General features: G+C 42.6%; 4 protein-coding genes and 1 long non-coding RNA gene across 6 annotated transcripts in view; 1 reads left to right on the top strand and 4 right to left on the bottom strand.

The window, feature by feature from the left end:
* The window catches only part of LOC112431256 (uncharacterized), a 35,418-nt gene extending 33,973 nt beyond the window's left edge, over window positions 1-1,445 (top strand). The window contains exons 9-10 of the mRNA XM_076880912.1: window positions 550-876; window positions 956-1,445. Coding sequence (XP_076737027.1) covers window positions 550-876; window positions 956-1,140 — 512 coding nt within the window. The 3' untranslated portion in view covers window positions 1,141-1,445. The remainder of the gene's footprint in view (window positions 1-549; window positions 877-955) is intronic.
* Window positions 1,446-4,421: 2,976 nt separating this feature from the next.
* LOC112431257 (E3 ubiquitin-protein ligase TRIM21-like) lies at window positions 4,422-8,432 on the bottom strand. The gene is made up of 3 exons (XM_024799811.2): window positions 8,161-8,432; window positions 5,535-7,193; window positions 4,422-4,502 (listed from the first exon to the last, which is right to left on the bottom strand). Exons 2-3 carry the CDS (start codon window positions 7,182-7,184, stop codon window positions 4,422-4,424), a joined length of 1,731 nt encoding a protein of 576 aa, XP_024655579.2. The 5' UTR covers window positions 7,185-7,193; window positions 8,161-8,432.
* A 13,982-nt stretch (window positions 8,433-22,414) lies between these two features.
* Window positions 22,415-26,190, bottom strand: LOC106674597 (E3 ubiquitin-protein ligase TRIM21-like). Its single transcript, XM_076880905.1, has 2 exons — window positions 25,920-26,190; window positions 22,415-24,343 (listed from the first exon to the last, which is right to left on the bottom strand). Exon 2 carries the CDS (start codon window positions 24,332-24,334, stop codon window positions 22,664-22,666), a length of 1,671 nt encoding a protein of 556 aa, XP_076737020.1. The 5' UTR covers window positions 24,335-24,343; window positions 25,920-26,190; the 3' UTR covers window positions 22,415-22,663.
* Window positions 26,191-37,780: 11,590 nt separating this feature from the next.
* Window positions 37,781-39,439, bottom strand: LOC143415617 (uncharacterized). Its single transcript, XR_013096040.1, has 3 exons — window positions 39,251-39,439; window positions 39,095-39,160; window positions 37,781-38,000 (listed from the first exon to the last, which is right to left on the bottom strand). It is a non-coding gene; the product is annotated as an uncharacterized LOC143415617 (long non-coding RNA).
* A 5,502-nt stretch (window positions 39,440-44,941) lies between these two features.
* On the bottom strand, window positions 44,942-49,740 carry LOC112431254 (E3 ubiquitin-protein ligase TRIM21). Of its 2 annotated transcripts, XM_076880911.1 has the most exons (3): window positions 49,420-49,740; window positions 47,025-47,190; window positions 44,942-46,873 (listed from the first exon to the last, which is right to left on the bottom strand). In XM_076880911.1, exon 3 carries the CDS (start codon window positions 46,862-46,864, stop codon window positions 45,212-45,214), a length of 1,653 nt encoding a protein of 550 aa, XP_076737026.1. In that variant the 5' UTR covers window positions 46,865-46,873; window positions 47,025-47,190; window positions 49,420-49,740; the 3' UTR covers window positions 44,942-45,211. The 2 variants fall into 2 exon arrangements, with proteins under 2 accessions (XP_076737026.1, XP_024655568.2); XM_024799800.2 differs by lacking the exon at window positions 47,025-47,190 and having other exon boundaries at window positions 49,420-49,739.
* Between the last annotated feature and the right edge of the window lie 22,199 nt (window positions 49,741-71,939).

Below are 71,939 nucleotides of genomic sequence, written 5' to 3' on the forward strand. Positions count from 1 at the left end.
ACTATTTTGGGACCTCTAGCAGGCATCAAATTTGAAATCAATTTGTTTTAGGCACCAAATTGTAAAATGTCTCAGTTTAAGCATTTATTATTCATGTTCTGTGAATAAAATGTTATCCTGTGTGATTTGAAAGTGTTTTAGTTTTAGGTTTTTTTTTAGTCTTCTTCGCTTTTAAAGAACATCCCAACTTTTATGGAATTTGGCTCTAGAGCAATCCCCCACGCACCCTTGGATGTCTTCAGAGTTGTTTTCTATTTTTTCACAACCAGGATGAAAATGACATTATTTCTCCAGAATTCAAGGTTTAACAGACAGACTCTCTTCTCTGGTTTCTTGGCATAGACCTTGCAAAGAAAGTATCATCCTCCTCAAGAAGGGGGTATCTCTGATCCCTCTGCTTAAAGAGAGGAACCACAACTCTAGTCTGCCGGTACATAGGCGCGGTCGTCCAACCTTTGTCTTCTATTACATATCCTCTAATTTATGTTTCTCACTCAAATCTGCTGCTCCTGTCTGTACAGCTTATGTTGTTTGTGTTTGTCCTCTCAGTCTGTGAGGTGGAAATGGATCCAGGTGTGGAGTACATCCAGTTACCTTTCAAAACTACAGACAATCTGCCTGTAGATGCTGAAGTTGTATGGTTGGACAGTTTAAATAGGAAACGTCTACACGTGTATAATAACGGCTCTGACCAGCCTGAACAGCAGGAACAGGATTACAAAGGACGAACAGAGATGAATGAAGACCTGCTGAAAACTGGAGACCTCAGTGTGACCCTGAAGTACCCCACAGAGAGAGACAGTGGGAGATATCAATGTTCAGTCAGGTGGAATGGAGCCACCATCAGATTGAAAACCATTGTGCTCACTGTCAAAGGTAGATTGGTTGTTTGTCTGCTTGTTTATTTTATTATATATATATATTTTTATCATCTGACAGTCTTGTGTCTCCTCAGGAGAGAGACTTCAGGATCAGGATCAAATAAGCAGGTCCTTTGAATCGGCCTCTAGCTGCAGCTACACCTGTCATTCCAGTCACCATGCAAGCTCCGGTAATGTCTCCTTGCACTTCTCCTTCAATGGCTGTCCTTCTCAGATGGCTTATGGTGAAGATAACGTGTCTCTGGATGGCACTCAGTGATATCAGCTCGACTCTCCTGTCACTGAAAGACATTTCTCACTGACAAAGAAGGAGAAATTAGCATTTCATATAAATCAGAGGGAAACGGCAACAACATGGTTTCATGACCAGAGTACTATGAAGTGAGAATAATCACAGTCAATATGTCAAACTCTGTGTCAGTTTTCAGAGTCATAAATGTGTTATACTTTTTTACCTGTTCTAACACCATGGGAAATAAAGCTTTTTTTCTTTTGTAAATTTGCCAGCCTATCTTGTAATTAGAGATGGCACGATACCACTTTTTTATGTCCGATACCGATATCATAAATTTGGATACAGTGGGGCAAAAAAGTATTTAGTCAGCCACCGATTGTGCAAGTTCCCCCACCTAAAATGATGACAGAGGTCAGTAATTTGCACCAGAGGTACACTTCAACTGTGAGAGACAGAATGTGAAAAAAAAATCCATGAATCCACATGGTAGGATTTGTAAAGAATTTATTCGTAAATCAGGGTGGAAAATAAGTATTTGGTCAATAACAAAAATACAACTCAATACTTTGTAACATAACCTTTGTTGGCAATAACAGAGGTCAAACGTTTACTATAGGTCTTTACCAGGTTTGCACACACAGTAGCTGGTATTTTGGCCCATTCCTCCATGCAGATCTTCTCGAGAGCAGTGATGTTTTGGGGCTGTCGCCGAGCAACACGGACTTTCAACTCCCGCCACAGATTTTCTATGGGGTTGAGGTCTGGAGACTGGCTAGGCCACTCCAGGACTTTCAAATGCTTCTTACGGAGCCACTCCTTTGTTGCCCGGGCGGTGTGTTTTGGATCATTGTCATGTTGGAAGACCCAGCCTCGTTTCATCTTCAAAGTTCTCACTGATGGAAGGAGGTTTTGGCTCAAAATCTCACGATACATGGCCCCATTCATTCTGTCCTTAACACGGATCAGTCGTCCTGTCCCCTTGGCAGAAAAACAGCCCCATAGCATGATGTTTCCACCCCCATGCTTCACAGTAGGTATGGTGTTCTTGGGATGCAACTCAGTATTCTTCTTCCTCCAAACACGACGAGTTGAGTTTATACCAAAAAGTTCTACTTTGGTTTCATCTGACCACATGACATTCTCCCAATCCTCTGCTGTATCATCCATGTGCTCTCTGGCTAACTTCAGACGGGCCTGGACATGCACTGGCTTCAGCAGCGGAACACGTCTGGCACTGCGGGATTTGATTCCCTGCCGTTGTAGTGTGTTACTGATGGTGACCTTTGTTACTTTGGTCCCAGCTCTCTGCAGGTCATTCACCAGGTCCCCCTGTGTGGTTCTGGGATCTTTGCTCACCGTTCTCATGATCATTTTGACCCCACGGGATGAGATCTTGCGTGGAGCCCCAGATCGAGGGAGATTATCAGTGGTCTTGTATGTCTTCCATTTTCTGATGATTGCTCCCACAATTGATTTATTCACACCAAGCTGCTTGCCTATTGTAGATTCACTCTTCCCAGTCTGGTGCAGGTCTACAATACTTTTCCTGGTGTCCTTCGAAAGCTCTTTGGTCTTGGCCATGGCGGAGTTTGGAGTCTGACTGTTTGAGGCTGTGGACAGGTGTCTTTTATGCAGATGATGAGTTCAAACAAGTGCCATTCATACAGGTAACGAGTGGGGGACAGAAAAGCGTCTTACAGAAGACGTTACAGGTCTGTGAGAGCCAGAGATTTTCCTTGTTTGAGGTGACCAAATACTTATTTTCCACCCTGATTTACGAATAAATTCTTTACAAATCCTACCATGTGAATTCATGGATTTTTTTTTTTTCACATTCTGTCTCTCACAGTTGAAGTGTACCTCTGGTGCAAATTACTGACCTCTGTCATCATTTTAAGTGGGGGAACTTGCACAATCGGTGGCTGACTAAATACTTTTTTGCCCCACTGTATCTGCCGATACCGATATGAATCCGATATAGTGTGTTAGCAAGCAGTTTGCTAACTGTAGCATGGGAGATGGGTGGTCTCGTAGGGTGTCTTGCATTGAAATCTGCTGCAATGACCCGGTTACTGCGTTCACCAGATATCAACACAATTTTGATCCGCTCCTCACATGTTAACCTCTTCAACATGTCAATGGCTGTGAACAAAGAGAAACTTGTAAATAACTCATGAAAGAATAAAGTTACGTTGAAACCAGTGATAGAGTGTGTTTATGATTGTCTGTGTGGAGAGGATTGATTGGAATTGTGATGATGATGTCCGCTATCACTGTCAATTGTCAGTAAACACTTAATCTGGCTCATGAATTTTCACGTGACATATTACAAGTTTTTATTTATATACACACTAGGCTATATTTTGATATGAAAACTGAAAATGCACCATCATAATACAGCAGATATTTTCAATTTTTACTACATATTCTAGGAATGTTTTTTTTAATAATAAAATATGATATATGCTTGCACTAAAGACAATGTGGCTTATCACCTAAAATCGTTTTACTTTCTATTTTTGTGTTAGATGTTTTTTGGTTTGCCACTTTTTCTTGAATTAACTTTCTTCTTTGTAACCATGAAATTAACAATGTTGCAAAATAAATGTTTGAAAATATTTTAAAAGGGTATTCTTAGGTTAACCATTTGTTTAATTGAGATTTGACTACACTCATTTGTATATATCCATATAAAATTACACAGGATCACTTTACAATTTTACAGGTTTACTGTAACAATACTGAACACAAACAACAGATTTCAAGAACATGAACAACAAATACAGGTAGAGAGGATGTGTTACAACCCAGATATATTTTATAAAAATATAATTTATGGAACTAAATTAAACAACATGAAACAAAACACAGCTCATTATGACTTCTTGGCTAGTACGCAGTAACAAAGAACTCCACCGAGGCCAGGCCACACAGGGCAAAAGAAATTAAATAAACAATAAAAAGAAATTGGTGATAACCAATAACACAAGAGTTAGCAAAAACTGTCACAAATGAAAACAGGTATCGGAACACAAACCACTAAACCACTAACATCACTAAAACCTGTGTGTGTGTATGTGAACAGTGCAGACACATTAGTTGTTCAGTTGCATGCAAATGTGGCTGCAGTAGCGCATCTCCAAATAAAATGCCCGTAGTTGTCCTTTTTTACCTGTACCAACATATCCTGTAATACAAAAAAACCCCAAAAATCAAACAGAGAGAAGAAAGGGCTCCAAGGTATGGTTTTCATCATGTCATGCACCAGTGAGATTTTCATTGTTTGTAATGACAGCAATATAAGATTATACAGTGTTGTATACCTCGGGGGCAGTGTTTGTAATGATCTCCACATTGAAGGCAGAACCTGCTCCATGTGCAAACACCTGTGTAAAGCACGAGCAAAAAACAAAACAAAAAACATTTACATGCTGTCAGTGAAAAAAATGTGACAACAGCAAAAAAACTACATATGATTTTATAATTTACTGAAGCCCTTACTGTGAAGCCCCCTGAAGTGTGCCCGTCTTCTGAAATATTCAGTAGACACAAGGTCTCTGAACATGGAGCACACCAGAGCCAGTTTGCAGATGGCTGTATCCCCTTCGTGTAGAACAACCTCTTCCAATATGTCGATGAGGACAAATATATACATACATACAAGACACATATAAGGGGTACACTGCTATCCATAGTGGTTAATACAAATGTTTGTTCTTTCTGTTACAGATGACCACACACACCCATATACACACTCATACCCCCTTTACCTGCATGTGAATACTGTAATGCAATCGCCTCCCTACCAACGCTGTACATCCTGTTGATGTCATCTGCCACCTCCTTATTAAAGTTATTTGAACTACATCACTGTGGAGTACCATTCCTTCTGACCGAGGACGACTCAGTTGAAGCGTGATCGGCAATCAGTGCAAACATACATTACACAGTGATTTAATGTTAATTTACATTTGAAATGTGAAATCACAGTCTACTTACTGTCAGGGTTCCTGACCCAGTGTTTTCAGTTTTGTTCATGTTCAGTTTATTTTGCCACTTCCATGTTCTCACTTCCTGCTTTTCCTGTGTCAGCTCGTCTCGTGTCATTAGCCAGATTATGTTCAGCTGTGTACTCACTGGTCTCTCATTATCATCCTCATCAGTCTGTATATTTAAGCCCTCTGTTTCCACTCATTCACTGTCGTGATGTTGATGTTTATGTGATGTCCTTCCCGTGTGTTCCCTCAGTTCAGTCAGCCATTCAGTTGTCCAGCCAGTCAGTGTCCGTTCACCCTCTGTTCATCCACTCCTTATAATAAATCCTCACCAGGCTTCACCTACCTGCGAGTCCTGCGTTTGGGTTCCTTCTTCCTCTCATCCACAACACTATTCCTGACAGACTTTACCTGTAAACTTACCTGGTGATTAATGTTATTGACAGGACAGATGATCAGAGGTGGAGAGTTTTTACCTCCATCATTGTTACAGGGACTGAAGTATGGGTGGAGTCTGTGAGTGAAGGAGCAGCCAGTAAAGGAGTAGATCAGAGCTGCAGCACCTACATCATAAAAGGAGACCAGACCCTCCTCATAATCCACAAACACCCCCACCTTCTCAGGACCAGGATGGAGACAGAGGGGGACTGAAGGACCAGCACGCGCACTGTACTCATTTCCATTTCTCAGCACTACAGTCCAGAAACCATCCTGAGGACTCAGTGTGATTTGTCCCTTCCTGTTGATCGACTCTGTGGCCACTCCTAAATCCCACTCAGTCTTTCCTTTAACCTGAACCTCAAAGTAAAATCTGCCTGAAGAGAAACTCTGCTCTCCTAAAACACAAGGACATGGAGAAAATCTCTCTGGGTTGTCTGGAAGTTTCTTCCACACATCACTATGATAAACTTGTTTTCCATCATCAGACAGGATGAGTTCAGGATGAGCTGTATCAGGATCCAGAGTCACATCCACCTCATGCTGCTGCACCCTCTGCAGCTCAGCCTCAAACATCTTCTTCTTCATGGGTTTCCAGACTGTCTCCTCCAGCTGAGCCACAGCTCTCCCCACAGTCCCCTCATATGATGGTGGATGAACTCTGACCTCTGTCCAGTCCTTGCTGGGTGGAGCAGCTTTCAGGGAGGAGAAGCTTTGGAGGAGGTGGAGGTGGTCTTCAGAGCGTGAGAGCTGCTCCACCTCAGAGCTTCTCTCCATCAGCTCAGAGATTTCCTGTTCCAGATCTTTGATGAGACCTTCAGCCTGTTTCTCTGTAGCTTCCTGTTTGTCTTCGATCTCCTTCATGAGCTCCTTCAGGCGTCTCTCAACAGACTCCATCAGAGCCGTGAGGACCTGAACACCTTCTGCTTTCTGTCTGTCTGCAGCATCTTTACTCATCTTCACCGACTCTGTGATCTCCTGAATCTTCAGTCGTCTCTTCTGGATCATCTGCTGAATCTCAGCCTCTGTCTTCTCCAGCTCTGCCTTCTTTCCTTCATATTCTTCTCTCAGAGGAACAAACTCGTGGTTCTTGTGGTCTAAAACAGAGCAGAGCATGCAGACACATGTCTGGTCGGTCTTACAGAACAGCTGCAGAAGGTTATCGTGCTTCGTGCACATCCTGCCTTCCAGGTTCTCCACAGCATCAACCAGCTGATGTCTTTTCAGACGTTTCAGTGTCAGATGAGGCTCCAGGTGAGTCTGACAGTAGGAGGTCTGACACACCAGGCAGGACTTCAGGGCCTTCAGTCTGGTTCCAGTGCAGACGTCACAGGGAACTTCTCCTGGTTTGGCAGCTTGTTGCTCTGAGCTGCTGCTGCTGGCTTTCTGCTGAGCTTCACGTCTGAACTGAGCAACCATCTCAGAGAACAAAGTGTTGATGTCTAGTTCAGGTCGTCTTTTGAACACTCTGTTACACATAGGACACTTCTTTCTGCCATTAGTGTCCCAGTGCTGACTGATGCAGGTTTTGCAGAAGTTGTGTCCACATGGTGTAGAGACTGGATCAGTGAACACATCCAGACAGATGGAGCACAGAAACTGATCTTCAGATCGCAGATTGCTGGCAGCAGACATGTCTGCACTCTGAGGGAGAAAGAAGAGAAACATTTGATTCAAAATTCACTTTAAATTTCATTTTTAAAAAGAGAGAAACAAGCGTCAGTAGTCTGAGGAGCTTGGAGAGAAAAGCGTCTGGACTTCTTTGAGTTTCTTGAAGACGTTTCATCAGAGAAGCTTCTTCAGTTCTCAGAGTAACTGGTGGAGACCCAGCAACACACTCAGACACAAACTGGTTCATCCAAACACAAACCTAACATCGTAGTGTATGCTGTACAGTGCAGCGTCCAGATGGACAGGATCAACGTTTGGGGATGAAGATAAATACAGTCGTTACAAAGATGTGAAATTGTTTCTCTGTTTTACAGAAGGTCCAAGATTCATCCAGATCATTTGTATACTTGAATAAATCAGTTTGTTGGATATTTTCCATCAATTACTGTGAAGTAAACTTCGACCTTGTTGGTGACTGAATACTTCTTATTGTACGTCCAGATCAACGAGCCATTAATATTAAACAGTGACTGTTCCAGTAGAGCTGACAGTGAGGAGGACGATGAATCACAAACCTCAGAAATGTGTTATTAACTGTTGATCCAGTGGAATTGACAGTTTAGTCTGTTTCGTTTGTTCTATTTTGAAACTTAAACGCTTTAGCGGCTGCCTTTTGTGTAGTTTGCAATATTTGCCTTTATTTATCTGAAAAAGTCTCGTGTTCCTTAAGTACATCTACCCTGTTGAACTTATTATGGGAAATAAATATTTAAATAAAAACAAGCTGCTGATTATTTCACATTTTACTTGTGAGCAACGGCACATTTAAATCTTACAAATATAGTTATTTGGCTGATATGGTGATAGATATCGTTATCGCCTGAAATGAAAAAAACATATCGTGATATGAAAAAATCTTATATCGCCCAGCTCTAGTCCTGATGAAGTGAACAGAGTGAAGATTTGTGTAGAAACAGGAAGTGTGATCAGCTGCACTCACCACTGTTGCTGAGAGAAACCTGATGGACTCCAGTGAATCTTCTTTTAGAGACAAACAGGACTCGACTGCAGCTCTGCTGCTGCTCTCTCACACTTTCACTTCTGCAAAATGACATTGGGCTTCTTGTTTTTCAGGTGTTGCTCCGCCTCTTCCTGCCTCTCCCTTTACAGGAATCAGCCGGTCTGTACTCAGTGACTGTGTGCAGCGGGTGGGAGGAGTGAGGAGTGGTGTGTGGGTTCACACAGTAATGACGGCCTCAGGTGATCAGGAGAAACTCACCTGGATTTCCTTTTTCCACAGCAGACTGAGAGCTTCAGCTGGACCCTGAAGGAGGTCTCAGACACAGGTGGTAAAAGTACACACAGTCTGTACTGAAGTAGAAGTACTACTGTTAAAAATACTCCAAGCACTAATTCAACATCTTTACTCAAGTAAAAGTAAAAAGTACTGGCTGTGAAATGAGAGTAAAAAGAGCTGATTGAAGAACATTTCTAACACATGTTTATACAAAGCTAACTGAACCATGTGCTGCATCAACGTGATAATAAATTAATATTATTCACTTTATTTCTAATAAATATTTTAGCTTGAAATAAGTGAAAAAAATCTGCCAATGGAGCAAGTTAAAATTCTCTATTTTTTCTCTGGTTTCAAGATTCACTGTCTTGAAAAAAGTTCATATCCGGTGGCAGACGCCCTCAGACGTCGGTGCGTTGGTGGTTCTTTGTGTCCGGGGATGGGCGTCCAGGTACACACCGGCTCACTCCTTGGTGGGTGCTTATCGGGGCCTGGAGCCTGGGGCTCGCTCGGGCCACTTCGGAGGTGGGGTGCCCTCGGCCTCTCGGCCTGGGGCTCGGTCACTCAGGCACAGCTGGCTGCCGGCGGAGCTCACGGGCGCGTCACTGCAACCCCCCCTGGCTTCTGCTCCATTACATGAAGGAACCTTTTAACCCTTTAGAGCCGATCGGAGCGGGAACGCTCTGTTTTGCGTAACTATTTTTAAATCCCAGTAGCACTGCAACCATGTAAGCTAGCGCAAAAATTTTTTTTGCATATGAAACCGGAGGAGTTGTACTTACATCTTATGCCATCAGCTTGTCCTAGGTCACGGTTTCCTTCCACATAAAGCTTTGCAAAAACTGCATAAAAAGCGCTTGCAGGAACAAAAACATAATATTCCAGAAACACGCTTTGCCGATCCGATCAGCTGTTCATAACACTTCCTACGTTGGAATAGACGTCAGCACGAACTTTTGCATTTCCGCCATTACCTGCCCGAAACCGGAAGTGACGTCATTTTCGCGGAAATGTAGTCTTTTTTGCCATCAGGGCCTCAGGGCCTATACTGCTCTTTTTAAAAGTTATCTTTGACTTTATGACTTTCTGTGTTGTTTCTGCGATGCTTAGGACTCATATTGCACTGCTGGAAATAGTTTATTTTGATGCATATGCTGCTTTTTTGCAAATTTGCAGTATAATATTTATTTTCGTTTTTCCTGCAGTGTATGAAAATTGGTGTATTTCAAAAATAAAACTATGAAGACACTCAAAATAAATTTCCTGTGGTGGGAACCTATTTTTTGCAACTATTTTGTATTTACAGTTTTGAGGGATAAGCCTCTTAAATTTCTCTAACTACAAATATATGTTAAAAAATCAAAAACGATTTTCAATTTTTTTGTAGTTTATTGCACGTTTTTGCAATTTATGTAATTACTATGCACTTAATGAATACATATTATTAAAATCTGGGCTATAATGGTTGTATTGATGTATAGCAACTTGAAATGCTCCCAAAAATGGCTCCACAGCATGTAAAAATATAATATAAGCTCTGGCGGACTTGGTTCTATGGTAGGTCTTAAAGGGTTAAAAACAAGCGCGTCCATGCTCACAGGTGTATGTCACACAGTGGAAAATTGTGTTTTTATATTTTGTTTTGGATCACACTGTGTTGGTACATAGTGTCGATTTTATTTGCATGATTTTATTGTAATAGTGATATTGCATGTTTGTTTATTGATATTCCTATTGCATGATTTTATCCCCATATTTATAGTGTGTGTTTAGTGTCGATTGAACAATATGCTTTTTTTATTCCACTGTGGATTAAGCGGACAATTGTAGGCACCTGTGAGGTGGGGGCGTTCCCTGAGGTGGCCTATCAGCCGCCAAACTGACTTAAGGGAGAAAGTGAGCGCAAAGACAAAAAAAGAGAGACACACAAAAAGTGAAGAGCTGGAAGACAAAACGTGTGCAAGCCAGCATATGAGAAGAAGGACCTCCGGCCTGACTGTGGGGCGCCACGAGACATTCGGCGATCGGCCAGCATAACCCGGCGATCCAGTCCCGACGGACAGAATAGCGACCGTGGGAGGCGACGCGTGAAATCCACAGTAGGGCAGGGGTACGCCTCTGCCTGCATCTGTGAGTATCGCTTTCCCACTGTTGGGCGCTAGGAGTAGCTTTGCCGGGGAAGGGTAACAGCGGCTGTGCCGACAACGTTGCTGGCCCGTGTCTGTTGTTTCAGGGCGGAGCTACGAGGGAGGCCGTGCGCGGAGGTGGAGAGTGGCTGGACTGCACGATTGCGCACAGTCAGGTGGAGATAGGAGCCTCCTCCCTGGTCTTCTGCTGGCGAGAGTCCCCATCCCGGAAGAGGAGTTCCTCTCCTGTCTCTTTCAGCTCAGGAGAATTTGCCCGTGTGTTGCTGGACTGGGAGAATTAGGACCCTGGGGGGGAGTTTTTAGTATAGGGAAAAACATTCATTTAGCTTTGTGTTTTTAGCGTTTAATCATTCCTGCCGGCAGGGTTTTTAGCGGGTTGTAAACACTATTTTTATTGTATACGGGGATTTTAGCTTGTATTTGGGGTTCTGACTGTGTTTTATCCTGAAAATAAATGGTGTGTTTGAAGCCAGCTAAATTTCTGTGCTCTGAGCGCTGACCCACTCACTCCCCTTTCTGCTTGTATGTATAGACGTGGTGGTGAAGATTTAGTTCCACCAGTTTAGCGGCTACATAATTTTGGCGTTGTCGACAGGTTACAAGCTTGGGGAGCAGTGTTCCGCACCTGGAGTGCAGATATAGAGATGATGATGCCGGTGTATCCGGGTGCCCCTTGGGTACCAAAATATAAGGGTCCTGAAGCAGATGTTTCATATGGTGACTGGAAAGAACAAATACAAGGTTTATTGAATGCTCAAGAAATAGCTGAGGCCCGGAAAGTAGAAATTTTAATTGGGGCTTTAAGCGGTGAGGCAAAGCGTCAAGTAAGTGTGTTCGAAGAAAAAGATAGAGACCAGATTAGGAAAATATTCGCATATCTAGATTCTCTATATGGTGACAATACCTCCCTAGCGGTTTTGAGGTCGCAGTTTTTTAGCTGTATACAAAAACAAAATGAGTCGGTAAAATCTTTTACCTTAAGGTTGAGGGAGTTGCACTGCAGGCTACAACAGCGCAATCCAAATCAAGCACCTACTGAAAAGTGTTTACAGGAACAGATGCTGTTGGGCCTGCGGGAGGGCCCGTTGTCACAAACCCTGCGAGCCTACGTGCGTCACCATCCAGAAGAGGATTTTGCAACGATCCATCGGGAGGCGTTGCTCCTAGAGGAGGAACAGTTTGGGACACCAGGGATTGCAAACTACGTGCTTGGCAGTGGGTGAGTCCAGGTGTGTTAAGCCACCTTATGAACCAGACTGGAAAGAGACATTTAAAAAAGAAATTATGGAGGATGTCAAGGGTCAAATGCGAGATCTCGTCAAAGATGTTGTTAATGAAATTAAACCGCTCTTGCCACAGCAAAGCCCAGCCGGCTCAGCTTTTAATAAATCAAGGTTTAAGCCAAAGTGTTCTGGATATGCTAATAACTGGACCCGAGAGGGAGAACCCATTTGCCATCGTTGTATTCAAGCTGGGCATATTGCCAGATTCTGTCCGAGCACACTAGACCAACAACCACCTTTAAACTAATAAACCCCGCTGCCGAGGCCCAGGCGGTGGGGACAAGGGACTATTCAAACAATCAGGGGGCCAGTACAGCTTTTGTGGGAGAATGTCCACTCATTGAGGTGTGTATGGGAGGGGTTAAGATGACGGGATTATTAGACACAGGCTCTCAGGTTACACTAGTGCAACAGCAGGTAATGGATCTCCATTTCCCTGAAGTGAATAAAACTGACACACCCCTGTTGTTCGCCTTAAAGGCAGCCAATGGACTTGAGATACCATACTCAGGCTATGCGGTTATGGATTTTGAGGTAGAAGGGGTGGAGATACTAGGAAAAGGGGTTGTGAGAAATGACTGTTCCACGCACCCTTTAATTATTGGTATGAATGTTATTAGTGCATGCTGGAATGATGTTTTTGCCGAAGGCAAGTCTGCTTTTCATCCTCAAAAGCTGAAGTCCCGCAGAGCATGGAAAGAGGCGTTTGCCGTCTGTCAACAGACTGCTACCACCAAGACTGATGGCTTTCTAGGCTATGTTCGACCTGCTAGCCGCAGAGGAGTCAAGGTGCCCCCGAACTGTGAAGTGATGGTCTGGGGCCGGACGTGTAAAGGTAAGGGTGGGACAGAACGCTTGGCACTAGTGGAAGCCTTACCTGATGCTGGACCCTGGGGGGTAGCCCGAACCCTGTCAGTAGTCAAAGGAGGGAGGCTCCCTATCCGGGTCTGTAACCCTAATCCATACGAAGTGACTATAGGACGCTACCAGAAAATGGGCCAGTTGTACCAGGTGGAGGAGTCGGACGTGGAGATGTACAGTGATCTTAGCCTGACAATGGGATCCGATGGTGTGATCGAGGTGGGCGTAGTTGAAGCAGCTGGGCCCGAAGAGCCTGCGATCCCTGAAGAGGAGGTGAGTCAACTGCTTAACGGCATAGACTTGACCCCCCCAGCAGAAGGCCGAGCTCCAGACCCTGCTGCAGAAGTGGCGAAAGGTGTTTGCTGTGAACGAGGAGGATTACGGAAGAACTGATTTGGTCCAACACCAGATCCACACAGGTGATACACCACCCATTAAACAAAAACATCGCACTTTACCACCACTGATGTACAAAGAGATTAAGATACTTTTAGCAGATATGCTGAAAAAAGGTGTCATTCGGGAGAGTAGCAGTCCCTGGGCAGCCCCCATTGTGTTGGTGAGGAAAAAGGATGGCAGTTGGCGATTTTGTGTAGACTACAGAAAATTAAACGCAGTAACTCATAAAGATGCGTTCTTCTTAAATCCCAACCTTCCACCACAGTTTACAATATATCAATTAGAATAATTACATAAATACATTTTCATATTAATAAATATTTCAATTCAATTCAATTCAATTTTATTTATATAGCGCCAAATCACAACAAAAGTCGCCTCAAGGCGCTTCATAGAGAAAAACCCAACAATCATATGACCCCCTATGAGCAAGCACTTTGGCGACAATGGGAAGGAAAAACTCCCTTTTAACAGGAAGAAATCTCCGGCAGAACCAGGCTCAGGGAGGGGCGGGGCCATCTGCTGCGACCAGTTGGGGTGAGAGAAGGAAGACAGGATAAAAGACATGCTGTGGAAGAGAGACAGAGGTTAATAACAGATATGATTCAATGCAGAGAGGTCTGTTAATACATAGTGAGTGAGAAAGGTGACTGGAAAGGAAAAACTCAATGCATCATGGGAATCCCCCGGCAGCCTACATCTATTGCAGCATAACTAAGGGAGGATTCAGGGTCACCTGGTCCAGCCCTAACTATATGCTTTAGCAAAAAGGAAAGTGTCTGTCTCCCGAATCCAAACTGGAAGATGGTTCCACAGAAGAGGGGCCTGAAAACTGAAGGCTCTCCCTCCCATTCTACTTTTAAATACTCTAGGAACAACAAGTAGGCCTGCAGAGCGAGAGCGAAGTGCTCTAATAGGGTGATATGGTACTACAAGGTCATTAAGATAAGATGGGGCCTGATTATTTAAGACCTTGTATGTGAGGAGCAGGATTTTGAATTCAATTCTGGACTTAACAGGAAGCCAATGAAGGGAAGCCAAAACAGGAGAAATATGCTCTCTTTCTAGTCCCTGTCAGGACTCTTGCTGCAGCATTTTGGATTAGCTGAAGGCTTTTCAGCGAGTTTTTTGGACATCCTGATAATAATGAATTACAGTCGTCCAGCCTGGAAGTAATAAATGCATGAACTAGTTTTTCAGCGTCACTCTGAGACAGGATATTTCTAATTTTAGAGATGTTGCGCAAATGGAAGAAAGCAGTCTTACATATTTGTTTAATATGTGCGTTGAAGGACATGTCCTGGTTAAAAATGACTCCAAGGTTCCTCACAGCATTACTGGAGGCCAAGGTAATGCCATCCAGGGTAAGAATCTGGTTAGATACCATATTTCTAAGATTTTCAGGGCCGAGTACAATAACCTCAGTTTTATCTGAATTAAGAAGCAGAAAGTTAGCGGCCATCCAGGTCTTTACGTCTTTAAGACATTCCTGCAGTTTAACTAATTGGTGTGTGTCATCTGGCTTCATGGACAGATAGAGCTGGGTGTCATCTGCATAGCAGTGAAAATGTATGCTATGTCTTCTAATGATGCTGCCTAAGGGAAGCATGTATAATGTAAACAGAATTGCTCCTAGCACTGAACCCTGTGGAACTCCATAATTAACCTCAGTGTGTGAAGAGGACTCTCCATTTACATGCACAAACTGGAGTCTATTAGATAGATATGATACAAACCACTGCAGCGCAGTACCTCTAATACCTACAGCATGTTCTAATCACTCTAATAGGATATTATGGTCAACAGTATCGAATGCTGCACTGAGGTCTAGCAGGACAAGCACAGAGATGAGTCCACTGTCAGAGGCCATAAGAAGATCATTTGTAACCTTCACTAAAGCTGTTTCTGTGCTGTGATGAGCTCTGAAACCTGACTGAAACTCTTCAAATAAACCATTCCTCTGCAGATGATCTGTTAGCTGTTTGACAACTACTATTTCAAGGATTTTTGATATAAAGGAAGGTTGGAGATTGGCCTATAATTAGCTAAGACTGCTGGGTCTAGAGATGCTTTTTGAGTAAAGGTTTAACTACAGCCAGCTTGAAGGCCTGTGGTACATAGCCGATTATTAGAGATAGGTTGGTCATATTTAAGATCGAAGAATTAATTAATGGCAGGACTTCTTTGAGCAGTTTTGTAGGAATGGGGTCTAAAAGACACGTTGATGGTTTGGAGGAAGTAATTATTGAAGTTAACTCAGAAAGATCAATTGGAGAAGAAAAGTCTAACTTAACATCAATGGTACTAAGAGTAGCTGTAGATAATATTACATCTGTGGGATGATTATTGGTAATTTTTTCTCTAATGATAAAAATTTTATTTGTGAAGAAGTTCATGAAGTCATTACTAGTTAACGTTAAAGGGATGGTTGGCTCAAAAGAGCTCTGACTGTTTGTCAGCCTGGCTACAGTGCTGAAGAGAAACCTGGGGTTGTTCTTATTTTCTTCAATCAGTAATGAATAGTAAGATGTTCTGGCTTTGCGGAGGGCTTTCTTATAAAGCAGCAAACTATTTACCCAGGCTAAATGATGATCCTCTAGATTTGTGACACGCCATTTCCTCTCCAGATTACGAGTCATCTGCTTTAGGGTACGTGTTTGAGAATTATACCACGGAGTCAGGTACTTCTGATTTGAGGCCTTAGTTTTCACAGGAGCTACAATATCCAGAGTCATACGTAGTGAGGAGGTGAAATTATTAACAAGATAATCGACTTCTGTTGGAGTAGCGTTCAGATAGCTGCTCTGCTCTATGTTGGTACAGGGCATTGAAGGTGATAACAGTGGGTGGATTATATTCTTAAACTTAGTTACAGCACTTTCAGAAAGACATCTACTTTGATAAAGTCTACTCTCCACCGCTGTGTAATCAATTGTTGTAAATGTAAATGTTATCAGGAAATGATCAGACAGGAGAGGGTTTTCAGGAAACACTGTTAAATGTTCAGTTTCTATGCCATATGTTAAAACAAGGTCTAGAGTGTGATTAAAGTGGTGGGTGGGTTCTTTTACATTTTGAGAGAAACCAATTGAGTCTAATAACAGATTAAATGCCATGTTGAGGCTGTCATTTTTAGCATCTACATGGATGTTAAAATCACCCACAATAATTATTTTATCTGAGCTCAGAACTAAATTAGATATAAAGTCTGAGAAATCAGACAGAAACTCTGTGTAAGGCCCAGGTGGACGATAGATGATAACAAGTAAGACTGGTTTCTGAGTTTCACAGCTGGGGTGGACAATGTTAAGCATCAGGCTTTCAAATGAATTAAAAGTCTGTCTTGGTCTTTCATTAATTAATAGGCTGGTGTGAAAAATTGCTGCCACACCGCCCCCTCGGCCTGTGCTTCGAGATTTCTGGTAGTTAGAATGACTCGGGGGTGTTGATTCATTTAAACTAACATAATCATCCTGCTAAAACCAGGTTTCTGTAAGGCAGAGTAAATCAATTTGTTGATCAATTATTAAGTCATGTACTAACAGAGACTTGGAGGAGAGAGACCTAATATTTAATAATCCACATTTCACTGTTTTACTCTTTGGTTCAGATGTGGATACTGTATTGTTCTTTCTTTGTAATTGTTTATGTTTAAGTCGTTTGTTGCTGGTTTTTAGTTTGTTTTTTGTCTTTTTGGAAGCTGACACAGTCTCTATGGAGATGGGTTTTTGGGGGGGTAGCAGGAGGAGAGAAGCTGCAGAGAGGCGTGTAAGACTGCAACTCTGCTTCCTGGTCCCAACTCTGAATTTTGGGGGGTTTAATAAATTTGTCCATATTTCTAGAAATGAGAGCTGCTCCATCCAAAGTGGGATGGATGCCGTCTCTCCTAACAAGACCAGGTTTCCTCCAGAAGGTTTGCCAATTATCTATGAAGCCCACATCGTTTCTGGGACACCACTCAGACAGCCAGCAATTTAAGGAGAACATGCGGCTAAACATGTCACTCCTGGTCTGATTGGGGAGGGGACCAGAGAAAACTACAGAGTCCGACATTGTTTTAGCAAAGTTGCACACCGATTCAATATTGATTTTAGTGACCTCCGATTGGCGTAACCGGGTGTCATTACTGCCGACGTGAATTATGATTTTACTGAATTTACGTTTACCCTTAGCCAGCAGTTTTAAATTTCCTTCAATGTCGCCTGCTCTGGCCCCTGGAAGACAATTGACTATGGTTGCCGGTGTCTCTAGCTTCACATGTCTGAGAACAGAATCGCCAATTACCAGAGTTTGACCCCCGGCGGGTGTATCGCCGAGTGGGGAAAAACGGTTAGACACATGAACGGGTTGGTGGTGTACCTGGGGCTTCTGTTTAGGACTATGCTTCCTCCTCACCGTGACCCAGCCGCCCTCTTTCCCCAGCTGCTTGGGATCTGCCGGGGAACAGCTAGCGGGGCCTACGCTATCTTCGGCTGCACCAGCTACAGGGGCCTGGCTAGCTATGGGTGAATGAAGGGTGCGAAGCCGAGTCTCCAATTCAGTAATCCTGGCCTCCAGAGCTGCAAATATGCTAGACAGGCAAGAAAAGTGAGTTATCTTACAAACAATTATTTGCACCACTTTATTCCTACATTTCACACATGCACGCACGCATTAGTTTTCCTTACTGGTAAGTAGTGATGGTGAGATGAAGCCTCGTGATGAACTGAAGCTTTCCATCCAACTGGTCGACTCATGGTTCGAAGCATTGTGATGATTCAGTTGCTCTACTGCGCCATCAAGTGGACAATTCACACAGTTGGCTCTGTGATTATAATAATATGTAAGCCTCTAAACTGAATAAATAAATTGTTTTCATGGTTATTTATCCCGAATATTGTTTCAGTAAGTTTGATACAAAAGAGAAAGTGGAAACTATCAGGACAGAGTTTTGGTATGATTGTGTAACTGTTAGCCTCAGACAGTCAGTCAGTAGTATAATTCAGATCATAGATCAGAACATTTGCATAATTTTATAACTATAAAAAGAAAGCTGACACTATCGAGACTTTATCTGAGGTGTGAGCATCACAGCAGATGCCTTTGTGTCAATGTAGCTGAGGCTAAAACAAAAACGATTTTATAAAAATATTCATCAGTAGATCAAAAACGAAAGAAAACCACTAATCAACAAATGAACATTACCTGATGCTGCTGAAGCAGAGCAAATTACAGAGGTTTTATTAGAGACACACCTTAGCGTTTTGCAATTTTGCATAATGTTACAAAGTTTAAATTTGTTTAGCAGCTTATTGAACAGCAGAAATTAGGTTTTCTTTTTGGAAGTAGGTAAAAGGGAAAAAAACGGTACACAACGGTAGACTTGTGCGTAACAAGCAAGGGAATAATGCAGAAAACAGATTTTTAGACAGGAAATTGTTGTTGGAGTAAGTAAGGGAGTCCTCTTCCTTACATGGATCCTTCATCGTTTGTTTGTATTCATGTGTTTTTGCAGTTCTAGTAAATTGTAAACTCAGTCAAGAAAATCTAGATAAATGACAGATTTGTGTATGAAATGTTTTTAAGTATAGTTTTTAAAGTACTTCATCTGCAAACAGACTGTTTTTCAATGAGGCCTAATACTTTTCTTATGTTGAAAGCTGATAGAGGACAGGGTTTGATGAATGTCTGTGAGAGATTAGAGATTCAGAACAGAAACGCTAAGGCTGCTAGTGTTTGTCTTTGTACCATTTTTCTTGTATCCACTGATATTAGCTAATAAATGTACGGTCTGTACATTTCTTCTGTGTGTGATGATGATTTATTTGTATAAAGAAAAAACTAGCTGTCACAACACAAATCAGTCAAATGTCTGATGTTCTACATATGTATATGTGTTACAGTGCTGCATTTCTGTCCTGACCTTTGACCCCATGCTCAGACTAAAGCTTCACACAGGCTGGTGTGTAAAAACAGCTAACAATGCATTTCTGTGTAAAGCATCATTTGTAGTAAACATTTAATGCCTGTTTCAGTTTTACACAACCTGATGGAAAAGAGAAGGAGAGCAAAGGTCAGTGAAGGGAACGACTGTAGTGCAAATACAGGTGATGTCAGTGAGGATGTGACCCTGCTGCCCTCTCCTAAACAGAGGAGACATTGTTACCCCAATACTGTCAGGCCAACATCAGCAATAAAACAGGGAAGATGTGGGGTTGATGCGCACTAATGTTAAAGAAGATTGTGTCACAGGGTTTTAGAGAAGCATTACATGTTAACTACAGTAGCTCCATAATGAATGAGTAACACGGGAAAGCTGTCCTGTAAAATTCAAACAAATCAAACAGTTGGAGCTGTTTAGTAAAGGAGCCGCCTACTAATATCATGTAGAAATGTTTAAGGATTCAAGAAAATTGTTTCACTTTCTTGTACACAAACCAAAGAAACTTCCAGACATTTCACCAGAAAAAGATGAATCTGTTGATCTCACAGTTTTCCATGCTTTCATCTCCTCCAGTCTCCTCACGTAGTGCAGACTTTACTCAGTCAAGAGTCCAGCTCGTTCAAAACTCTGCTGCCACACTTTCAGCATATTTAAAAAACAGCGCTACACTGGCTACCTGTGATTTTACCATATTAATGGCTACTTTTAAAGCGTTCCTTGAGCTTGTTGAGACCCACATTACAAATGATGTTACATCCTCAGATCAGAGCCCCAAATAAAGCTTATTGTTATTCATGTTTTTATTATTGGCTCCAATGGAGAGGTTGTTGTTCAGTTCCACCTGCAAACACAGATCCCGTTTGAGTTGCCTCAGGAAGCTCATCTAGTGCAAAACTGCCAAATCAAACATGCTGAGCTACCGGCTCCACCTGTTTATTATTTATTAATAATAAATTATAGAATGTGTTACTGTTTATCTGCAAGACCTTCATTAGGAACCTGGAATTTTAAATCATTATGCTATTATTATCATTTCAAAATGCCAGTCACTGGCTGTCACTACAGGTCTGTGCTGGACTTTCAGTAACAGCCACTTCCATGCAACAACTGTATATTATATGGCATATATATGTATATATACATATATGTATGTATGTACGTCGCTGTCATCATCACAAAGGGGCCTATAACAGGTCATGTGACCCTTCTACAGGAAGTGATCCCTGTGGGTGGCGCCCACATCAGAGACGTTCTCAGATGGTGATTCATCAAACCTGCACCAGTAAAATCTGACAGTAGAAGGATGATGAGTGAAACTGGTTAATCTGGTGTTTGTGGCACAGAAGGTTTGACCTCCACTGTGTGACACGGGTCAGACTCCAGCTGGGCCTGCCGCTCTCAGCCTCACTCTGAGGAAGCCCACAGTCTGTCACAGTGGAAACTACACCGGGGGAGCCCATCCTTGGGGTGGACCCATTTTTGTTTTAGCGTGTTTTGGGGTTTAAAAGCCACAGAGACGCGGTGCTTAGGAAAAATGCATTTCAGCTGTGCTGATGCTCCTGACACGTATAAGACTGGGGAAACCTGCATTCAGCTGGACCTGAAAAACACTATGTCCAGATAAACACAATCAACTTTTGGAGAAAAATAAAAGATTCTTCATCAGACTAACAACTAAAAACATGACACTTACCTTAACAGTATGGGCTACATCAAATATATTCAAGACCGACAACAACACTTCTCACTGCTGCTAATTTTAACAAAACTAAACAAAAAGTAGAAAAAGGCAATTCACCAAGTCTTGAAAAGTAAAACTGAAAAATAGAAACACAGAATAAAACATCCATCCAGATCTTTACCACCAACAACATAAAATCTATCTTAATTAAATGGCCAAATTCTCCAATAAATTAGCAATAATAAAGTAAGAAAAAATAAGACATTCAATTTATGGACGCTCAAATTAACAGAGCGACATTAAACGCACCTCATTGCCTGCCGTAGCGTTCTTTGCAGCTGCACTTCACCTCAAAGGTCGGTTAATACATCGGATTGAACTTAACCAAAGTCCAATTAAAGGAAAATAAATGTTTCTAACAAATACAATGAAGAAGATTAAAATAATTCACTGTCAGTTACTGTCGCTGTGAGTTTGACCAGGTCAGCTGCTTCATTTGGTTCTGCCTAAAGTTCTCTCAGTGATCCAGTGTTTATATGATAAGATACGTGTTTAATGCAGAGAGTTGGAATTACAAGTTGGTAAGAAGCTTTTTAACAAAGGTTTGATTTAAGCTTTAAGTTCAAAGGTGAAAGAAATTTCACGTTTGATGAAGGAAGATCAAGGCTAACAAGGACATAGGTCAAAGGTCAAAATAAGGTAAGGTGAGAAAATATAATAGATATATATAATCAATCAATAAGGTCAAAATATCAGATAAAAGGGTTTTTTTGGTTATAAGGAATAAAGAGGTCAAAGGTCAAAACAAGAGTACTGTTATGTTAAAATTAAAGGGTCAAAGGTCAGATTAAACAGGTTACACAGAAAGGATCGGCAAAACTTAAACAAGGATAAAGAAATAATACATTAAACAAGGAAATAAATTAAAAGTCTGAGTTAATGAGAAATTAAACGTTTAAATCAGGTTAAGAGTTAAATTTTAAGCTTTTCTTAGTTAAACTAAATAAAATAATCAGAATAAACGATTGGAGGAAAAAAGCAAAGATGTTGTGATCAAATAGTTTGTACGGCAGAAAGAAAAACATGTTTCAGTAGATTGTATGTTGGAAACCACAGTAGACACAGTAGACTCAAATCATTGTTACTGAGGAATTCTGCCTTAAACAGTAAAGTGTTCTTTAACAGTGTGTGTGTGTCTGCAGCTGTTGTGTTGTTGCTGCATCGTTGCCTCAGGGGGAAAGTTGTGTGTGTGTTATGCAGACTAGCAGAGACTGCAGCTGTCAGCAGCCACACACACTTTCTATTCTTCAAATCAAATCACAGTGAAACATGTTCACTGACAGCTCAGCTTCAGCATCGTCTTCATGCTGTGACTGCAGCCGTTCAACTCTGTTTGTCTTTAACCCAAATCATCACAACATGCAAATATAATCATCAAAATGATGTGACTGGAAGGATGCAGCAGTCTGTGCTCCACCTTTCTCCTCCACACCTGCAGGTGGAGAACATGGATGCATGAATCTCTACAGAGTTCTTTGAATATTATCCGTCTCATCAGTTTTCAGTGAACAAAACTCCTCACAGAGCCAAAATAAGCAGTTTGTATCCAACATAACTCAGCTGGACTCTGATGCTCCGTATAACAGCCACACATGAGTCTGGATTCACTCAAAGCATTGAACAAACTTTATTGGAAATGAAGCTTTTGGACATTTGTTCTCTGATATTTGCTCTTCAGCTCGAGTCTCCATCAGTGGGAACATTTCCTGATTCAACTTTTCTTCTGTTCAAATCAAACTCCATGAGAATCAAAGTGTGAATCAGAGTCCTGATGATCAGATTCTATAGAAACATGGAGACTGTAGAGGATTTACACTCAATATGTTCATTTGTTCCCTTCAAGAAAAATCAATCATTCATCAAATAAAATCAGTCGTTGATCAGTTTGATTGACAGGACAGATGATCAGAGGTGCAGAGTTTTTACCTCCATAATTAGGACAGGGACTGAAGTATGGGTGGAGTTTGTGAGTGAAGGAGCAGCCAGTAAAGGAGTAGATCAGAGCTGCAGCACCTACATCATAAAAGGAGACCAGACCCTCCTCATAATCCACAAACACCCCCACCTTCTCAGGACCAGGATGGAGACAGAGGGGGACGAGAGGGGAAGCACAAGCTTTGTACTCATTTCCATTTCTCAGCCACACAGTCCAGAAACCATCCTGAGGTCTCAGTGTGATGTTTCCCTTCCTGTTGATCGACTCTGTGGCCACTCCTAAATCCCAGTCAGTCTTTCCTTTAACCTGAACCTCAAAGTAAAATCTGCCTGAAGAGAAACTCTGCTCTCCTAAAACATTAACACACTGAGAAAATCTCTCTGGGTTGTCTGGAAGATTCTTCCTCACATCACCACAGTACACTTGTTTTCCATCATCAGACAGGATGAGATTAGGATGAGCTGTATCAGGATCCAGAGTCACATCCACCTCATGCTGCTGCACCCTCTGCAGCTCAGCCTCTAACAGCTTCTTCTTCATGAGTTTCCAGACTGTCTCCTCCAGCTGAGCCACAGCTCTCCCCACAGTCCCCTCATATGATGGTGGATGAACTCTGACCTCTGTCCAGTCCTTGCTGGGTGGAGCAGCTTTCAGGGAGGAGAAGCTTTGGAGGAGGTGGAGGTGGTCTTCAGAGCGTGAGAGCTGCTCCACCTCAGAGCTTCTCTCCATCAGCTCAGAGATTTCCTGTTCCAGATCTTTGATGAGACCTTCAGCCTGTTTCTCTGTAGCTTCCTGTTTGTCTTCGATCTCCTTCATGAGCTCCTTCAGGCGTCTCTCAACAGACTCCATCAGAGCCGTGAGGACCTGAACACCTTCTGCTTTCTGTCTGTCTGCAGCATCTTTACTCATCTTCACCGACTCTGTGATCTCCTGAATCTTCAGTCGTCTCTTCTGGATCATCTGCTGAATCTCAGCCTCTGTCTTCTCCAGCTCTGCCTTCTTTCCTTCATATTCTTCTCTCAGAGGAACAAACTCGTGGTTCTTGTGGTCTAAAACAGAGCAGAGCATGCAGACACATGTCTGGTCGGTCTTACAGAACAGCTGCAGAAGGTTATCGTGCTTCGTGCACATCCTGCCTTCCAGGTTCTCCACAGCATCAATCAGCTGATGTCTTTTCAGACGTTTCACTGTCAGATGAGGCTCCAGGTGAGTCTGACAGTAGGAGGTCTGACACACCAGGCAGGACTTCAGGGCCTTCAGTCTGGTTCCAGTGCAGACGTCACAGGGAACTTCTCCTGGTTTGGCAGCTTGTTGCTCTGAGCTGCTGCTGCTGGCTTTCTGCTGAGCTTCACGTCTGAACTGAGCAACCATCTCAGAGAACAAAGTGTTGATCTTCAGCTGAGGTCGAGTGTAGAAAGTCTCTTTACACATGGGACACTGACAGCTCTGATTCATGTCCCAGTGCTGACTGATGCAGGTTTTGCAGAAGTTGTGTCCACATGATGTAGTGACTGGATCAGTGAACACATCCAGACAGATGGAGCACAGAAACTGATCTTCAGATCGCAGATTGCTGGCAGCAGACATGTCTGCACTCTGAGGGAGAAAGAAGAGAAACATTTGATTCAAAATTCTCTTTAAATTTCATTTTACAAAGAGAGAAACAAGCGTCAGTAGTCTGAGGAGCTTGGAGAGAAAAGCGTCTGGACTTCTTTGAGTTTCTTGAAGACGTTTCATCAGAGAAGCTTCTTCAGTTCTCAGAGTAACTGGTGGAGACCCAGCAACACACTCAGACACAAACTGGTTCATCCAAACACAAACCTAACATCGTAGTGTCTGCTGTACAGTGCAGCGTCCAGATGGACAGGATCAACGTTTGGGGATGAAGATAAATACAGTCGTTACAAAGATGTGAAATTGTTTCTCTGTTTTACAGAAGGTCCAAGATTCATCCAGATCATTTGTATACTTGAATAAATCAGTTTGTTGGATATTTTCCATCAATCACTGTGAAGTAAACTTCGACCTTGTTGGTGACTGAATACTTCTTATTGTACGTCCAGATCAACGAGCCATTAATATTAAACAGTGACTGTTCCAGTAGAGCTGACAGTGAGGAGGACGATGAATCACAAACCTCAGAAATGTGTTATTAACTGTTGATCCAGTATTTTAATGGCATTGATGAGAACATGTTTATTCAGAGGTGTCTGTATATTTGGTCCATTTGTGCGTCAGTAAAAACTGTCCTGTTTTCTCTCACAGATACTGGAACATCACAGCTCCTCACAAACTCAGGATGTGGAAGAAGATGAACTTTCCCAGTCACTCGCTGGGATACATCATTCATGTTATTCTGGATCCTCAGAAAACATTGATTTATTTTCGTGTTTCACATATTTGTTTGTCTAAATGAAAGATTGATGTTAGTAGAGAAGAAGCCACCATGATAAAGCCTGTGTGTGAAAATGAGATCAGTGGATTTGATCAAAATCCCATTTAAGGAGGAATTCTGTTCTCCAGTTTGTTTAAATAAGCTTTGGGATTAAACAGCATCATCTATGTTTGTGTCTGATGACATGTTTGATCCAGGTCAGCTTGAATATCACAGCTGATGTGTGGAACTCTGACATGTTTAAAGCCTGATTATCAGGATGATTCAAACACATCTGTCTAAATAATGAGATTCATGTTTCCACACAAAGTTACAAAGTGCAGCATCGACTGTTTTCTGAATGATTGAGGATCATCTGTGACTCTTACAGGATACACTAAGTCAGATAATCTTTGTAAAATGTGTGAATGACTTTTTGAAGTACTGACCAAAATCTGCTGGTTTACAGTGTCAAAGGCTTTATATCAATAAAGAATAAATAGGTGTTTTCACGTCTGTAATCCTTATGACCAATCAGATCCAGAATCAATCTAAGAGGAACAGGAAGTGATGAATAACCAGGAAGTGTGGAGTCAGTCTGAAGTCCAGAGCACAGACTGAGTCCACAGTCCTGAGCAGAGCCACAGTGAGACTGAAGCAGCAGCTCGATGCTCCTACAGTGGATCTGTGGTTACATGAGCAGATTTCTATGGATCCAGTGTGACTGTGATGAGTCCTGATGAAGTGAACAGAGTGAAGATTTGTGTAGAAGCAGGAAGTGTGATCAGCTGCACTCACCACTGTTGCTGAGAGGAACCTGATGGACTCCAGTGAATCTTCTTTTAGAGACAAACAGGACTCGACTGCAGCTCTGCTGCTGCTCTCTCACACTTTCACTTCTGCAAAATGACGTTGGGCTTCTTGTTTTTCAGGTGTTGCTCCGCCTCTTCCTGCCTCTCCCTTTACAGGAATCAGCCGGTCTGTACTCAGTGACTGTGTGCAGCGGGTGGGAGGAGTGAGGAGTGGTGTGTGGGTTCACACAGTAATGACGGCCTCAGGTGATCAGGAGAAACTCACCTGGATTTCCTTTTTCGCCTCGTGCACGAGAACATCACCAAATAAACTCGAGACAGTTTTTAATATTTCACTGTTCAAGAGCAAAAAGACTGACGGACTGTGTTTAAGGCCACCTCACAAATGTCACACATGAAATATTCAGTGTTTATTTGCTGGTTTGTTGGCAGCAGCTCCTTAAAGTCTGTCACACATCTGTTTGACCGTCTCCAGTTAATCTGAGACACCAGTTAATCTGCAACAGCAGCATCAGGCGGCTCAGCTGATCTCTGGTGTGTAGCTGCTGTGCTGCGCTCCCATTCCTCAGTGAAAGCAACAGCAGAACAAAAACTCTCTCGATCCACATGTTTGAAAAGAAAGCTTTTAAACAGATGAACACACTCAGTAAAGGACAAAGAAATAAGTAAGAAAAAATTAGAGTAAAGAGTAAAAGCAGGAGCAACTGAAACAGGCTGCATGCTAGCTGTCGCATGCTAGCTGACGCATGCTAGCTGACGCATGCTAGCTGACGCATGAGCACTAGAACTGTTAAACTTCATTGTTATGATTTTAGCACCGAGTTACATGAAATCCTGCATCAAAAAGAACAACACAGCAATCACAGACATGTTTCTGCCAACAAACCAACATTAACCCAGAACAGCCTCTAAAACAACCTGCTGTGGTTTGGAGTAGAGATTCCTGAATTTACCAGGTGCACCTGAAGGCAGCACAATTTAAACCGTAAATAATGATGTAGGTGCGCAAATCCTTTTCAAGCTTCCCAGCATCAAATGAGCCGGGTTACGTTTGTTGCACTTCTACACCAAGTTTTTAGATTAGATTAGATAAAACTTTATTAATCCCTCGGGTGGATTCTAATAGCATAGCACCGACAGAAGTTACAGAATGTGAGCTGAAATATACCATATATACACATGTATAAATACAGAGTATGCAGAAGGGATCATAGAGTAAATAAGAATACAAGGGAATTCCACATTTCAAGTATTGTGAGTCTTTTGCACCGGTGGATATTAACAAAAGTGTTGCACAGTGAAAGGCACTACAGCTTTTTTTTTACGCTCGCGTTTCTTCGTTGCTGATTTTTGTTCCACAAACCAAAAGAAAAAAAGAATCAACCTTTAATATATGCTGACCTATGACAGACTGCTGACCTGTCCAGGGTGTACCCTGCCTTTTTGCCCTACGTCAGCTGAGGTCTGCAGCCTCCCTCGTCCTTCTGTCAGGCACTGAGACTGAGAACCTCCTCTGGATGTGGATCATCTACAGAGACACTGATGAACGCTGTCTTCATGCTGAAGCTTCTCACATGGACATCGTGAAGATCATTATGTCATCATCGTAGAGTGAACCAATAGTCTGAGAATAAACCACCGTAGATGCAAAGTTAACCACAGCCAGGAGTGAAGCATCATCCACATGTTTTATAGTTAAAGTGATGAAAGAAGCTTGTTTCCCACAGTTATCATCACTTATTATAAAAACAGATTTAACCTTCCTTTATAGCAAACATCCTTGAAAGAGTAGCTGTCAAACAGCTAATCAGAATCAGAACACTTTATTGATCCCTGGGGGAAATTATTTTTGTTACAGTGCTCCATTATAAACCAAAATTAACAAGACAGACAATACACTAACTAAGAATATATATATATATATATATATATATATATATATATATATATATATATATATATATATATATATATATATATATATATATATATACATAAAGTCATTTATTAATAAAAAGCTGAAAAAGAAACATGTGTAGCTGTTGCAGTAAACAGTGTGTTAAGTGGATGAGTTGTACAGGCAGCCACAGGCAGGAAAGATTTCCTGTGTCGTTCAGTGATGCTTTTTGGTAATCTCAGTCTCTCACTGAACGAGCTCCTGTGACTGACCAGCATGTCATGGAGTGGGTGGGAGGTGTTATCCAACATTGTCTTTATCTTGGACAAATTATCTGCAGAGGAATGGTTTATTTGAAGAGTTTCAGTCAGGTTTCAGAGCTCAGCACAGCACAGAAACAGCTTTAGTGAAGGTTACAAATGATCTTCTTATGGCCTCTGACAGTGGACTCATCTCTGTGCTTGTCCTGCTAGACCTTAGTGCAGCGTTCGATACTGTCGACCATAATATCCTATTAGAGCGATTAGAACATGCTGTAGGTATTACAGGTACTGTGCTGCAGTGGTTTGTATCATATCTATCTAATAGACTCCAGTTTGTGCATGTAAATGGAGAGTCCTCTAAGAATGCAGGACTCTGCAGGAATGTCTTAAAGACATAACGACTTGGATGCTAACTTTCTGCTTCTTAATTCAGATCAAACTGAGGTTATTGTACTCGGCCCTGAAAAGCTTAGAAATATGGTATCTAAGCAGATTCTTACTCTGGATGGCATTACCTTGTCCTCCAGGAACACTGTGAGGAACCTTGGAGTCATATTTGACTCAATTTTGACTTGACATTTTTTTCACATTTGGTGGTAAATAAATTCACTTACAGGTGTGATTGTCATGGTTACCTGTTGTCTCACCAGATTTCCTCTACCTTCTGAAGATCACCTCACCGTAAACAGCATCATCAGGGCCTAAAAACAGAAAAATGAATGAGTGATGCTGCAGCTTCAGTTGTGACTCACAGTTTGATCATATGTGTTGTCACGTTCGCAGTGGCAGACCGTGTGGAGAGTGTGTTGAGGACCCTAAACAAACCTAACCTGGGAAAAAAAATCTATGCTATGGCTGGGGATACAAAAGACCGGGCATGGAAACACGGAGGGTGGAAACACAGACGACGCGACACAGACTACATGAAACACAGAGACTAAATACACATGATGGATGATCAGGGGATTGGCCACACATGGGAGCACAGCTGACACAGATAACCATAACAAGACAGGGCGGGGTGAACATAACATGACGTATACGGGCGCTAGAGTCACAAAGTAAAACAGGAAGTACACGGGGGTTCAGACAGGAGGGGAGAGAGAGAGCACAGGAAGAACACAAACATAACGGGCAGGGGAAACATGGAATAAACACAAAGAGAGACGAGGGCTCATAAATACACAGAGGGGCACACAGGGGGTAAGAGTCACGAAGGGAAAACACTTAGGGAACAACACAACAGGACAACTCAGGAAACATGGCCTAAATAAGGAATGAAATACAAGAATACAAGAAACTAAGAATACTGGGCCAACATGGCCCAGGACCATGACAGTACCCCCCCCCCCCCCACAAGGGCTGGCTCCTGACAGCCCAAACCCAGGAACCAAAACACAAGCAAAACAGAAAACACCCCACCCAGGGCGGGAGGCCGGGGACCAGGACAGAGGGAACGAAACGAACAAAAAACAAGGAGCATGAGAACAAAACTGAGTCCACAAATACACAAAAAAGTCCAGAACAGGGAGGTGAATGTCCAAAGAGGCCCGAAGGCCAACCCGAGAGGCGACAGCACAAAAGTCCAGTCCAACCATTCCGGAGGCCGGCCGCGTGGAAGACGGCGGCGGCAGCAGAGTGGGTCTGGAGGCCGGCCGCGTGGAAGACGGCGGCGGCTAAGGAGACGACGGAGCAGTTCAGGAGGCTGGCTGCCCTCGGGCCCTCCAGCGGAGACGGGAGGCTGAACGGGCCCCTCGGACCCTCCAGCGGAGACGAGGAGGTGCTGGCCGGGCTGACCAGAGCCGCCAGCGGAGACGAGAAACGGCTGTCGGACGGGACCCTCGGACCCTCCAGCTGATGTGACGTGAAGCGGTGGTGTCGCCGCAGGGTGCCAGATAGGCACACCCGGGAGTCCAACAGCAGACGCAGGACAAACAGTTATGGAGGCCCCTGGCTGGACTAGGAGCTGAGGAAACACAGGCTGCTGAAGCACAATCCCAGAGAGAGAGAGCAGGTGAAAAACAGTCTATAGGGCTTAATATCTTGGCACAAAAGACCATGAAGTGAACAGTGGTAGTGACCACCAGTTCTGAGCCATCAGTCATTAGGTTCCCAGAGTCTGCATCAGTCCAAAGTGGCTCAAAGGTTAACGGCCCAGTCTCTGTAGTCCTAGGAGAGGTCAACATAAGCTGGTTGGACTTAATCGATGGTAGTGTGCGGCTCAGAGGAGCTGGTTCAACCATACGGAAAACAAGAATTGCCACTCGACCCATAAAAACAAGGCTTAGAACATCAGGAGCTGACTCCTGGACAAACAGTAAATACACAGGTATGGACCTAACCAATGGCACTGTGGTAACATGACTGTGATGTGTTGGATGGATGTGTTTGTTGGAACCCACACCCGTAGTGATCTGTGGCTTCGGAGTGATGGCTATATTGAGTTGAGAAACAGACACAGGTAAAACGGCACCTGAACCATTAACTGCGGCAGGTGACACTTTAGGCTGTGAGTGAGTGGTAACCCCATTGTCCAAGAGCAGAATTTTCTCCAGTGATGAGTTCATGGAAACAGGAGAAAACGGTGTCACATTAACCCTGATGTCAGCCTCTATCTCCTGATTGGAGGTAATCGTGCAGGAGCAAGACCGTTCAAAATCGCCCTCTGTGTTACCTTCAGGAACACAGAATTCGCGTTGTGGCATTACGCAGTCTGGGTCATCGGGATCTGCAGTTATGTTTACCTCACGACGACTTAACACGGGTTCATGATCAGCATTCACAGTTTCCAGTTCGTGAGAAACAAGTGTAGCTGGGCAAAGCGGAGCACTAGTTATGCTTTCGTTACCTTCATTCAGTGACTGGTGGAGGAGCAGGGCTGGCTCAGGAGGGAAGAAATTAGCCACAGGCAACTCAGACTTGGTTGGAACTGCAGACACGGAAAGAGACACCAAAGGAAACACCTCCCTACCGCTTTTAAAACAAAAGGCAGTGGGAAACCCTGTCAGTCTGTGTGTAGATTCTGTGGTCCCTGCAGGATTGAGTGAAGCAGTCTGAGAAGAACTGTCTCTAGCCTGTGGCTTGGTGAATAGCTCATTACTAGCCACATCACTGGCTAAGTCTGTAGCCACCTCACATGCCTTCCGCTCAGAGGTAACTTGGGGTGACTGGACAGTTTCACTCACCTCCGAGCGTCGGGCGATGCGATGGCGACGCGAACGCCGTTTCTTTTTGGCCGTGGGCCCCGTTAACATGGAAGGTGGAGCCTCCTGCGGCGTCGCAGAGGCTGAGGAGGCGAGTGTTGGAGGAGCGGTAGGCGGGAGCTCCTGGCAACTCCGGGGGCCCCCAAGGGCCAGGCGTGTCCCGCGGAAAACCTCTCCGTAGTTAGGAGCGAGCCATGGCTCCTCCCGTAGCTCTTCCTCCAGTTGCGCGCATGCAGCGCGCTGCTGCTCCTCGAGGTCGAAATCCATGCCCCCCACAGCTTCCTCGTGTTGCTCAGTGGAGGGCGAGACATGCTGTAGCGATGAGCGATGGCGACGTGAGCGCCGCTTCCTTTTTGAAGTGGTCGTGGACGGAACTTGGATTTCTGTGGCGACCGGCTCCTCATCTTCCGACCACATCCGTGCCAAATAAGAAGCGGGAGACGAGTAGTCCGATCGAGGCGGCGAGGATGGGCGGCCGGTCCGGGGCGGGGCGGCTGGCGGGTGCTCCTCCTCGGAGATAAGCCAGGGCTTCCAGCGGAGCTCATCCTCCCGATACGCCCGTAGCACCTGCTGCCGCTCCTCCTCACCAAAGTCAACAGCCTCTGGCATCTCCGTGCAGTCAGGCGGTGGCGAAGATGCGGAAGCCGATGAAGCGTGAGCCAATGGTGTGTCGGTGGTGAGCCTCACTGTTCCGACTCTGACTGCTACTGGCTCATGAGGCAGCGGGGTAATGACGCCACAGCATGGCTCTGGTGACGGTGCACGCACACCGGGCCGCTGCTGCTGATGCTGCTAAAGAACTATATTCTTTAGCAAAAAGGAAAGTTTGAAGCCTAATCTTAAAAGTAGAGATAGTGTCTGTCTCCTGAATCCAAACTGGAAGCTGGTTCCACAGAAGAGGGGCCTGAAAACTGAAGGCTCTGCCTCCCATTCTACTTTTAAATAGTCTAGGAACAACAAGTAGGCCTGCAGTGTGACAGTGAAGTGCTCTAATATGGTGATACAGTACTATGAGATCATTAACATAAGATGGGGCCTGATTTTTCAAGACCTTGTATGTGAGGACCAGAATTGTGAATTCAATATTGGATATAACAGGGAGCAAATGAAGAGAAACCTATGTAGGAGATCATATTACTGATTAATGATCAAGGAACTGACCTCAGAGTCCATTGTTCATTCAATGGACTGGTTTCACTTATTGTACAAATGTACTCTTTATAAGATTGGGGAAACCTGCAGTCAGCTGAGACTGAAGAAGTCACTTGGATGAGTGATGAAACGTTTCTCCCATTGAAAAGGCTACATACAGATGAACAAAATCAACCTTTTGGGATATATAGGAAAACAAATGCTCTCTTTTTCAAGTCCCTGTCAGGACTCTTGCTGCAGCATTTTAAATGTTCATTTCTAACAAGTCGGCGTATATCTAGCGTTGCTATCAAGGTCTGTCTTCTTCCTCCCATTGCCAACTCTAGGCCTCATTATGGTCTCAGTGGTCTCTTCCAGCCTACAGCAGCTTGGGCCTTAAGGCACGGTCTTTTCCCACCTGTCCCTTGCAAGTCTTAGCTTTTCACAGCCTCTCTACTCTGTCAGCTATCAGGTGCCAAGCACAGCTCCCACCACTCACATTTTCAGTCTTTATGGCTCTTTGTTCTCTGTCAGCCATAAGTAGCCCTGAGCCAAGTCAGATGTGTTTTCCACTTAGCCATGACCATGAACCAGTTGTTAGAACCTCTGTTGACTTTTCTGATTCATAAGCGCATAATGCGTCTCCCTTGCACTCATAAGGAAAGAGAAGGGTTTAACTCTGACTAAATGATTCAAATGAAAAACAATGTGTTAAACAGGAAGTGAATTCAGAAAAATACCACACGTTAATAAGTTTTGCAACAAACTGACAAACCCGTCCTGAATTCTTTTGATTCCTTTCTCCTTTTTGCTCAGTGAGTTCACCTAGCGAATATATTTCCTCAGACAGGAATTCTTCTTATAACTTGTGACAGATGAACTGAGGTTGCATGCTAAGCCATTTTAATAAGAGCAGCATAAAAAGAAAACCAATGTTACTTCTTTTCCTCCTTTTAGTAAGGATCGTGCACGTGCTGGATGTAACACTGCCAAATTATATTCATAGTACATTTGTTGACGAGAATCAAAAACCTAATAAGGAATCTTTGGGATGAATTATGAAGGCGACTGAGGGCATTAATGTCTGACCTCACAAATGAGTTTCGGGAAGAATTAAAAAGTTAAAAACTCTCCTAAACACTCAAGAATCTTGTGGAAAGCCTTCACAGAAGACTTGAAGATGTTATAGCTGCAGTGGGTGGGCCGACATCATATTAAATCCTATGACTTAAGAAGTAGATTTGACTCGATTTCACATGAATGCGAAATGCAAACGGACAAATACCTTTTCGCATCATACCAAAGTTTTTCTCTTACAACAATTCAGAGGCAAGGCAAGGCAAGGCAAGGCAAGTTTATTTGTATAGCACAATTCAACAACAAGGTGATTCAAAGTGCTTTACAGAGACATTAGAAACAAAAACAAATAAAAAGCACGATTTAAAATTGATTAAAACAAGCAAATAAACTAACTAACTAATTAACAAACAAACAAACAAACAAAACAGTATATAAAATCAAAACAGATAAAATCAGAACAGTAGATAAAATCAGTAGTTAAATGTAAGTTTTGAAATTTAAGCTTAAAAGTGTGGATTTGGTGCTTTATTCAAATGCAGCTGAGAACAGGTGAGTCTTCAACCTGGATTTAAATAAACTGTGTTTCAGCTGATCTGAGGCTTTCTGGGAGTTTGTTCCAGATATAAGGAGCATAAAAGCTGAATGCAGCTTCTCCGTGTCTGGTTCTGACTCTGGGAACTGATAAAAGACCGGATCCAGATGACCTGAGGGATCTGGATGGTTCATACTGGGTCAGGAGGTCATTGATGTATTTTGGTCCTAAACCATTCAGAGCTTTATAGACCAGTATTAGAACTTTAAAGTCTATCCTCTGACGGACAGGCAGCCAGTGTAAAGACCTCAGAGCTGGACTGATGTGGTCCACTTTCTTGGTCTTAGTGAGGACTCGAGCAGCAGAGTTCTGAATGAGCTGTAGATGTCTGACTGATTTTTTAGGTAGACCTGTAAAGATGCTGTTACAGTAATCAAGCCTACTAAAGATGAATGCATGGACTAGTTTTTCCAGGTCCTGTTGAGACATCAGATCTTTTATCCTTGAAATGTTCTTGAGGTGATAGTAAGCTGACTTTGTTATTGTCTTAATGTGTTTTTCTAAGTTTAGGTCTGCATCCATCACTACACCCAAATTTCTCGCCTGGTTTGTGGTTTTTAGATGTATAGATTGAAGTTCTCTGGTGACCTGTAATCGTTTTTCTTTGGCGCCAAAGACTATTACTTCAGTTTTGTTTTTGTTTAGCTGGAGAAAATTGTGGCACAACCAGTCATTGATTTCCTCAATGCATTTACCAAGAGCCTGCACAGGGCCTTGGTCTCCTGGTGACATTGTGATATATATTTGTGTGTCATCTGCATAGCTGTGGTAGTTTATTTTGTTGTTGTTTATAAGAGACACTATTGCGTGCTTTTATTTCCTGTAGAACTGATTTCCATAGTGCTCTACTTTCTGGCCCCGTGAACAAGTAAACACAAACAACAATCGCTTTGCACCTGAATGAATTTGACCACTTGTGATCACAGCCTTTGAAACAAATGTCTGCTTCACTGCTCTTTTCCCTTCCAATTTTTGCAGTAGTGTAAACAATCTTGTGTTATCTCTGATTAACCTGTATGCAATGCCACTGAACCCTCACTTCTAATGTGTTGAACTGAAAGTGTTGAAGATCTTGGTAGTGACTGCAGTGTCTCTAAAGTGATCAATTCTAGTCTCAGTTTTTCTTTCTTTCATTTTCTTTCTTTTGTTTCAAATCTACTTACCATTTACTTTTATCGTTCTCTCAAAAAGTTTTATTTCCTTATTTTGCAGCTTTCAATTTTGGAAAGCATGACAGACACAAAGGCTCATTGGAAACAGGTTGAGCAGGAAACACATTTCCTGAACCATTCTCATAGCACACACACACCTGCTGTAATCCCATTCAAATCATCCACAAGTTTTAGCCAAAAGAAGAAATACTCTACATGCTTTCATGCATACCCCAACTTAACCAGCGTGAGATGTTTCCTTGTCAGTAAAGGGGAATAAAATGCCTTTTGTCTTTATATAATCTGCGGTATAATCATTGCTTTAGCAATATAACAGAAAGCTTTAAGGTGGCCTTAAAATGTTTATGCATACTGTTATCATATTAACCTTTTATTCCAGATGATTCATTGTTATCTTGTATTCGTTTATATCCTTTTTATTAAGCTTTGAAGTAGGGGCATCCATTTGATTAAAACATTTATTTCTTATATTACACGTATAGTTTCAGTTGTGTACGTGCTGGCCTTCTGTCTGGCATTTCATGCTGACACACACACGTACACACCCACGCACACATAGTAGATAGACTCATTTATAGGTTAATCATGTTTTCTTGCAACTGCAAAATTGTCTCTGCAAAAAAGAACAGTTTCTGGCAGGATGTGGGTCTGATGTTCCAGATGAGAAGCGAAGGGTCAGAAGGTTGACAGGAAGCACCTGCTGTGGAGACGGAGACAATGTTCTTTTAAACTGTGTTAAAAGTCATTGTGGTTTTGAAACCTATGTATGTATTGTATTTGTTTGACGTTGAAGGGGCGTCAGTAAATCTAAACCCTGATGGTATAAAACATCTGCTTATGCTTTGTTAGGGAGAGATCAATGCTGTGTGCGTGCAGGATTCATCTCCCACACGTGTGTTCATTAAAATCATCGTTTTGACTAATCTGGCCGGACCAGTGTTGTTATTTGGATTTCCTCCTATATTCCTCCTTAATATTTGAACCCTTAACATTTGGGGGCTCGTCTGGTGGTTAAGGAGGGAGAGTGAGTTGGAGGCTTGGATGGAGAAATCCGGGGTCCGAGGTGGTCAGACGGGCAGGCACGAGTGCCAGTGGTCGAAGTGAGTGGGCATAAGCCGGCTTATCCAAAGGTAAGGCACTACCTGTTTCCAAAGTGTGACAAATTGGACAAAAAATAAGTCTACTCACTGAAATTACTGGTGAATGTCTGTTTTGATTTTGGTGAAAATCTCATGATAGTAATGAGGATTTAAAGCAGTTGGACTGCTAAAAAGGATTTAATGCGGTTGGACCGCTAATGAGGATTTAAAGCAGTTGGACTGCTAAAAAGGATTTAATGCGGTTGGACCGCTAATGAGGATTTAAAGCAGTTGGACTGCTGAGTGAATTTAGTATATTTGGGAATTTGGTTATTTTTTGGGTTAGAGTCCCTACTGGTTATAAGGTTGGACCTGCTTCAGTCTTACACTTTTTTGGGTGTTTTATTGTTGTTCCAAAGTATTATAAATTATTCCAGAACGACGGTTGGACTGCTAAGAAGCGCATAGCCCGGAGTTTACGCTCCCTCCTTGTCGTGGAGGCGCGACATTGACCTCTCGGCGAAGAGGATTAGTTCAGTGTGGCTTAACTGTGGGGTACAGGGCATCCTGGAATAAGCTAGTGGTTGGACCACTTTATTTGCGCTTTTTTGGGCAGCAAAGGTTGGACCTTGGGTGTTGGACACATTTAAATTGAGTTAGGGATTTTAGAGATGAGGCCAGAAACTGTTGGACAGATACTGGTTAATTGATCACAAAACTCGGATGAATCAATTCAACAACAACAGCAGAATCTAAATATAAGTATTTAAGTTTCAGAATTTAAACGAATGTGCATATCTCAAAAAAAGGGGGGGGGGGGGGGGGGGGGGGATTTACCTAGTACAAAAATGAATCAGGACGGAGAAATCGAAAATGAAATGATGGCAATCCTGGAGGAAGTTTCTGAAAAGCTCCCTTCTGGGAGGGTGAGAGTTCTCATCTTGGAGGCAAGAGTTTGGTCCCAGACTGTGGCAATATGTGATTTCCACCAGCAGAATTTTATCTTAATATATTTCTCCCTTAAATTGCCATCAGTTATGACAAGCTTTGTTTTTCAAGTGAGGGAGATGCTGCCCCACATTTTCTTCTATCTTTTTATGTGATGAGAAAGAAATTATTCTACCTCTCATCACAGCTTTCCCTGCTTCCCATAGAACAGATGCTGATGTTCTGTTTTATTTTTTCATACAGAAAAATAAAAACAGTCTTAAAACTTCCCCTTTAATGGGAGTTCTTCCTTCCTGCTGTCACCAAGTGCCATACCAGTGCATGAGGAGTGAGATTTCCAACAACAAGCATCTGATGGCAGCAGAAAAGCTGAGGAGAGGAGCCGTCACTGACTGTCTGCGAGTAACTGAATTACTAAAAATATCCTGAGAGTACAGCTCATTTTACAGAATTATTTCATTGTGATATTCAAATGTCATAGGTATATTTATTTCCTTATTCTGACTCTTTTTCTTCATTTGTGTAAATTTCATGTTTCAGATCATATCTGCACAAAAACAGAGCATCTAGGTTTAATCAATGTTTTGTGCAGCTGTTCATGGTAAACAATAAAACAACTGAGCTTCAGGAGAAACAAAGAGAAGAAGAGGAGCAGAGTGAAGGATGAAGGTCGTCCATCAGACCGAGTGTGTCCTCAGTTTCCTGTTCAGAGACAAACATCACTGATGTCAGCTGTTCACTATTTATAGAGCACCACAATTTTTATTATTACTCAGTTTATGTCTTGATGCATGCTCATCCAGGTACGTAAATCTCGTGTGAAAACGCTACGTCCAGATGTACAGAATCAACTTTTGGAGATTAGTCAGTTAAGTTATATCTGTAGTGCCCCCTACAGGCTCATTGAGAAAACATGACAAAACAAAAAACAAACAAACTTTTTTTCCAGGTATATCTGCTATTTCATCTGCTTTCATCTCATATTTAGAGCCCATTCCTACTAGACTGCTCAAAGAAGTCCTGCCATTAATTAATGCTTCAATCTTAAATATGATCAACCTATCTCTAATAATCGGCTATGTACCACAGGCCTTCAAGCTGGCTGTAGTTAAACCTTTACTCAAAAAGCATCTCTAGACCCAGCAGTCTTAGCTAATTATAGGCCAATCTCCAACCTTCCTTTCATATCAAAAATCCTTGAAAGAGTAGTTGTCAAACAGCTAACAGATCATCTGCAGAGGAATGGTTTATTTGAAGAGTTTCAGTCAGGTTTCAGAGCTCATCACAGCACAGAAACATCTTTAGTGAAGGTTACAAATGATCTTCTTATGGCCTCTGACAGTGGACTCATCTCTGTGCTTGTCCTGCTAGACCTCAGTGCAGCGTTCGATACTGTTGACCATAATATCCTATTAGAGCGATTAGAACATGCTGTAGGTATTACAGGTACTGTGCTGCAGTGGTTTGTATCATATCTATCTAATAGACTCCAGTTTGTGCATGTAAATGGAGAGTCCTCTAAGAATGCAGGACTCTGCAGGAATGTCTTAAAGACATAACGACTTGGATGCTAACTTTCTGCTTCTTAATTCAGATCAAACTGAGGTTATTGTACTCGGCCCTGAAAAGCTTAGAAATATGGTATCTAAGCAGATTCTTACTCTGGATGGCATTACCTTGTCCTCCAGGAACACTGTGAGGAACCTTGGAGTCATTTTTGACTCAATTTTGACTTGACATTTTTTTCACATTTGGTGGTAAATAAATTCACTTACAGGTGTGATTGTCATGGTTACCTGTTGTCTCACCAGATTTCCTCTACCTTCTGAAGATCACCTCACCGTAAACCGCATCATCAGGGCCTAAAGACAGAAAAATGAATGAGTGATGCTGCAGCTTCAGTTGTGACTCACAGTTTGATCAGATGTGTTGTCACGGTCGTAGTGGCAGACCGTGTGGAGAGTGTGTTGAGGACCCAGGTGCGAACACAAGTGAGGATACGGGAGTGCACTTTAACCAAAAGCGAGCCTTTTATTGTGGCTGATGATCAAGAAACAAACAAGAATGAGGGCAGTACAAGCGTAGCAACTAAACAAACCTAAACTGGGAACAAACTATGCTATGGCTGGGGATACAAAAGACCGGGCGTGGAAACACGGAGGGTGGAAACACAGACGACGCGACACAGACTACATGAAACACAGAGACTAAATACACATGATGGATGATCAGGGGATTGGCCACACATGGGAGCACAACTGACACAGATAACCATAACAAGACAGGGCGGGGTGAACATAACATGACGTATACGGACACTCTGGATCCCCTGCAGTCTGCCTATCTCCAAATATTTTTTTAATCTCCAAACTGACTCTGAACCATCATCTCTGTTAAAGACTTTTCCTCTGAAGGATGAATGAAGTCACACTAACTGTGCTCACTGATTTTAAAAAGAGCACATCTGTGTTCAGAGAGAATCAAAAGTATCAGTTTCTACAGAACAAAACATCAAACAGAGATGAACCTTCTCAGCAGCTCCCACTGTGGAAGTTACTCAGACTGAAGAAGGTGTGTGTCCTTCGTCACTACACTGAACCATCGTCATCATCATCTGTACCTGAAGTGCGAGTCCTCACATCAGAGTAGATAACATCTGGATCATCAGGACTTTTAGCTGGAAAACACACACACAGGATCATTTACCTGAGAAACTGTGTGTGTGTTATGAGAGCACACGCAGCTCTCCTATTGGCTCTCTGTCTGATGGTGACATCACTGTTCACATGTACAGGAGAGGAGGAGTGGAGCGCTCCTGAACAAAGAAACACACCAACACATTCACAGGGTTTCAGAGTGGTGCTGAAGATCTAGTTCCTGCATTTATTACTTCCAGGCTGGACGACCGTAATTCATTATTATCAGGACGTCCTAAAAAGTCGCTGAAAAGCCTTCAGCTGACCCAGAGAGAGTTTGTTTCACACTGGTTCCTATTCTACCCGCTCTACTGTGGCGTCAGCTCCCAGTCTGCAGTCAGGAGACCTTCTAGCTTTGACATCATGCTTTAAACTCTGAAAGATTTCATTCTGTTTCCAGAGTGTTCCCTCGTGGGCAGAGCCAGGTCAGTAGCACCTGTCAGGTGTATATGTTTACCTGTCACAGGTGAGTCACAGGTGAGTCACGTGCTCATCGTCGTCTTTAAACTTTATTTTGTCTTTAAAATTTAAGATGAGGCTTTAACTGTGAAAGGGCACATCCTGTTTGCATCCTGATAACAGCTCCGTCTGCTCACACCTTACTGCTGAACTGGTTTGGGGGCGTGGCCACTTCCACCTTTAAAAGTCTGTAGGTGTGACGGACCCACGCTGGGCTCACGTGAACAGGAGGGAGGGGCCTTACAGCCGTGTGTTTCAGCGAGACTCAGGTCGTGCCCCTGACTCCACCCACTCGACCTGATGAAGCAGCAGGTGGTGTAGTTCTGAGGGTAATCAGGGCTGACTGTGAATGCCACACCTCCCACATGGAGGGTGGAGACCACAGTGGAGGGGCAGGACAGCGAGAGGCATTTAGGACTCGGGGCACACCAGGAGAACCCACAGGGCCCCTCCACCCACAGGTGGAGCTGTGTTAAAAGACCCTGCAGACTGAAACGTCCTGTGGTCAGAGGAGGTGAAACGAGAAGAAGATGCAGCTACAACCCAAAGAACAGCGTCCACACGGTGAAGCACGGTGGGGACGCTGTGGGGGGGCCACCACAGAGAGAAACAGGCGTCCTGCAGGACGTTTCCACAGGGCCGAGCCGTGAGTCTGCAAAGACATAACCTCTGTGTCTGTCTCAGGTGTGTGACGGGGACGCTGACGACTTCCTCCTCCACTTCCTGTTGTGTCTGTGCAGCAGTGATGTCATGATTCGGCCGCTCAGCCTCACCTGCAGGAAACACACCAACCAGAGACCAGAAGATAACCCCACCCTCACACACCACCCTCACCACCCTGACTGCAACCTTCAGAGTCGTGTGTGTGTGTTTCAGAGGTGAGGAGGTTCACTCGAGGAGACAGAGAGTTCCTGACCAGACTGGCTCCTCCCCTTCAGCTCACCTGTCTGCACCTCCACCCTGACTGAGCTCCACCTGCTTCGTTCTGACTTCATCTGTTCTACGTGTTCGTACAAATAAAACTTTATAGTTCCTCCTCCTGTCACATGGTATCTCACCTTCACTGACCCTGACGCTGGTGATCAGGGTCAGAGGTCACACGAAGCTCTCTGGGTTTAACAGGTCATGTGACCCTTCTACAGGAAGTGATCCCTGTGAGTGGCGCCCACATCGGAGACGTTCTCAGATGGTGATTCATGAAACCTAATTGGTAAAACTAAACACTGAACGTGTTTCGGTTTGTTTACAGAGGTCAGACGGTGAAAGCTTCAGCCTGACCAGGAAAGAATCAGTCCTCTTTAAATCACACTTACTTTAAATGAATTCCTCCTCACCTTCATGTGTTTTGTATTATTGCATCTTATACTGAAAGAGTTCATCCATCGACACATTTGAATCCTGCAACATTTCACCGTGTCAGTTTGTCATAAATTGGACTATTTTAGGATTTCAGTTCATCTTTCCAATAAAGCTGGCAGCTCTGAAACAGCTGTTCTCTCTGAGGCTGTTTTGCATGTAAATAAAAGTGAAATAATTAAATGTTCTGTGAACAGACCGTCCAGTGGAGCTCCTCAGGGCTCTGTGCTTTCACCACTTTGTTTTCTATGCTAATGAGTGTCAGAGCACGTCAGCATCAGTCCTTCAACATGGTCAGAGCCTCTGATGAAGGTGTTCAAATGTGGCTTTTAATCCAGGTTTACACTTAAACAGTCTCCATGAAACAGGCCTCTGCCCTCATTCATCCTGGAGATCACTCGTCTAAACCAACCAACATAAAGAATGTGATGTTTTCAAAGCGAACACGTACACACAGTTGTTATGGAGACGATTAAATGTAGGAGCGATGATTTGTGAAATCCTACATGTGTGTTCTAACATGCTTTAATGATGGCACGAGCTGACAATGAATAACATAAAGTTAATAGTTAATCTGCAACAAAACTTTTTCACCGCTTCAGTTTTTGGTCTTTTCCACATACGGTTGTTGTTGTCATGGAAACAGAAACCAATCGGGCCTTGGATGGACGTCGGGAGTTCTTAACAGCAGCTCGTTGTTCATTCTGATGTTGTTTTTTAATTATATTTTATATTTAATATCATATATTGGCCTTTTTCAGCTTTATCTGAAGGGCCACAGGTCAGACTCCAGCTGGGCCTGCCGCTCTCAGCCTCACTCTGAGGAAGCCCACAGTCTGTCACAGTGGAAACTACACCGGGGGACCCCATCCTTGGGGTGGACCCATTTTTGTTGTAGCGTGTTTTGGGGTTTAAAAGCCACAGAGACGCGGTGCTTAGAAAAAATGCATTTCAGCTGTGCTGATGCTCCTGACACGTTGGAACGTTGGGTTGTGTTGCGTGGTTGAGAGGAGGCGGCAAAACACCTAGCAGGCTAGTCGGAAGAACACACACCCACGCTGGTATCGGTAATCCACGGTGGTTCTTTAATACGCCTTCTTCAACAACCATATAAAAGCCCGGCTGAACGGCTGCGGCTCAACAACATAACGCCCAGCGTTCATACAACCCAAGCGTTGCAAACAAAACAAGAAGAAAACGTAAATCCGTCCCTCGTTAAGCAGAAGCGTGCAGGCACGTGTCCTCATAATCCCAGAGAGAGAGAGCAGCGGCACAAACTGATGACACCATCAACCCTCGACTTGGGTGTCTTAAAGGGACACCACACCATAGTGGCTGTCACAACGTATAAGACTGGGGAAACCTGCATTCAGCTGGAACTGAAAAACACTATGTCCAGATAAACACAATCAACTTTTGGAGAAAAATAAAAGATTCTTCATCAGACTAACAACTAAAAACATGACACTTACCTTAACAGTATGGGCTACATCAAATATATTCAAGACCGACAACAACACTTCTCACTGCTGCTAATTTTAACAAAACTAAACAAAAAGTAGAAAAAGGCAATTCACCAAGTCTTGAAAAGTAAAACTGAAAAATAGAAACACAGAATAAAATAAAACATCCATCCAGATCTTTACCACCAACAACATAAAATCTGTCTTAATTAAATGGCCAAATTCTCCAATAAATTAGCAATAATAAAATAAGAAAAAATAAGACATTCAATTTATGGACGCTCAAATTAACAGAGCGACATTAAACGCACCTCATTGCCTGCCGTAGCGTTCTTCGCAGCTGCACTTCACCTCAAAGGTCGGTTAATACATCGGATTGAACTTAACCAAAGTCCAATTAAAGGAAAATAAATGTTTCTAACAAATACAATGAAGAAGATTAAAATAATTCACTGTCAGTTACTGTCGCTGTGAGTTTGACGAGGTCAGCTGCTTCATTTGGTTCTGCCTAAAGTTCTCTCAGTGATCCAGTGTTTATATGATAAGATACGTGTTTAATGCAGAGAGTTGGAATTACAAGTTGGTAAGAAGCTTTTTAACAAAGGTTTGATTTAAGCTTTAAGTTCAAAGGTGAAAGAAATTTCACGTTTGATGAAGGAAGATCAAGGCTAACAAGGACATAGGTCAAAGGTCAAAATAAGGTAAGGTGAGAAAATATAATAGATATATATAATCAATCAATAAGGTGAAAATATCAGATAAAAGGGTTTTTTTGGTTATAAGGAATAAAGAGGTCAAAGGTCAAAACAAGAGTACTGTTATGTTAAAATTAAAGGGTCAAAGGTCAGATTAAACAGGTTACACAGAAAGGATCGGCAAAACTTAAACAAGGATAAAGAAATAATACATTAAACAAGGAAATAAATTAAAAGTCTGAGTTAATGAGAAATTAAACGTTTAAATCAGGTTAAGAGTTAAATTTTAAGCTTTTCTTAGTTAAACTAAATAAAATAATCAGAATAAACGATTGGAGGAAAAAAGCAAAGATGTTGTGATCAAATAGTTTGTACGGCAGAAAGAAAAACATGTTTCAGTAGATTGTATGTTGGAAACCACAGTAGACACAGTAGACTCAAATCATTGTTACTGAGGAATTCTGCCTTAAACAGTAAAGTGTTCTTTAACAGTGTGTGTGTGTCTGCAGCTGTTCTTTGTGTTGTTGCTGCATCGTTGCCTCAGGGGGAAAGTTGTGTGTGTGTTATGCAGACTAGCAGAGACTGCAGCTGTCAGCAGCCACACACACTTTCTATTCTTCAAATCAAATCACAGTGAAACATGTTCACTGACAGCTCAGCTTCAGCATCGTCTTCATGCTGTGACTGCAGCCGTTCAACTCTGTTTGTCTTTAACCCAAATCATCACAACATGCAAATATAATCATCAAAATGATGTGACTGGAAGGATGCAGCAGTCTGTGCTCCACCTTTCTCCTCCACACCTGCAGGTGGAGAACATGGATGCATGAATCTCTACAGAGTTCTTTGAATATTATCCGTCTCATCAGTTTTCAGTGAACAAAACTCCTCACAGAGCCAAAATAAGCAGTTTGTATCCAACATAACTCAGCTGGACTCTGATGCTCCGTATAACAGCCACACATGAGTCTGGATTCACTCAAAGCATTGAACAAACTTTATTGGAAATGAAGCTTTTGGACATTTGTTCTCTGATATTTGCTCTTCAGCTCGAGTCTCCATCAGTGGGAACATTTCCTGATTCAACTTTTCTTCTGTTCAAATCAAACTCCATGAGAATCAAAGTGTGAATCAGAGTCCTGATGATCAGATTCTATAGAAACATGGAGACTGTAGAGGATTTACACTCAACATGTTCATTTGTTCCCTTCAAGAAAAATCAATCATTCATCCAATTAAATCAGTCATTGATCAGTTTGATTGACAGGACAGATGATCAGAGGTGCAGAGTTTTTACCTCCATGATTCAAACTGGGACTGAAGTATGGGTGGAGTTTGTGAGTGAAGGAGCAGCCAGTAAAGGAGTAGATCAGAGCTGCAGCACCTACATCATAAAAGGAGACCAGACCCTCCTCATAATCCACAAACACCCCCACCTTCTCAGGACCAGGATGGAGACAGAGGGGGACTAAATACTTAGCACAAGCTTTGTACTCATTTCCATTTCTCAGCATCACAGTCCAGAAACCATCCTGAGGACTCAGTCTGATTCGTCCCTTCCTGTTGATCGACTCTGTGGCCACTCCTAAATCCCACGCAGTCTTTCCTTTAACCTGAACCTCAAAGTAAAATCTGCCTGAAGAGAAACTCTGCTCTCCTAAAACCATAACACACAGAGAAAATCTCTCTGGGTTGTCTGGAAGTTTCTTCCTCACATCACTATGATAAACTTGTTTTCCATCATCAGACAGGATGAGATTAGGATGAGCTGTATCAGGATCCAGAGTCACATCCACCTCATGCTGCTGCACCCTCTGCATCTCTGCAGCCTCTAACAGCTTCTTCTTCATGGGTTTCCAGACTGTCTCCTCCAGCTGAGCCACAGCTCTCCCCACAGTCCCCTCATATGATGGTGGATGAACTCTGACCTCTGTCCAGTCCTTGCTGGGTGGAGCAGCTTTCAGGGAGGAGAAGCTTTGGAGGAGGTGGAGGTGGTCTTCAGAGCGTGAGAGCTGCTCCACCTCAGAGCTTCTCTCCATCAGCTCAGAGATTTCCTGTTCCAGATCTTTGATGAGACCTTCAGCCTGTTTCTCTGTAGCTTCCTGTTTGTCTTCGATCTCCTTCATGAGCTCCTTCAGGCGTCTCTCAACAGACTCCATCAGAGCCGTGAGGACCTGAACACCTTCTGCTTTCTGTCTGTCTGCAGCATCTTTACTCATCTTCACCGACTCTGTGATCTCCTGAATCTTCAGTCGTCTCTTCTGGATCATCTGCTGAATCTCAGCCTCTGTCTTCTCCAGCTCTGCCTTCTTTCCTTCATATTCTTCTCTCAGAGGAACAAACTCGTGGTTCTTGTGGTCTAAAACAGGGCAGAGCATGCAGACACATGTCTGGTCGGTCTTACAGAACAGCTGCAGAAGGTTATCGTGCTTCGTGCACATCCTGCCTTCCAGGTTCTCCACAGCATCAACCAGCTGATGTCTATTCAGACCTTTCAGTGTCAGATGAGGCTCCAGGTGAGTCTGACAGTAGGAGGTCTGACACACCAGGCAGGACTTCAGGGCCTTCAGTCTGGTTCCAGTGCAGACGTCACAGGGAACTTCTCCTGGTTTGGCAGCTTGTTGCTCTGAGCTGCTGCTGCTGGCTTTCTGCTGAGCTTCACGTCTGAACTGAGCAACCATCTCAGAGAACAAAGTGTTGATCTTCAGCTGAGGTCGAGTGTAGAAAGTCTCTTTACACATGGGACACTGACAGCTCTGACTCATGTCCCAGTGCTGACTGATGCAGGTTTTGCAGAAGTTGTGTCCACATGGTGTAGAGACTGGATCAGTGAACACATCCAGACAGATGGAGCACAGAAACTGATCTTCAGATCGCAGATTGCTGGCAGCAGACATGTCTGCACTCTGAGGGAGAAAGAAGAGAAACATTTGATTCAAAATTCACTTTAAATTTCATTTTTACAAAGAGAGAAACAAGCGTCAGTAGTCTGAGGAGCTTGGAGAGAAAAGCGTCTGGACTTCTTTAAGTTTCTACTCATCACAGAAGCTTCTTCACCTCATCCTCAACACGGACCAAGGAATGAATACTGCACTTTTGGAAGAACTCCCTCCCCTGCAGCCTCTTATCGTCAAAGGGACGGAGGTGGAGAGGGCAAACAGCCACAGATTCCTGGGACTGCAGGTTACATCAGACCTGAGCTGGACTCTCAACACTACAGCAACTGTGAAAAAAGCCCAGCAAAGGCTTTATTTCATTAGGCTGCTCAGGAAAGCTGGCATGAACCACCACCCTCTCACCCAGGCCTGCAGAGGACTGATAGACAGCATCCTCACCGCAGGCATCACTGTCTGGTATGGAAACACTACACAGACAGAGAGGAAGGCTCTGCAGAGTCATAAAGTCTGCAGAGAGGATTATGGGAACAACACTTGCATCCATGGACCTGCACATACAAAGCTGCACATACAATCTCAGACACAACAGAGCGGACAGCAGCATCACACACAGAACACGATTCTTCAACAGCTTCTTCCCCACAACTGTCAGACTGACGGCAAACAAAAACACACTGAACACTTAAAATAACACAGCACTACTTAACCTCACTTTGAATGTATCATCGGTTCACTGACCATCGGGCAATACACTCACAACAGACTTGTGAAACAGATCTGTGGAACAAATGTGCAACACTGTGAGTGCGATAAGAGGTAGAGAACTACACACTCTGTACATTTTCTTCTTTTTCTTTGTATATAGAAAATAGTACGACTACCCTACTCCGGACTTCATTTCTATCCTCCTGCTTTTTCTGTCTTTATATTGTTAAAGTGTGATTTGACTTGGAAAGCTCTGCACAAGTATTCCACTGTGCATGGACTGTTGGTCCTGTGTGCAAATGTCAAAATAAAAATCTTGAACCTTCAGTTGTCAGAGTAACTGGTGGAGACCCAGCAACACACTCAGACACAAACTGGTTCATCTGAAACACAAACTGAACAACGTCGTGTCTGCTGTACAGTGCAGCGTCCAGATGAACAGGATCAACAGGATGAACATCTTTTTAACAGTCGTTACAAAGATGTGAAGTTGTTTGGCTGACACAGACAAACAGTATCCCACATTCTTGATTTTTAGCTCACAAACACGTCTTATAAGGACTTATTGATCCTGAAATGTTGGAGGTTTTAGCTCTTTAAACAGTAAAGTTACAGGAGGATACAGATAATTATCAGGAAAATGTCCTCGGTTTGTTAAAATGATCCCGTCCGATAACACACGAGAACAATAAATGTATCATTTTCTGTTGTAACCCACAAACTGAACGGTCACACTCATCTTTCATGTTGTCACTAAAACATCACTCCTTCCACGTCTAGTTGGTCGTGATGGAGGCGGAGTGCGTTGGGTCCGCTTTCCCTGCCCAGCCGATGTTCCTGACGCAGGGAAACAGATCCTGTTGGGGATCCCTACCTTGGCACAACACCTGCCATGGTCTTTGCACACTCACCACAGTAAATGCATCATGTTGTCAGCTTTACAGTATCATAGTCAGAGAAACTGGTCAGGCCGCTCTCTTCCAAATGTCTACACTTCACCCTTTTACTGTCAGTGGGCTCAGAGTCCATCTAATGTGGCTCATTATCTGATGCCGTCTGCAGACCAGTGTTAGACACTGAGAGGTTGATGGCTCCGTGTCAGAGCACCGGCCTTAACGAAAAAGTTATCAATCGTTCTTTTCATCTTTTCTCATTACCCACAGCTACATCCACTCCTATCACGCTGCTCACCTCTGCTGCGACGATTCAAACAGCCGGAAAGTAAATAATTTGGAGACGGTGCGTTTGTGTCACAGTGAAGAGTGAAAACAGAGACTTTCTAAAACGATGATGCATGTTAGTCATGTGATGCAGGCATGTGACCAATTAAACAAAGATAGTGGAGAGCATTATACAGCAGCAGTTTTGACAGTCCTATTAAAGATGAATATCAGTCTGCACATGCTCCACAGAGCTTTTCTTCAAATTCTTTAATTCTCTCTCGCTTTTGCAACTTTGTACTTTTGTGTTACTCGCAGCAACAACTCCACCTCACTGTTAGTCCATTTTAAAACTCGGTGCTTTTCCTCCACCTCTGCTGCGACGTTTCAAACAGCTGGAAAGTGAATAAGCGGCAGACAGAAATGAGACCGGTCGAATCGTCTTGCGTTTCACGCATGCGCAGGACTGGAACGTAAGCGTTTTCAGCCGTCTTAATGTGGACGCACAACTCTGTGAAAACGACTGAAAACACCAGTGTGGACGCGGAGCGCTGTTTTCAAATCTATCCGGGCGAGTGTGGACGTAGCCTAAGTGGCACCATGGAGGAATGAGGTGGCGCTCTAGACCCTGATGAAGTGAACAGAGTGAAGATTTGTGTAGAAGCAGGAAGTGTGATCAGCTGCACTCACCACTGTTGCTGAGAGGAACCTGATGGACTCCAGTGAATCTTCTTTTAGAGACAAACAGGACTCGACTGCAGCTCTGCTGCTGCTCTCTCACACTTTCACTTCTGCAAAATGACGTTGAGCTTCTTGTTTTTCAGGTGTTGCTCCGCCTCTTCTTGCCTCTCCCTTTACAGGAATCAGCCGGTCTGTACTCAGTGACTGTGTGCAGCGGGTGGGAGGAGTGAGGAGTGGTGTGTGGGTTCACACAGTAATGACGGCCTCAGGTGATCAGGAGAAACTCACCTGGATTTCCTTTTTCCACAGCAGACTGAGAGCTTCAGGTGGACCCTGAAGGAGGTCTCAGACACAGGTGATAAAAGTACACACAGTCTGTACTGAAGTAGAAGTACTACTGTTAAAAATACTCCAAGTACTAATTCAACTTCTTTACTCAAGTAAAAGTAAAAAGTACTGGCTGTGAAATGAGAGTAAAAAGAGCTGATTGAAGAACATTTCTAACACGTGTTTATACAAAGCTAACTGAACCATGTGCTGCATCAACGTGATAATAAAATAATATTATTCACTTTGTTTCTGTCTAAATTTGAATTCTAATAAATATTTTAGCTTGAAATAAGTGAAAAATATCTGCCAATGGAACAAGTTAAAACTCTCTATTTTTTCTCTGGTTTCAAGATTCACTGTCTTGAAAAAAGTTCATATCCGGTGGCGGACTCCCTCAGACGTCGGTGCGTTGGTGGTTCTTTGTGTCCGGGGATGGGCGTCCAGGTACACACCGGCTCACTCCTTGGTGGGTGCTTATCGGGGCCTGGAGCCTGGGGCTCGCTCGGGCCACTTCGGAGGTGGGGTGCCCTCGGCCTCTCGGCCTGGGGCTCGGTCACTCAGGCACAGCTGGCTGCCGGCGGAGCTCACGGGCGCGTCACTGCAACCCCCGCTGGCTTCTGCTCCGCAGCTGCTGAGTGAGCCCTCATCTGGGACTCTCCTCAGCTCTTTCTGGGACAGTGGCGCGGCTGCCCCTCTGTGGGTCTTCCTTGGTCTCTTGTGTTCTGGGGGCCTCTGGATGTCTGGAGTTTTGATCTCCTCCATACCTGCTTCATGCCCTGGAGGACGGGGCTGTGGCCCCCCCCCACACTCTCTAGCAGATTATTACATGAAGGAACCTTTTAAAAAACAAGCGCGTCCATGCTCACAGGTGTACACACGGGTGATCACACACACAAACTACACCCTTTTTGGCTCCTACCTTAAGGTCAAGGTCAAATTTATTTATATAGCACATTTCAAACAGCCGATGCTGCACAAAGTGCTTAACAATATAAAAATGGTATTAAAAAGCAACAATGTAATACAATAATAACAATAAAAAACAATAATAGGACAGTAAAAGAATTAAAACAATAACTAAACTAATTCAAATAAGACCAAAATGCTTGGGTCATAGTGTGTTAAAGGCCAGGGCATAGAAATGTGTCTTTAGTAAAGATTTAAATTGCTCAAGTGTTTGTGCAGATCTAATATTTAAGGGGAGACTATTCCAAAGTCTGGGACCTGCCACAGAGAAGGATCTATCACCACAGGATTTGAGGTTAGTCCGTGGGATGGACAGCATTAGTTTTGAGCTAGACCTCGTGGTTTTTCCTGGAGCATAGGCAGAGAGGAGCTCAGACAGGTAAGGAGGGGCTCGGGTGTTAAGTGACTTAAAAACAAAAAGTAAAAGTTTAAATTGGATCCTGTAGGAGACAGGAAGCCAGTGTAAAGAAGCTAAAAGTGGGGTTATATGCTCTCTCCGTTTGGTACCAGTTAGCAGGCGAGCAGCTGCATTTTGAACCATCTGAAGATGATGGATGGTGGCCTGATCTAGACCATAATACAATGAATTGCAGTAGTCCAATCTGCACGTAAGAAAAAGGTGAATAACACGCTCAAAGACGTTAGCCGGAAGGTATGGCTTTACCTTGGCTAGCTGTCTTAACTAAAAAAAACAGGACTGAACTGCTGCACTCACCTGCTTATTCAATTTAAAAGAACCATCAATATAGACACCGAGGTTTTTTACATGTGTTTTACAATACGAGGAAAGTAGCCCAGAGTGCTGTCGATATGATTAAAGTTGCCAAAAATGACAACCTCAGTTTTATTTTCATTTAGCTTTAAAAAACTTTAATGACAACCACTGTTTGACATCATCAAGGCAGCGTAATAAGAGCTGGGGATGGTCTGACCCTGCTTTTAAAGGTAGATAAATCTGCAAATCATCAGCAAAACAATGAAATGAAATGCTGTACCGCGAGAAGATGGAGCCCAATGGCAACAAATAGACTGCGAACAGAGCAGGACCCAAAATAGAGCCTTGAGGTACACCGTATTTAAGAGGGGCTATTTTGGAGTTGTGGGGGCCCATACTTACATAAAAAAACCTTTCTGACAGATAGGACCGAAACCACTGTAAGGCAGATCCTTTTAGGCCAGCATGGAATTCTAGCCGTGATAACAGGATGTCATGGTCGACCGTGTCAAAAGCTGCTGACAAGTCCAACAATAAAAGGGCAGCAGGGCTGCCAGAGTCCAGAGTTAAAAGAATAGCATTAAAAATCCTTAAAAGTGCCGCCTCAGTGCTATGTAGGGATTTAAAACCAGATTGAAATTTTTCAGAGATCATATTAAAATCAAGGTGTGCCTGCAACTGTAGGTAGACCACTTTCTCCAAGACTTTAGAAAGAAAAGGAAGCTTTGAGATAGGCCTGTAGTTGGACAGAACAGTTGGGTCCAGGTTTTGTTTTTTAAGAAGAGGCTGAACTACAGCTTGTTTAAAGCATGATGGGACGCAGCCTGTAGCAAGGGACGTATTAATTAATCTCCGGATAAAAGGCCCAACAGTATTAAAAGTGCTTTTAAGCAAGCTCGGGGGAGACAATCAGAGGGGCAGTGTGATGATCTTAGGTTACTAACTACCGCGGTCAAGTCCTTAAGGGAGACGGGATCAAACTGCTCTAAGACAGCTGAGCACACAGGAGAAAGACTCTGATCTGAGGCAGCAGACAACGAGACAAGGGCCCTGATCAATAGGATCTTGTCATTAAAAAAATGCTAAAAAATCATCGCACATACTTGGTGAAGAAGTGACTCCAGAATTATCACATAAACTAAGAAAGCGATTAAGAACGTTAAAAAGTACCTGAGGCCTGTGACTGTTTACTGACACTAAGTTTGAGACCTTAAAGCACACTGTGCGCTGTCGATCTTACGTGCTGCACAATAATGTTTAATATTTAGTATTACTGTTATAGTCACATAGATCATCGTGATGTTGTTTATACTATTGCTCTAGTCTTCCTCTGCTTGTTTTCTTTTTTCTTTCTCAACAGGTGATCAAGAGAAAGGAAAAAGAAAAAAAAGGTGATGAAGCAGATTTTCATTGTCCTTTCTCTCTCTCTCTTTTCCTTTTTCTTTCTCTCTCCTTCTGTTAACTTTCTTCTGAACTTTTCTTCTTGTTTTTCTTTCCCGTCCCCGAGTCCAGTCTGGCCTGATTACAATAACTTATAAAAATAACTAATAAAGATCAAATAAACTATGACAATCAAGTGGACCAGTATTGCAAAAGGCCCACTTGGGAAAGTAAATCTGTTGGGCATTTGTCTTGGCCTTCAGACATAATTCTGATTGCTACAGTGCCAGACAGGACACACACACACACACACACACACACACACACACACACACACACACACACACATTACACAGTTAACTATTTCTTTGTTAAATAAACTGAACCAGCTAAACCTTGTTTGTGTACCTGTATAGCCAAAATAACCTCGACACATCAAAGCATGGACTCAGCAACAGATCATGTAAGTTGGAGCCTCCATGGATCAGACTTCTTTGTCCAGCACATTCCACAGATGCTCATTTTGTATTGAGACTGGATTGAGATTAGATAGAGATTTGGATTGAGTAATTTGCTGTGCTGTGCTCCTCTAACCATTCCTGAACCATTTGTCCTTTGTGGCAGGGCGCATTATCCTGCTACAAGAGGCCACTGCCATCACAGAATACTGTTTCCATGAAAGGTTGCACATGGTCTGCAAAAATACTTAAGTAGGTGGTACTTGTGAAAGTAACACCCGCGTGGATGGCAGGGCCCAAGGTTTCCTAGCAGAACACTGTGCAAAGGTTCACACTACCTTCGTCAGCTTGTCTTCTTCCCATAGTGCATTCTGGTGCCAGGTTTTCCTGGCAGCTGGCCACAGAAAACATAAGTCAACAGACCAGACCACCTTCTTCCATTGCTCCGTGGTCTATTTCTAAAGCTCATGTGCCCACTGATGGTATTTTCAGTGGTGGACAAGGGTCAGCAATGGTACCCTGACTGGTCTGTGGCTATGTAGCCCCAAAACACAACAAATTGTGATACACTGTGTATACACGGACCAACCTTCGCTCCGCACATGAATCTGTGAGCCTTGGCCATCCATGGCCATGCCATTGGTTCACCTCTCCTTCTTCCTTGGTATAATTTTGATAGATACTGACAACTGCAGGCCAAGAAAACTGCACAAGAACTGCATTTTTGGAGATGCTCTGACCCAGTCATCTAGCCATCACAATAGGCCCTTGTCAAAATTGCTCGCATCCTTACGCTTGCCCATTTTTCTGCTTCTAACACATCTACTTTGAGGATACAAAGTTCACTTGCTCTCTAATATGCCACTCACCAACAGGTACCATGATAAAGAGATAAACAGTGCTACTGACTTCACCTAATAATGTTACGCCTGATAAGCGTTCTTTGTTCAGCATTCTGGCTCTCTTCCCAGAAAACCTCCAAAGTCTTGCATCCATGCCCGAAGCACCTCAACTGGCTCCTTTTAACACAAAGGAACAGCAGCTCTACTTTGAGCTCCCTGCAGTGTCTGACGTCCAAGTCAAATATTGGAGACATTGTTCAACACCTGGATTACTGGCACACAAATCTGCCAGTCTATCTAAAGCTCCATCTTCCTATCACTCATAAATAAAATGTCGAGCAACATGAATTCCCTGATTTGGGGCAGTCTTCCTCTCCAACTCACAGGGAGCAATATCCAGCATATCCTGCCACTGAATAACTTTTGGAGTCATCCTCAAGTGGTCATTGGAGGAATTGGAATTTTTTGACCCTTCTTAATTTTACAAGCCTGGACACATCCACTCCATAACACTGGAATAGATCTGGAAAAAAATCTTAGACTTTCTCAGGGCTACAAAGTCACAAACTGCCCCTTAAAGCCACAATGCAGCATAAGTGTCCAGCATCACACTGTCCCACATCGCATTTCCCTTCAGTTCTGGTTCCATGATAACAGATGGCCAGAGCCTGGTGACATGTGTCCACAAATGTCAACAAATGTCGTGCAAATGTCAAGGCCGCAGACAAAGAAGGCAAGCAGGGATAGTTGAGTTTGTGTGTGTACGCACTACATGAATGTGGAAGGGAGATCTTTTTGGGAAGGCAACAAAAAAAATGGCAACATGACAGTATATATGATATAGACAACACAAAGAAATCATGAGCCCCTTACGACCCCTCACCTCAGCTTACAGCAGCTCAGCCGACCCCTCGTCTGTGGCAGGTTTAAGCCAATAATGATCACACACCATCATCAAAAGTGACAGGTCCTACCGTACACTGACAGTGATTCCAATTAGGAGGACGAAATGAGCAGCAGGCAGTAGAAAATTACCAGACTGTCTTGTGCAACAGTTTGATTTTTTTTCCCCCCCTTACCAAGTATGACGCAAGACCCTGACACTGAGTAAGAGGAAAGAGGACAGAACTGTAGAGGACAATGGGAAACCACGGAGGCTTTAATGAGCACCTCTTTCTTTCCACTTTCATCTAACTGGGCTAACATGATGAACTAGTCGTCCTGTTCCCGCTTAGCCTCCATCGCTCTAGTTACCTCCCTACACGCCGCACAAACCAGGCCTGGTACCTCATGATAAATTTACAGCGGAGCAGGTGAGAGGGAGATGGAGAGCACGAGTTTGCTCTGTTGTAATGAATAAATGTCGATTTGTTCTCTCTGGTTTCTCTTGCACTCTTTGTCTACCAGCCCACCAGCAGCCACAAGCTGGCATATGCACTGTTTTTATTGTCCTTTTACAACAAAAAGTGAATTAAAACCTGGGTTAACCCTATTAATGGCTGGAGTTTAGTGTGCTTAGCCACGTGATGAGTAAAAAAGGATCATTTAGTGCATTCAAGTTAAATGCGGTCAACTTTCAGTAATTTAAAGTCTCTTTAATAAAATGGGTTTTCAAAAAGAGCAAACTCTAATCAGCAGCAGCTCTAACTGAACTTGTCTGACTGTGATTGCACAGCAGGCCTTGCATCAATGGGCATGCAAACAAGCAACAGGCTTTGTCCAGACAAATGAGCTGAGGAGAATTTAGCCATCTCAGGCCCACCCACCATATCTACTGTGGTGGTTGGGCCCACTGGGGCCCACTGTCACACTATCTACTGTGGAACTGCTCCTATGTGGTGTTTAAGAAACAGTCAGCACTTAAAAATTAATAAATTAACACAACTGCTCAACTGCTTGTTAGCGCACATATCTAATTACCCAATCACCCAATCACAAGGCTGCTTACTTAGTACATTTAGCAATGCAAACATGGTCAAGACTGAAATTCAAAATGAGCATCAGAATGAGGAAGAAAGGTGATTTAAGTGACTGTGGCGAGGTTGTTGGTGTCAGACATGCTGATCTCAGTATTTCAGAAACCCGTGATCTGCTGGGATTTACCCACACAAACATCAGTAGCTTTAAAGAGGATGGACTGAAAAAGAGAAAATGTGCAGTGAGTAACAGTTTTCTGGGCTGAAATGCGTTGTTGATGCCAGGGGTCAGAGGAGAATGACCAGACTGCTTCAAGCTGATAGGAAGGCAACAGTAAATCAAACAATAAAATTCAATAACATTTGGTTCATGGGTTCAACATAGGGCCAAATAATAACAAAAGTCATCTTAAATGCTTTACATTGTAAGGTAAAGATGCTACAATAATACAGAGAAACTCCAACAATCAGATGACCTCCTATTAATAAACAAAATAATAGGAAGTAACCCCTGGCAGCAATCTGCTGTGTGTGGTTGGAGGTGAGGTGATGAACACAGGACAACAGACACACCGTGAAAGAGAGCCTGAAATGAATAATAACTAATGATTAAATGCAGATGGTGTATAAACACACAGTGAATGAAAGGAGGTGAGTGAAGAAGAAAAAATATGTGCATCATGGAAGATCCCTAGGATTATTGCAGCATAACTAAGGGGGGGTTCAGGGTCACCTTCTTCAGCCCTGACTACATGCTTTATCAAAAAGAAAAGTTTTTAGCCTCATTTTAAAAGTAGAGGAGGTTGTCTGTCTCCTGAACCCAAACTGGGAGCCGCCTCCACAGAAGTGGGGCCTGAAAACTGAGGGCTCAGCCTCCCATTCTACTTTTAAGTATCCATAGAACTGCAACTAAGCCAGCAGTCTAAGAGCAAAGTGCTCTATTGGGGTGATACAGCACTGTGATGTCTTAAGATAAGATGGAGCCTGATTATTCAAGAAAGGGATATTTTTTGGCACACTTTGGACTTATCAGCTGAGCAGTGTTTAAACACCACAGCCGACCTGAGTATTGTTGAATATGTCCGTCCCTTTATAATCACATTGTACCCATGTTCTGATGGCTGCCTCCAGCAGTATGCAATGTCACAGAACTCAAATCACCTCAGACCTTTTTCTTGAAATCATTGTCATGTGGCCTGCAAAGTCACCGCTTGTCAATCCAGTTTTTGGGATCAGGTGGAATGGGAGAGTCGCATCTGCTGGAACTTTGTGATGCCATCATGTCAACATGGACCAAAATCTCTGAGATTAGCGCTTTGTTGAATCTGTGCTCTGAAGAATTAGGGTAGGTCTGTAATTGAGAAGAAAAACAAAGGCGTTCCCATAATAACAGAATGGATTTAGGAGTTTCATTGCTCACAGCTCTTGCATGTTCTGTCTGAATGATGACTGGTTGATTATGTGTTCTGCTGCTCCTACATTCAATGAAAGCATATTAATCAAGAAGACCGATGAAAGACTTTTTCAGTCTGCAGAAGAAGTTAATCAGATGTTGGTTATATCAGCTAGGGTGGTTATATGACACTGACATATGGCAACTTTTTCATGAGTAAAAGTAGACAAATAAATTAAAGTTATTAATAATATTTTATATTAATTGTCTTTTTTCCAGGCATTAACAGGTTTCCATTGGAGAACCCTGTCTGAGAAACATGGGGTTTCATGAGATAAATTATAGACTGGTGTAGAAACTCAAAAAGATTTGTTTTTCTTGCTGTCATGAGGGAAAGGGAATCTTTGCTCACATTCTTTAATGATATCTCGCCTGGAGCCGTGCTTTATGTCCACTGGGCAGCTTTATAGTGCACTGTAGCAGCTGGAAAAGGCAACACAACAACAGAAGGGCAGTGATAACATTCACACAAAGTGACTGAATGGGAACAATAAAACAAGTTACTGAATTTCACACCTCACAAAGACGACAGTCAGTGTTCTGCCCAGCACTCCAACCATAATAATCTAAGGTACAACAATAAAACATCTATATGTGGTCAAAGTCAAAATGTACAAAAACTGAAATATTTTAATTCCTTTTTAAATGGATTGTAGACCCACCAGTGCTGATCCAGCCAATTAAAAATGATGGAGTTAGGGAATCTTGAAACCATAAAAGCTGTACATGCCAGGTCTGTGCAATTATTTGTAATAGAACAATAATGTCAGCATTTAAAGAGGACGTTGAAACTGTACCAATAACTGTGAGCGTTCCCACTGCAGTTGCCAAGGTTCCAGCTGGAAACAGGAACCTGCTGGTTTTTGGAGAGTCCTGAGGGAATGTCAGAATGTTAAAAGAGTAAAAGAGCATAGGCACCATGTGTCTATATATAGTTTACACTGTTTGCATAAGTGCATTTTAACTATACAGGTAGGCGCTTCTCCTGCAACGCTCTTGGTTTGGTACACTTTGCTGGTGTTTCTTCATTCAACTTTTGCCGGCACGTTTATCTCAGTTTTCTACTTCCTGTAGTATCTTTCTGCGTATCCTGTGCATGCAGTCTGATATTCTTCTGTCTGTGTTGTTCCGACATCATCACAACAGTGTTGGTCCAGAATTAGCATTTCAACTGACCACCCACATTTTCTGAGCAATCAGTTAGCGTTAGCAAAGAAGTTAGCTAATGCTATTGAAAGCTACCACTACCAAACCAATGTGAGTAACCTAAATTTGGCTAACCACAAACCTAAGTTGATAATAGTATTATTTATACATTGTATAAATGGATAATGAATAAAGAAAACACCTGGGATGATTACCATTTGTTCCAGAAGAGAGATTATATAAATAAAAGCATTTCTTTTCTTTTTCCTCCACATTCTAAAGCTTGACATTGCAAAAATGGGCATTGTTGAGCCTGGATTTTTGTAGTGATGTAGGAACAACACAAACAACACCGTCAGGCTGGTAGCCGTTAACCTCTGGTCTTTCAGCTGAGCTGCCAGCCAAACTTCTTGATAAAAACTTTGCAGTGCAAGACCTCATGGTACACTCGCTTTCTCTCTACCTGTGACCAGGTAGGTGTAGTTTGTTCTCTCGTGTAGTTTGTTCTCTCCACCCTTCATCCAACATGACGGTCTAGCAGTAGCCTACAGACTTAACTGTTGGGTAGGGAGGCAGAGCAAGCCATCTATTAATCAGAAGGTTTGTGGTTTGATCCCTGGTTTTTCAGTCTGCATCCTAAATATTCTTTGGCAAGATACTAACTCCAAGTTCCTCTCCACTGGATTCATCACAGTGTGAATGTTCATATAAGCACTAAGAAAAAAGTGCTTGTATGAATGGGTGAATGAGCCATGTTGCATTAAGCACTTTAAGTACTTGGAGTGGAAATGCACCATATAAGAAGATTTAGACCGCAATGACCTGACTAACTGAGAACTTACACGGCTTTATGAGAACCAGTCCGTTACCCCAAAACACACACAGACACACTATGGTTTGCTGAGCTAAGCTGCAAATCTTAACATGGCTTCGTCCTCCATTGCACCTTAATAATTTATTTACTATTTCCAGTTTTTGTAAAGCACTTCTGTGGTGTTACCATGAGTTTGCGTTGACTTAACGCAGCCCCAGAGATAGAGAATGACACTTGGTGGATCTGGCACACTTCTACCTCTCCGAGGCTTGTGGGGTGCTCGGACTAACCATGCTAAATTCTTGGAGACAGTGGTCTGAGGGGGCACAAAACCTGAAACGCTGACTACAAAGTGGGACTAGCCTGATATGCAGTGACTCCATCATACTTGTAGACTGTTTCTACAGATGTGGTGTCAGTTCCATGTATTTCCATATATAAAATAACTGGTGGTACCAGCATGGCACCACAGAAATGGTGGGCCCAAAGCTGGGACCATTAATGCTAGTGTCTAGGTAAGAAATTTGCTCATTATTGGAAGATGGAGCCCATGGATTCTGCCCACCATAATTCAGTTATAATGGAAATTACCTGAACTTCTGCTCGTAAACCTGTTGAATAGCAGGTTTGATCTTGAAAGACACCAAAGCAGAACTAACTGCACGAGTAATTTTTGGTGGAAATGATTTATCACATCGACTTGGATAATCTACCTTTCAGCAGATCCTAACAGTTGTTCCCTTTATGGGCGGTCCAAGTTGTTTTGGTTGTACACAAATGAATACGGGAATGACAATGATGGCTGGCTTTTGTCTTACCAATGTGTAACAAAGTTTTCATTGCTATAATATCAGCACTGACATATCAACATCAGTAGTGACACTGCTATTAAGAGAAGCTAGGTGCTGCAACAGATGTTGTGTTCTGTGTTCTCACGTTTAAAGGAAATTCATACATTCTGGGAAAAAACAAACAAACTGTGTGACACCATAAATAACCAAAAATACATGGATGCATGCTGTTTGTGCTGAAATGTCAAAATCAAGTATGTTGTTTCCCATCTAGGCTGTGTCCATGACTCTATTATCCCTCCACCTCCAACCCAGCCATCAGTTGGCCTGACAGTGTCTGGCTGGATGCACTCTGCTGCCCATGACTGCTTTTGACATGCTGTTGCCTCTGATATAGTCTGAGCCATGATCCAACACTCCTGCCTACACAATTCTGTCATGCACATAAGTTAGCTAAAATGTCAAACTGAGAAAGCAAGGAGGAGCAGATACAGAAAGGTAAAGGAGGTGACACTGTGGCAACAACTCAGTGTTTGAATGTAATGTTTTTCATCCTCCTGCCTCTTGAACTTTGGATCAAGTGATGATGAATTTTGAACAGAGAACTCTTTCTTCATCACTAGACTAGACTAACTCATCATTGCAGAACATCCATCCAACCATTTCCACTTATCAAATTTACAGCCTGGAGAGGTCACCAGTCTGTTACAGGACAAACACAGTTCCCATACAGACACCCATTCAACCTATGGCTAATTTAGAATAACTAATTAACCTGAAATACAGGAAGCTGGGTTATCCAAAGTTTGGCTGGACTGCTGAGAGAAAGGTTCATCAGCAGCTTTAAATTTCTCCAAGTATGTAATGTATGAAAGTGTGTGTGTGTGAACATATGGAAGACGTGTTTGTTTTTGGGACATCTACGCTTATATTTTATATCTGAGGATCTTTGTAACTATGTTTAAAAAACTTTATACAAATAAAGTTATTATCGTATGATTATTTTTTATTGCATACAGCCTCTCTGAAATCCTGAAATGGACAACCAAAGTTCTACAAAAGGATTAGTGAGCACTGCTCCACACACTAAAACTTTAGAAATGAAGGAAAACAAAGAAGCAAAGAAAGAGCCAGAAAATACATTGAATCAATTGATGGCGTTCCAGGGAGCTCTTGATGAGAAGAAAAAGAAAATGAAGAAGGCAAACAAAGAAACTGAAAAGGCAAAAATGGCAATGAGGGAAAGGCAGAGAGCACTAGAAAGGGGAAACATGCAGTAAGCAAAGAGGGAAAAGGAAACAGCAAAGAAGACAACTGAATAGGCAAAACTGAAAATGAGGGACTGAAAAGTCCAGTGAGCTCTGGAAGAGGAAATACAGAAGGCAAAGGAGGAAAATGAAACAGTAGGGAAGGCAACAGAAATGACAAAGAAACAAATGATAGAAGTTTAGAGAGTGCTGGGAGAGAAGAAAAAAGAGATCCAGAAGCAAGTGAAAGCAAGTGAAGCAGCAAAACATGCAACTGAAATTGCACAACTGCAAGCTGAGGTAGCAGAACTGAAACCCGAAGAAGCAAAGATGGGACTGATGGAAATGCAGACTGAATTGGAAGTAGAGGACAAGGAAATAAAAACAGGCAAAGATGCAAACTGAAATCGCAAAAAAAGAACTGATGGAATTCCAGAGAAAGCTCAAGGAGGCCAAAAAAGAAATCCAAGAAGCAAAGACAGAAAATGTAAAAGTGAACCAGGAAACTGAAATTGCAAACAAAAGGAAGTCATGGAAATCCAGACAGCACTGAAAGACGAAAAATTAGAAGCAAATATGGAAACTGGAATAGCAAAGAAGTACTGAACCGAATTGAACTGAAATGAAGTTCATTTATTTAAGTACAATCAAAGACTGCAGCAATCCATCTAATGCTTTGGATGTGTTGCCAGGAGAAAGTTTTTTTTTTCTCTTTAAAGAATATGGCAGGACAAATGACAAAACTTCAACAATGTTCTTTAGACCAACAAGATCAAAGGGGCGATAAGTCACTATCATGCACAGGACCAGGTTAGGTGCAAACCAAACACCACATACCAGCCGTAAAGCACGGTGGTGGAAGTATAACGATTCGGGCTTGTTTTGCAGCCAAAGAATCTGGGGGTTCCTTTATACATTGTGTCAACCATGAACTCCATTCTACACCAAAGTAGTTTAGAGTCAAACGTAAGGCAGCTAAGGCTTGTCGTTGATGTTAATTTAATAATGCGTTAAAATCTTTTGTATTAGCTTTATTAGTTAAAAAACACTAACTTTCAAGTCCACCTCACTTGGCACATGATCTGGTTCTTATATAGTGCTTTTCTACATTCATACTCCAATGAGAACACATTAAGCAACTCAGGGCTCAGTATTTTGTACAAAGACACCTTTTGCATCAGGATACTCTGGCAAACAGACTGGAGCAGCTCGGAATCAAAACACCAACCTTCCAGGTTAGTAAATGACCTGCTCCGCCTGCTGCCTGAGCTATAGCCCCCCTACCTGCTCAACCTTAGCACCTCAGCAACTTCCCTTGTAGTGTGAAATAATGGTGCATCAGCTCGTTTGAATCCTTGGGACCCCGCTCTCCCAGTTTAACTCTATTTTTGCTTTGTGTAATCAACAAAGTACCAGCCTGGGCTGATAAGCGGTACTGATTTTCTCCAGGAGGTTTAGGTCTTATCAGACAAGTTCCAGTGTTGTGATACCTGTTTTGACTGTCTCTCTCTCTCTCTCACACACACACACACACACACACACACACACACACACACACACACACACACACACACACACACACACACATTTACAGTGTTGATTCCATATTTCAGATATCTGAAGTGTTTTCACAGAATCACATAAACACACAATGCACGTATCTAATTATTTACAAGTGACAACAACATTTTTATTTTTATTAAAAAGAAAGTTTTTTCTCAAAGATTTTTCTTTTCCTTTTAAACAAAGCATCTTAAACAGTTTGAGAAATGAAATGTCCTGTAAGAACACATCAGGAGTGGAGAGAAAACCTTAAGACTCGTGAGCTGGGTGACAGAAAGTACGCAACACCTCCCCCTCTGCTGAATGTTCCTCCTTTCCTCCAAGTTGGTGTGTTGCTGTTCCCGGCCCCCTGTGGCCTCATTATAACACAGACTGAAACACAGCAGCCATGTCTGATAGCAAGGACAACAGCACACGCACACACACACAGACACACAGACACTTGCTTTCATCTAAAACACAGATCATTCCACACACTTAATGTCCGTTCAAAAACCAGAACGGAGTCACGAAACACATGCACGCTAAATAATAAGGAATTATATAACAAGACAAATACAGCTCTATAATTTTAGCTTCACTTCATTGTTTACATCCAACCCACACAAAATGTAGGATATACATCAATTCTCTCTAAACATTTGGAAAATGCAAATCGCATTCAAAACAGGAAACGCAACTATGGCAGCAATGTACATCATCATATTTTCCAACAGGATCTTTGAGATGGTTTCAGCTCTGCTTGGTCTTACCATCTTCATGTTCATATCCAAACTTTTATCAGCTTTTATCAGTGGAGAGGCATGTCACCTGCTCTAATAAACCTTTTAGGAGGCTAGACTGGTTAAAAATATTTACAGGTTCACTGCTTTCCCTCTTGATTATTACAACTCTCTTTATATAGCATTTGGTTAAAAAACATACCAATAAAACACTCAATTTTAAATTGTTCCACAATGCAGCTCGACCCTTTTATTAAGTGGTTGCAGACATGCAACCGCTAACCACATGACGTTAACTTATCTGTCATTTTGGATGTGCGACAATCATGGCAACAATGTGAGCCCCAGTCCTACAAACCTTTTTGTAGCCCTTTGCTAGCTCAGATTTTTACTGTTGCTAGGCTAGTTGTTAGCAATTATTTACAGATAAACATGAACATCTACAGGCAACTGTGGAAATGTGTATATACGTATACATGTATTTTATGTTCACGTATGTGTGCTTATGTGTGAATGTGTACATTTTTGTACATGTATGTGCATATTTGCATGTACACATATTTTTTACAAACATACATGGATGTCTTATAATGTTTTCATCTTATCTATTTTAACTCTTTTTAATTATATTATCCCTCTGTTCAGCACTTTGGCCGACACTTGATGTCTTTTAAATGTGCTATATAAATAAAGATGACTTGACTAGATAAGGACTAGGAGGTTTTTGCTGCAGTGAGAGACTCTCTAGGAAGCCTACAAGAACCACTGCCAAACAGTCGAGGAATATGCATTTTAAGCTAGCAACTGGTGGCTGTATCATGGCCAAAACAGCATGCAACTTTTGAGCAATGTGCATGACATCGCGTGAACATTTTTGTTGGAAAAACCATTGTTGGCATGCAGAGCAGGAAGACATTTCTTGAGGTTGACCACCAGGTGTGCATTCATTTCAGGTGAGATTTTGGCTAACTCCTCTTTACAGAAACTTTAAATCCTTTCATGGCTATCACTTAGCAACTTGAAGCTCCCTCCAAAGATTTTCTATAGGATTGAGGTGTGGACACTGGCTAGCCTACTCTATAACTTTAATGGGCTTCTTCTTTAGTCATGTTAGAAGACCCATCTTTAGATTTTACGCCACATGCTGGTCCATTGGCCCCTTAATGCGGTGAAGTTGTCGTACCCTTGGTGGAAAAACAGCCCCGACTTTAGATGTTATTCCAGCTCCGTGCTTGACTGTGGGAATGGAGCTCTTTGTGTCATAACCTTTATGTAATGTGTTTTTCCTTCTGGATTTTTGGTCAATATTCTTTCTCTTTCTCTCTATTAAAATGAAACTGTCATAAAAATTAGAGACTGTTCATTTCTTTGTGACTGAGCAAGTTAACAAATTCAGCAGGTGATCACATAATTGTTTCCTCCCTCTGTATGTGCAGACTTAGAAACCAGTCTTCTTTTTTTGTGGATTTGAAACTAAATCTCATAAATTGTGATATATTATAGAAATTAAATTAAAATTTAATTAAAAAGTGCAGATTAAGTATTTTTATTTAAAAATGAGTAAAATATCTTTCAAAAAAACGATTAACAAAAACCTTATTAAAACATCTCTTCCTTTATGTGCACAGCTGTATTACTGTGTCATGCCTTTTGCGTATGCACTCCATTTAGCCTCTTTCTACAAAGGTGCTGCTCAAAATGTACAAGTTTATCATTCATATCATGACTAAGATCTGAGGCATGCAGATTACAACTTCATAATTAGCGGGCCGTCAGGTTAGCTGGGGTCAAACACTAATCTCAGTGCTAATTAAAATTTAGCTTGTGCAGCTCATCAAAACAATTAGTGGAGAACAATAATGAGAGGAGTGATGGAAGGAGGGGGACTGTGTGTGCTTGTAGACTAGGATTCAATAAATGAGACAGAGGCTCCAACATGCTTTCAATGCCAATGGCACAGCAGTGGAATGGCCAGTGTGTATATGCCACCAAGACAGAGGGGTCCAATCCTGGGAGAAGATGAGAGGAAAGGGAGGAGAAGGAAGCAAGCGAGAGAGAGCGGTGTGGAAATACAAGAAAAGGAGCATCCAAATGTTTCAACAGACAGAAAGAACAACCGCTCACAATCTGATAAGTTAAGAAAAGTGATGCTGGGACATTTCATTCAAATCTCTCTCCCTCTGCCTCATGTTCTTCCTCCCCACAGCCTTGTTTTCCTCTTGGCTACTTCTTCTTCCACAGAAGCAGCCGTCTGCCAATATGATCCCTCCTCAATCTTAAGGTGACACGAAAAAAAAGGAGGGGAGGGCGGAGACTTGGCTGACAAAAGTACAGAGACAAAAGTAAACAAGTGCAGATGGTCTGCGTGTTGTTAAAGGACAGCGGTGGATGCGAGGTGAAGGACACGAATCTGCCGCCACCATTGCGGAAACTTTGCATTTCTCCTCTCGTCTTTTTCTTCTCGCTTTGCTTCCGCAGCCCAGAGGACGACCCTCAGAGACTTGCCTGCCTCGACATCGGCGGTCCATCTGTGTCTCCCTAAAACACACGCAGTAATACACACACTCCCAAGTGTTTCACACAATGTTTACATTACATTGGCCCAGCCTACAGCGGGAAACAGACAGCAAGAGAATACACAACTGACGGCTTCTCTCTGTACGAGTATTTATAGTACAGAGAAGAAAAACGCTGCTGGGACAGACTCACTCACTCCTTCATGGAATTTCCCCATCTTGGACGTCACAGACAAAAACGAACACCACAAAAATGACACTTATTCTGGGCACCTTTATAGCTGCATTACATAACGCAGCACATTCAAACAAAACAGAAGCATCAATCCAAAAATCAAACACCCACTGCTTGTAGGAGAAATAGATTTATTATTCGGGGGTTGTGAATATACATGCTCTGTTTTTTTATGATGTCTAAAGGTAAAGACAACATTCACAAGGCGGATCTTTTGTGCAACAGTTTCAGTAGACTCGCTCCTCACAGATAAAAGCATCATATGCAATGGTTTTTAAAATGTATGTACACGGTTACACACAAATCAACCGCCGCCAGGCAGGTCTCCTCTGTCAAATCCGTGTGTCGTGAACACAGGAGCTGGAACGCATGCCGGAGAGGTCCCTCTGCAAAATGTTATCGGCCCAGTTCATTTAAAGGGCTCTCAGTTTATCCTCTATTAGGGATCTTCTGGGGTAACGGTAAAGCTACAACTTTTTGCAAAGTTGCTACAGGTTTTTCAGATTGCCACTGTTGCTTAGCTCATCTGAGCATTTCTACACATTGATTTGAATTAAAACCTGGAGCTGATATTTGAGGTAATACCTGGTATTGCTGATAAAGAACAGGCTGGAGTAACAGATGTGGAATGGCTAGCAGGACGACACCCTCAAGATTTGTCAAGGGTAGACATTTGTTCAAACACAAGTAAGAGAAATGAGACAACTGCAGACCGACTCAGAGTGTAATTAGAAAACGTGCGCACGGGTGAATGTCTCTCTGAGAAGACACACACAACGAGCACAGGCTGCTTGCTTTATTTATAAGGCAAAAATGGGTTACATAGTACTTCCTCTTTTAACTGTCAGGGAAGAGGTTAAACATTAAATCAGCTTATCTGATCTTTCACACACTGGGATAAGAATACAGAAGTATATCATGCTTGTCAAACATCTCAGACACTGAGGTAAGGAATGCATCATGTTTTCCTTTAACAATAGACTTGGTTAGGTGATTCTTCAACAATAGACTTGGTTATGTGAAAATATATGAACACAAGAAAATATAAGGCATACTTGGTTAGAATATAAGGCACACTTGATTATATTGTATTATAGAGATTTGGTTATAATGTATAATGTAGAAAATCTCTAACAAGATTCCTTAGCCCTACCCCTACCAACATCAGCTGCTAAAGCACCGCCATCCAGTGATGGCAAAGCCGGACTCACTAGCCACATCCAACAAAAAAAGAACTAGGCTTGAGCTGCAGGTCTTAGAAGAGCAGTTTTTGAGGATAACATGCTCGGTCAGTTTATTCAGCTGTCATTCTATCTGCGTGTTTGTAGTTCCGTCTAGGGCTGAACGATATATCGCATTTGCGATAATATCGCGACATGATCAAGTGCAATTTTCTAACCGCAAAGGCTGCGATTATACTGCGATTATATTATACAATTCATGGGCTGCATCCTCCTGAGGCCGCATTTGTAGACCGATTACGTCACAGCGACGCGCCGAAGGCTGTCCAAATTACTACCATATCCCAGAATTCATAGCGCGGCCCAGCCAAACTCCAGTTTCCAGCAATGGCGGCCGCTACTAAGTTTTAAAATTACTCATACTAATCTTTCTGGGTCACAAAATAAACTTTTAAAATATTTTCAGGCAAGAAAGTAGTTGTGTAAACATCAAATATCTGCTCGGTTTATCAAGATATCCCATATTTGCAAAAGTGCTTCGACGTTTTCAGAGGCGTCTGCTACCCACCAGCTCGACAGCTAGCCGGGAGCTCGAGGGTTACTGATGCGGCCGAGAACGGCACAACTCCCGGCACATCATTTTCAGATCACCGCGGAGTTTCGCTGCTCGGGTTAAACGTAATATATAAGTCACTTAGACAACCTAAAAATGTTATTGTTGGGCTTTTTTCAGTGTTTTGTTTGTTCGTGAGTAAATCGGTTTGGCTGAGATTAAAGTTATTAGATTAGATAAAATAAAACTTTATTAATCCCCCGGGTGGGTTCCTCCTTGGTTTTCACACAGCTGACTAAACGTCAAACAGAAAACTTATTAAACAGAAGTATGAGACAGTCGAGAATTTACACCAGTGTCTGGTTATATTTTAGATAGCAAGAAGCAGACGGCCGAGTTTATTAAACTCCACCGAAACAGCGGTGAAAGAACAGTTTAAACTTAATGTAATATAGTATTGGCCATACTATATGATGTATTGCTTGTCTTTGTTTAATAATACAGAAGACAAAGACCTTAAAAAATAATCGCATATCGCATCGCAATCGCAATATTGGGGCAAAAAATCGCAATTAGATTATTTTCCATAATCGTTCAGCCCTAGTTCCGTCCAGGAGTAACCGGCGGAGCTCCTGTGGGTCGGTGATGGGCAGAGAGCACGTGAAGTCCTGACAGACGTAGGCTGTGGCTACACCGCGCAGCTGCGACATGGAGGAGAGGACGGGCAGGCGCTGGCACAGGAAACTCTCCGTGTCCCCATCAGCGAGCATCAAGACCTGAAAGAGCCAAGCAAAAAGTATGTGGCATCAGATTACAAGGACAGAACTGATCAACAAGGTGCAGTAAACATTTCTTTGACCATAAATCAGTTCGCCATTATGATAACATTTATGCTTCAAGATTAGGATAATGTTTGCATATAGAAGCGTACGTGCTGAATCTCTAATTAACAAATCGGGATTAAGAGAGGTTAATTAAACTCAATCCAAGCTCCAGTTAAAATAGTTAACATCTCATCTCCAGCTAGTACTTGGTAGACCATCCTCTGTCTCAAACAAGCCACTTTAACTCCTATGGTCTTCGCTTTAAATCAGGCTTCTTTTGATTGGCTGTCCCTCAAAGACAAAAGGTTTGAACAGCAGGTGGGTGTGGCTTCTACTCTGGGGTGTGGCTTCTATGCTGACATGTGCCTGATATGACCATATTAGTATGCTGCTCTCACTGACATCAAACAGAAGACATGCTGTTATGCTTGTAAATTAATAAAAGTGAACTGAGTTGAAGTATTGTGCATCTGCTCAAAGGCAGTGATTTCAGTGAAGCTAGCCCCTCCTGTATGCTAATTCCTAATGCATACACACATTTTGTTTTAGCATCATGGAAAACTGGAATTCTGTGTGTGGGACACAGGAATTACAGCTGAGAAGCAGAAAAATCAAACGAGTGCTGGAACAGTAAATAGAAACCATTTGTTTTAATACGAACAAAAAAAAAAAAAGAAAGTCAGTTGTCGCCATTTGGCCAAGCGTGAAAATGGTTTGAGTAATTGGATTGTCATTTTTATGTTACTTCCATCTGTGTGGCAGCAGTCCAGCCACTAAAGAAGAGTGTTACTGTCCGGGAGAAAGATGTTCAGTGTAATTACATCTTTAAACCATTTCTGTGTCAACGCATCATCTCGGCACACAGCGCGGCCTCGTGCTGATCATGATTGCTCTCTTTATTCCTTTAATACAGCTGTACTACTCCCATACACTCACCCAAAATAACCCTTCAATAAGTGGCTGCTATGCTGTCATGCCCACACCAAGTCAAGAAATTATTATGTGTGTGTCTGTGTGGGGGATACATGCGTGGTTCACCAGTCCTGCCTGCAGCAATGACGCTTTAAAAAAAGACAAAAACCCAAACAAATAATTTAAGTATGTATTCACAAGAATGTGAATTTGGGCTTCAGGTCACCAGAGAGAGAAAAACCGGCTGCCTGTCTTTGTGCATGTCTGTGTGTCACTGCAGTGTTGGACAGGCAGCAGAGCGAAGTTAAAGAGAGCTGCCCTGTCTGGTCCCTGGGCGGTTTCCTGTCAGACACGTGTCATTTCCTCCTGGCCCTGCACCACCTCTGGTTCACAACGGAGCGAGAAATGACAATACAAACAAGGAGCGGAGGGAAAAATGAGAAAAGGAAGGAGAAAGGAGACGAGATCGGACGACTGCAGGAGGGTAGAGGTGAAACTTCTTGAGTAGACTGACATGACCGTCGGTATAATAAGCTGACAACCAGAGGCAGTATAGGAAACAAACACTGGTTACAGGTTTGAATGATCGACAGAGTATCTGCAGTATATAAACATCTAAGACAAGCTTGAGCCAGGTAGGTTAAACCTCTGCACTGTTTTATCCACACAGCAGATGAACTTAATCAGGTCTTGTTTGTTTTTCCAATAATAAATTGTACGTTTGCTAGTAAGACAAATGACCACCTTATCCTTTAGCACAGCCTGAACTATCTTAGGAAAGCTTTCCTGTTGTTTGTTCAGGCAGTCTTCAGGAACATCTTGATGTATGCAAAATCATCCAGGTAAGGAAATCCCCCAAAGTAGTCTTATGGGTCTTCAGGAATAGTTCTCCAGACGTCCCCTTTCTCTTCTTTGGAGGTCGACTGCCTTTCGTTGTGTTCTTTGTCGAGATGCCGCACTGCTTCAATAGTGCTGAGGTCCAGGCGGGGAGGCCAATCCATGACTGACAGTGTTCGATATAGAGATGGCACGATACCACTTTTTTATGTCCGATACCGATACCGATATCATAAATTTGGATATCTGCCGATACCGATATGAATCCGATATAGTGTTTTTTAATCAACAAAACTGTTTTTTAAAATATCTTGCTGCATTTTGTATAAGTTCATACTCAAGTTTAAAACAACAACTACACTAAAGCTATTCTGTTATACCTGTATACAAAAAAAATATTTCATAGTTCAGCAATACTGATCAATCTAATAAACTTAAACCTACACCATCCTCCCTATTCTGGTATTTTAAAGAGTACTTAGCGTAAATATTAAGCAACCTAACTAATAGGGTTCCAACTCCCAGCAACAACAAAAATAAATAAATAAAAAATAGGGAACCACCCCTCACGCTCCACCTCATGATGCTTAATCAACGTAATCAACCTTAATTTGATGCAGTGTGAAAAAAATGCACAGAAATAAATTATTTTTCAAGAAATATTAAATAGATTCAACATCTTTCTTCAACAAAATTGCAGACTGCACAGATGGTACCTTCCCAAAGTAAAAAGTACTATAGCTTACTAGGGTATATATATTAGACTTAATAGTCACTATATACAGTAATTGACTTCTATTCATTTTACATCAAATTAAAACTTTGGGTGTCAGATAATTATTTATTAAAAGCTAGACATTTTAAATGAGAATAAGAAAGAAAAGTATGTCTTTGTGCCCCCTTTTCCCAGTTAATGCCCTATCGGCCCCCCTGGCTAAACTTTGCTAGATCCGCCCCTGCACAGTTACCAGCCGTCAGCTAGTAGAAAAAGATCCTCGAGTAGAAAGTAATATTAAATACATTCTAACAACAGCTTATCAAGCTTAAACGTGCTGCTGTTGTTCAGCCGCTGGTTTCCTCTTTCTGGCGCAAAGTGGACCAAAAACAAACAAGAGAGACTCACGACAG

This window comes from Maylandia zebra, unplaced genomic scaffold, assembly GCF_041146795.1.
Source record: "Maylandia zebra isolate NMK-2024a unplaced genomic scaffold, Mzebra_GT3a scaffold01, whole genome shotgun sequence".
Lineage (NCBI taxonomy): Eukaryota > Metazoa > Chordata > Actinopteri > Cichliformes > Cichlidae > Maylandia > Maylandia zebra.

Coding starts and splice junctions, on each gene's coding strand:
- LOC112431257 (XM_024799811.2), bottom strand. CDS start 7,184: ATGTCTGCTGCCAGCAATCTGCGATCTGAAGATCAGTTTCTGTGCTCC. Junction 4,503..5,534: donor TCAATAACATTAATCACCAG/GTAAGTTTACAG, acceptor TGCTTTACACAG/GTGTTTGCACATGGAGCAGG.
- LOC106674597 (XM_076880905.1), bottom strand. CDS start 24,334: ATGTCTGCTGCCAGCAATCTGCGATCTGAAGATCAGTTTCTGTGCTCC.
- LOC112431254 (XM_076880911.1), bottom strand. CDS start 46,864: ATGTCTGCTGCCAGCAATCTGCGATCTGAAGATCAGTTTCTGTGCTCC.